The sequence below is a fragment of the Pongo pygmaeus genome, chromosome 2 (genome assembly GCF_028885625.2).
Source record: "Pongo pygmaeus isolate AG05252 chromosome 2, NHGRI_mPonPyg2-v2.0_pri, whole genome shotgun sequence".
Lineage (NCBI taxonomy): Eukaryota > Metazoa > Chordata > Mammalia > Primates > Hominidae > Pongo > Pongo pygmaeus.
Genome location: NC_085930.1, coordinates 76,406,865 through 76,478,953, shown reverse-complemented (window position 1 = coordinate 76,478,953; position 72,089 = coordinate 76,406,865).

Genomic DNA, 72,089 nt, shown 5'->3' with positions numbered 1-72,089 from the left:
ATTAGGGTGGGAGTGAACTGCTTTTCCAGGTGCCGTCTGTCACCCCTTTCTTTGACTAGGAAAGGGAACTCCCTGACCCCTTGCACTTCCCAGGTGAGGCAATGCCTCGCCCTTCTTCGGCTCATGCACGCTGCGCTGTACCTACTGTCCTGCACCCACTGTCTGGCACACCCTAGTGAGAGGAACCTGGTACCTCAGATGGAAATGCAGAAATCACCCATCTTCTGTGTCGCTCATGCTGGGAGCTGTAGACCAGAGCTGTTCCTATTCAGCCATCTTGGCTCCACCCTCCATCACCCAACTTTTTAAAGAAGGGAAAGGAATTTTACTTTCAGCTTTTATTTTGATAGTGGTGGTTTCTACCCATAAGTCACTCTCATTCACTTATAAGTGTTACAAAAAAAAAGGAATATAATAAAAATATAATCTTAACCAAAACTGAAATTGTGTTTACAAAATAAAAGCTGAATTGGGATGTGGGCATCTGGATTGTAGCTCTGGCTTGGTAGTGTAAAAATCTCTGTCCCTCCATGAGTGCAATTTTTTCAATTTTTTTTTCTTTTTAACTTTTTTTTAAGATCAGGGGCACATGTGGAGTCTCCTTATATAGGTAAGCTCATGTCACAAGGGTTTATTGTACAATGATTTTGTCACCCAGGTATTAAGCCTACTATCCATTACTTAGTTTTCTTGATCCTTTCCCTCCTCCTGTGCTCTACCCTCCAGTATGCCCCAGGGTCTATTGTTCCACTCCACGTGTCCATGTGTTCTCATCATTTAGCTCCCACTTATAAGTGAGAACATGCAGTTATTTGGTTTTCTGTTCCTCTGTTAGTTTGCTCAGGTTAATGGCCTCTAGCTCCATTCATGTTCCTGCAAAGGACATGATTTCATTCCCTTTATGGCTGTGTAGTATTTCATGGTGTATATATGCCACCTTTTCTTTATTCAGTCCACCATTGATGGGCATATAGGTTGATTTCATGTCTTTGCTATTATGAATAGTGCTGCTGCGAACATATGCATGCATGTGTCTTTATGACAGAATGATTTATATTCCTTGGGTATATACCCAATAAAGGGATTGCTGGGTCGAATGGTATTTACGTTTTGGGGCCTTTGAGGAATTGCCACACTGTTTTCCAGATGGTTGAACTAATTTACACTCCCACCAACAGTATATAAGCATTTATTTTTCTCCACAGCCTCACCAGCACCTGTTAGTTTTTGACTTTTTTATAATTGCCATTCTGATTGGTGTGAGATGGTATCTCATTGTGGTTTGGATTTGCATTTCTCTAATGATCAGTGATGCAGAGCTTTGTTTTCATGTGTTTTGGCTACAGGTGTGTCTTCTTTTGAAAAGTGTCTGTTCATGTCCTTTGCCCACTTTTTAATAGGGTTATTTGTTTTTTTCTTGTAAATCTGTTTAGGTTCCTTATGATGCTAGATATCAGACCTTTATCAGATGCATAGTTTGGAAATATTTTCTCCCATTCTGTAGGTTGTCTGTTTATTCTGTCAGTAGTTTATTTTACTGTGCAGAAGCTCTTTAGTTTAACTAGATCCCATTTGTCAATTTTTGCTTTTGTTATGATTGTATTTGCTGCCTTCATCATGAAATCTTTGCCCATACCTATCTCCAGAATGTTTTTATTACCTATGTTTTCTTGCAGGGATTTATAGTTTTGGGTTCTACATTTAAGTGTTTAATCCATTTTGAGTTGATTTTTGTATATGATGCAATTTTCTTACTGTAAAATTAGAAGATTTAAAGAACATAAATTCTATAGTCATTTCTAACTATGGAATCCACGTGCTCTTAACTTAGATCAAACTCCAATTGAATTTAGAAAATTTAGTCAACCAGGAACTAATTGATTAAACTTGCTGAATGATAAATGTAGAGAATTTTACTCACTCATACGTTTGTGTGTATCAATCACCAAGATCATACAATTAAGCAAAAGCAATGGTAGCTCTATTTTTTAATATACATTCATTTTTAAAGAAAAATACAGTACCAAATACAATATCAATTAGCATATGCATTTTATACCTTGATGAGAGACCCCAGGTATAAAATAACACTTCTAAAATGGTATCTTAAAAAACTATTTTATATATAGATATATTTTAGGAAGCTCCTGTGTTTTGTTTCTTGGTTGGCTATAAGACTGCAGAGTTGAACATTCTAAAAATAATCAATGACTGAGAATTCATTTGCTTTACCACATTTATAGACAATTTATGGATGGTTTTTCACTTCTCTTAACACTCAAGCCTCAATTCATTTTCAAATACATGAAGTGTCATTTCAAGTATACAGTAGGCTCTTAATGAAATTTTCTGTGTCTTATCTTTTAAATGTTTCAGAGATTTTTATTTTAAACTTGGTAAAAAAAAATCAGAGTAAGCTTCATATGTTTTTTATATTCTATAAGCTGCAATTAAACCACGATTTTTAAAAAAGAATTTAAATTTCAAACCATATTGCTTTATTACAGCAACAGAAACTTGTGTCCCAAATCAAATGCCCTATAAAAATATTGTATTTTCACTTTTTGCAATTTTAACAAAAGCTGTTCATTTGAGTTAAAATGTCATTTTATTAGTAGTTTTTCATTATGTATACTTGTCATTCTTTTTCCTTTTTTCTTTTTTTTTGGAAAATTTAAGATTTGCAGAAGAGAAATTAAAGGAAACTATACTCTTTTGTTGTTGCAGTTGAATACTAGATTAATAGAACAGTGAATCCTCAAAGTTGACGACTGCATACTTAAACATCTGACTGTAGGGTCGGTAAATTCAGTTTTATTTTACAATAAAGTTTATTTAGATTGACTGTTTATGCAGAATAGCATCCTACTTTCTCTAAAAGTTTTCTTCTTCAACTGAGGAAGTTACTAAATTAAGATGCTCACTTGTGAGGAAGATCTGCTGGTTCAGTTGCCAGAGCAATGGGCAGACTGCTGAAACAGAGAAACCTCATTGTTTTAAAGAGGTTAGCAAACCTAATGGAAACTTGGTTACTGCCATACTCTCACAGACTTGAGATTTTCTCTTGCTTCCTTCTGATATCCACCTTTGCTTCCGGCCTGATACTTTTAAAGAATTTGGGAAAGAGAATCACTGACGAGCAGGGGTTCCATTGCCACTACTATTTCAATAGTGGAGGTGGTGTGCTATAGAAACTTGGAGGATGGGTTATATTATTAGCCCACATTCTTTATCCCTTTGTTATAGGATCTTTGAGGGGTTGCCTTTCCAGCCAGAAAGCTCTGTGGCCAGTGGTGCCTTTGCCCGAATTTTGCTTGAGCCTACTGGGCTCATTCTGCCTACTCAGGCTGGCAGGCTGTGCTCAGCTCATGCTACCAGCCTGGATCCCATGCCTCCAACGGAGACTGAGTCAGGCATGGAGTGGCGAGAGATGTGTGAGCAAGCATCAGGTCTGGCCACACTGTGCAGTCAGACACACCAGCTGCTGCCACAGGGTGGGCAGCTCTAGGTGCTGGCATGGGCTGCAGCTGGACCAGGCACATAGCAAGCAGTTTCTCCAGCTGGCACCAGGGAATGTGGTGGTGCCTGGAAGCTTGGAGATGCCAGAAACCACACGGCTCCAAAGAGGTAGTCACAGTCCTGGCTTGGGGAGGTCCCAGGTCTGGGCTCCCCGAAGGGCTGCAGCTCTTCTCTCCTTCTCTTCCCCTTCAACATGGAGAGCAAGAGGCATGTTTCAGCCCTGTTTGTGTTACAGCAATTTTCGCCTTGCCATTCAGCAGGTCCTGAATTTTTGTCCTGCAACCAGGAAGAATGAGTTCTGCAGACAAGCAAAAGGTAAGCAAGATGAAGAGGAGCTTTATTGAGCTACAGAACAACTCAGTCTCTCGCAGGTGTCAGCTCCTTTCCACAGCCAGGGTGTCCCCTGAAATGTTCAGCTCCCAGCAGAGAGCGTAGCTCCTCTCTGCAGCCAGTCCTCCCGACGTCTGTAGCTCTTAGCAGAGAGGAGCCCCTGGAGTGTGTAGCTCCATTCTGCAGCTGGTTGTCCCAACATCTGCTCAGCTCTAGTTGAGCCGGGGCTTTTACTGTGCAGAAGCTCTTTAGTTTAACTAGATCCCATTTGTCAATTTTTGTTTTGGTTACGATTGCTTTTGCTGTCTTCCTCCCCTTCCCAGGAGGAAGTGTGTGCCGACTGGTCTATGAGCAGCCTTGAGCGGGCCCAGAAAAGGCACCACAAGTTCCCATTCCAGTCAGGGGGATTGGCAGCCTGTACCCCAGCCTTCAGGCCCTCCACGGCCTGAAGGTGGAGCCTCGCTGAGGACCCACCTCCTTTCACCAAGGAATCTGTCTGCTTCCTGCTGCCTTTCTTGGCACCCAGGCTGTAGGTGCCAAAGGGCAGCCAAGGGGCTCAGCTTTATGGGACAAGCTAGAGCAATGTAGTGAGGAATACAGATGTAATAGTTGAGAGTTTAGCAATTTTAAATAGGATGATATTGACAGACCTCAATGACAAGGGGGTGTCAGGGTGAAAAATTAGAAGTGAGGAGACTTCTGGTTTCAGTTCTGACATGCAAAGTACTTGGAAGTCATTACTCTCATCCTTACAAGAAAAAGGCTGAATGAACTGAAAATCAGTGACTTTTCTTGGACCCATCAGATAAGTAAGGTTAAAGGGAAACCTGCCACCCTGAAATATGGAGAGAGATGTGAATCCAGAGAGTTACAGAAGAGACCTACTCACCTGGAGTAGCTGTTGCTAGAGACATAAATTAACATCAACCAAATAAATAGTCATTTTGTCAGATTGCTGGAGACTGAGTGTGAACTAACACGCTTATGGTGTTGTGTCTAAGAACAAACCAACAAAGCAAGGTCACCTAGATTTTCTCCCATGTTATCTTCTAGGAGTTTTATAGTTTTGCATTTTGCACTTAAGTCTCTGTCTAGAATCTTTTTATTTTCATATGGACGTCCAAATCTTACAATACCTAGTTTTGGAAACTATTCTCTTTTCTCCATTGAATAATTGCCTTTGTTTCTTTGCCAAAGATTAGTTGACTATATTTGTTTAGGTCTATATCTGGGCCACTCTATTCTGTTCTCTTGATCTATTTTTTCTATTCCTCCACTAACATTATGCTGTCTTGATTGCTGTAGATATATGGTAAGCCTGGAAGTCAGATAGTGTCGGTCTTCTTTTTTGTTCTTCTTCAGTATTGTGTTGACAATTCCAGGAGGCTTTTCAGTTGTTGATTCTTTTAGATTTTATACTTACACAACCATGTCATCTGTGGACAAAGACAGATGATTTATTTCTTTCCCATATATATTTATATACCTTAATTTTCTTATTTTACCAGTTGTGACATTTGGTACAATGCTGATAGGAGTGGTAAGAGAGAATATGCTTGCCTTGTTCTTATTCTTAGTAGAAAAGCATACTGTTTCCCACCATGAAGTATAATGTTTGCTGTGGGTTTTACAGAGATACTTCCTTTCAAAATAAGGAAGTTCCCCATTATCCTAGCTTGCTGAGAATTTTTATTATGAGTGAGTGTTAGATTTTATTAAATGCTATTTCAGCATCTGTTGGTATGGCTATATGATTTTCCTTTTAGTCTGTTGATGTGATGGGTTACATTGATTTTTAAATGTTGAAACAACTTTTCCTATCTGGGATAAATCTTTATTGATTGGGGTGTTTTTCTTAATATATGATTAGATTCATTTTGCTAATACTTGTGGAGGATTTTTGCATCTATTTTCGTGAGAGATATTGGTCTGTAGTTTTCCATTCTTGTAATGTCTAATTGGCTTTAATATGGAGTAATACTGACACCATAAAATGAGTTAGTAAGTTTTGCCTATGTTTCTATTTTTTTGGAAAATATTGTAGACAATCAATATGATTTCTTCCTTAGGTATTATAATTCACTAGTGAAGCCATCTGGGCTTGGTGCCTCACTATTATTATTTAGAAGGTTATTAAATATTAATTCAATATCTCAAGGCCTATTAACATTATCTGTTTCTCCTTGTGTGAGTTTTGTAGTTTGTGTCTTTCGAGAAATTCGTCCATTTTATCCAAGTTATCAAATTTGTGTGTAGAAAGTTGTTCATAATACTCCTTTATTATTTTTTTAATGTCCATGGAATTAGCAGTTTTGCCCCTATTTCATTTTGGCTATGAGTACTTTTGTCTTCTCTCTTTTCTTGTTTTGTTAGGCTTGCTAGAGGTTTATCAGTTTTATTGATCTTTTCAAAAACACAGTTTGTAGCTTATTGATTTTCTCTATTGTTTTCCTGTTTTAAACTTCAATGATGTTTGCTATAGTTTTTATCTCTTTTTTTTTTTTTTCTGGTTGCTTCAAGTTTATACTCACCTTCTTTCTCCAATTTCCTAAGGTGAAGTTTAGATTATAGATGTATATATTTTTTTTTCTAACACATGGATTCAGTGCTATATTCTTCTAAATACTTTTGCTGCATTACACAAAATAGGGAATTATAACTTGCATTATTTTTATTTAGTTCAAAATATCTTTGATTTCTCTTGAGACTTCTTTTTTGCCCCACATATTCTTTACAAGTATGTTGTATAATCTCCAAACAATTCACTATTTTCTATCTTTCGTTAATAATTTCTAGTTTAATTGCTATTGATTTCTAGCATATTTTATATGCTTTTTATTCTTTCAAATTTGTTCAGGGTGTGTTTTATGGATCAGAATGTGGTCCACCTTGGTGAATGCTCCTTGTGGGCTTGAAAAAATATGTATTTTGTTGTTGGATGGAGTATTCTATAATTGTCAGTTAGATTAAGTTGATCAAAAGTATTCTTGAGGTCAGCTCTATTCTAACTTTTGCTCTGTGAAAGACATCGTTAAAAATGAATGAAAAGGCAAGCCACAGACTGTGTGAAAATATTTGCAAAACATGTATTTTATAAAGAATTTGCATCTAAAATATACAAAGAACTTTTCATATATAACAATTTTAAAAATCCAATTAAAACATAGGCAAAGATCTGAACAGACACTTTACCAAAGAAAATACACAGATGGAAAATGAACATATGAAAATATGTTTAACATGATTGCCATTAGGAAAATGGCATATGAAAGTAATAATGAGGTACTAGTCCACACCTATTAAAATAGCTAAAAAAAAAAATTCATGACAATACCAGTTTCTGGTGAAAATGTTGAGCAAGAGGACCTTTTGTTCATTGCTGGTGGGAATGTAAAATAGCGTGACTGCTTTGGAAGACAGTTTGGTAGCTTTTACAATTAACATAGTCTGAACACATGATTGAACAATTATTCTCCTGGATATTTCCCAAATTGACTTGAAAAATATGTCCATAAAAAATCCTGCAGATATAATTATAGTAGCTTTATGTCATAACACCAAAAGCTGCAAGCAACCCAAATGCCATTCAGTATATGAACGGATAAACAAACTGTGGTACTTCCATACAATGAAACATTACTTAGTGATTGAAAAGAAATGACCTGTCAAGCCATGAGAAGACTAAGAAATCTTAAATACATTTTTGTAATGAAAGAAGAAAGTTTGTAAAAGTTACATACTGTATAATTCCAATTATGTAACATCCTGAAAAAGGCAAGACTATAGAGATAATTAAAAGATCAATACATGCCTGAAAGTTGGAGAGTGAGAGAGGAGTAAATATATGAATCACAGGCAATGTTTTAGGGTGGTGAAACTATTTTGTATGATAATATAATTGTGAATATATGCATTTGTCATACTCATTGAAATTTACAGTACAAAGAGTGAACATATCTTTATGTGTGCAATTTTTAAGAAAATCATTTAAAAGGGTGAGAAAATCCCAGGACAGCATGCAAAATATAATAAAATAAAACTGGATTACTAACATATGAAACAACATCTTATATCAATGATATTGATATAGTTGGATTTATATCTGCCATTTTATGTTTTGTTTTCTATACATTTCCTAATTTTTTCTCCCTCTATTCCTACTATAATCCTTTCTTTTGCATTAAGTGAATGCTTTCTAAACTAACATTTTAACTCCTTGAATAATTTTTTACTAATTTTTGAGAGATTTTTAAAAATGATGGCTTTTTGATTTACCATACACAACTTATCACCATCAGCTCCACTTTTATGCTAGCATGTTTCCAGGGGCATATAGAAATACCACTCATAGCTCTAGCTCTATTCCCTTTCTCCATTTTTTTGTGTTATTGTTATACGTTTTACATCTATTAATGCTATGAATCCAACAACAAACACATTATTATAATTATTATTTTATTTTCTTTTTATCTTTTTAAAAGTTTTAGATTCGGGGGTACCTGTGCAGGTTTGTTATATGGGTATATTGTGTGATGCTGAGGTTTGGGATACAGAAGGCCCTGTCACCCAGGTGGTGAGCATAGTACCCAATAGGTAGTTTTTCAGCCCATGCTTCCACACCCCCTAGTAGTCCCCAGTGTCTATTGTTCCCATCTCTATGTCCACGTGTATTCAATACTTAGCTCTCACTTATTAGGGAGAACATGCAGTATTTGATTTTCTGTTCTGGTGTTAATTTGCTTAGGATAATAATAATTATTATGTTAAAATCTGTAGTCATTTTTTAGGCCAGTATAGTTTTGCTTCCATCCACCTACTTTGTACTATTATTAAATATTTGCAAATATATTATACTGCTGTATGTTATGCCCAATAATGCATTGTATACATACTGCTTGACGCAATTACTTTTTAAATCATTTAGAAAAGAAAGCATAAATATGCATTTGTACCATCTTTTATAATTACATAATTACATTTAATGGTACTCTTTGTTTCTTCCTGTGGATTTGAATTACCATCTGGGGTCACTTACTTTCAGCCTGAAGACCTTTCTTTAGTATTTCTTGTAAGGCTAGTCAAGCATAGGCTTCATATGATGTGATGAAAATGGCACTTTACCTCAGTGGGTCTTCCTCTCAAAAGGTCGCAACACAAATCAAATCATTAGAAAATGTCAGATAAATCCCAATAGAGGTATATTATACAAAATATAAAAATTTTTAAATTGTCAAGGTCATTAAAAACATGTAGTGTCCTGAGAATTGTCACAGCCAAGAGGAGCAGGAGTGGACATGGTGACTAAATGTAATGTGATATTCTGGATGAAACCCTGAAAAAGAAAAGGGTACTTAAGTAAAAACTAAAGAAATATGGATAAAGTATGGGCTTTAGTTAATTATACTATATCATTACTGGTTCATTCATTATGACAAACATACCATACTCATGTTAAGATGTTAATAATAGGAGAAAATGAATGTCGGGTATATGGGAACACTCTGTACTATTGTCACAATTTGACTATAAATTTTAAACTATTCTTAAATATAAGTTTTATTTTTAAAAGACAAATAAGATAGGGATTCTTCAGTAGGGTAGCTCTCTCTGGATAAGACATTCCTAAGTGATAGATCAGCTGGTGCTAAGGTGGAAATGTGTCTGGGGTGTCTGGGGCACAATGAAGAGACCAGTGTGATTGGAGTGGCATGAACATGAGGGAAAATTGTATTGGAAGTTAGAGAGGTAACAGAGGACAGGAAGAAACATCTTTTCATGTTTAGGGGCCACTTCAAGGACTTAGATTTCATTGTAACTGAAATAAAGAATCATATGTGGGTTTTGAAAGGGTTACTGGCAGTTTCATTTGAAATAAACTGCAAAGAGGGAAAGAATGCAATGGTGGAAGCAGAGATACTGATTGGAAGTCTTACAGTAATCTGGAAGGAGTTGGTTCTTAGCAGTGAGAACAATGAGAAATGCTTTCTGGATGTATTTTGAATATAGAGGCAGTAGGATATTCTGACTAGCTGTGGGGTGTGAGAGAAAGAGACATATCAAGAATGACTATAAAATTTTGGGGGTATCTGCAAGGTTAGAATTGCCATTAGCTGTGATCCAACTGGAGAAGGTTTGGGAGAAAGGTGGGAGGCTCAGATTTGAGCTTGTTTGGCTTGAGATGTGTATTTAATGTCTAAGTAATAGGTATCAGGAAGAAGAGGGGCAAAGAAACCTAGAATTCAGCAGTGAGATCCAGGTTATAGTTATAAATTTCTAAGTAGTTAACATGTAGATAGTGTCTAATGCCATTAGATTGGATGAGGTGACAAAGGGAATAAATAAGGAAGCCCAAGAAGTAATCTCTTAGAACATACACTATTAGGAGTTCAGGAAAAAGAGAAAGAGATTCAGAAAGAGCTGTCAATGAGGTAGGAAAAGGAGGAGGAGGGGAGGAGGAGGAGGAGCTGGAGAGAGGTAAGAAGAAAGAGAAGAAAGAAAGAGAAAAAAATATTTCCAGGAAGAGAGATGTCTGCTGCAGCAAATGCTACCACTGGATAAATAAGAGGACTAAGGGTTGACTTTGAGTTCAGTAATATGAAAGTCACAGCTTGGGGAGGGGGTGGTAGAGTACACACCTCACTGATCACAGAGAATATAAACCATTTCAAATAGCTTTACTGAATATAGGAGCAAATAAAATGTCAGGAACTAGAACAAGGGAAGTGTAGTAAAGATAGTTTCACATAGATGAAAAGGATTGTTATCTCCTACACAAGTAAAGGACTGGTCTTGGGTAGGAGTGTGGACAATGCAACTATAATAAGAAATGTGAAAGCAAACCAGGTTGGTACTGGTGCTGCTGAGGTCGGTGGATGTGATGGTGAGAGTCTATGGAAGATCTCTGTCAATGGTTTTCATTTTCTACCACTGTATTATTAACGCATTATTATTTCCTCCCTAATTTATTTGAGCATCAAAACAGTGTTGTAAAATTACATATATATATATACAGAGAGAGAGAGAGAGAGAGAGAAACTGATTCTTGTTCTCTTGCCCAGGCTGGAGTGCAGTGGCACAATCTCGGTTCACTGCAATCTGTGCCTCCCAGGCTCAAACAATTCTCATGCCTCAGCCTCCCATGTAACTGGGATTACAGGCATGCACCACCATGCCCACCTAATATTGTGTGTGTGTGTGCGTGTGTGTGTGTGTGTATTTTTTTTGAAGAGACAGGGTTTCACTACATTGGCCGGTCTAGTCTCGAACTCCTGACCTCAAGCAACTCGCCTGCCTTGGCCTCCCAAAGTGTTGGGGTTACAGGCATAAGCCACAGCATCCAGCCTCAAATAAGATTATAATTGTAAATTACCATGTGAAAAAGATGATTAACCTTTATACCACATTCCATTTTTGATACCTTCAGACAATGAATAAATATCATGATGTCACAGACAATAACATCTGCTCTCTATTGAACACTTCCTAAGAGCAGTGTTCTCTTTAAATTAGCAATTCTTAGACTTTTTTCTTTCAGCAAAACATTATAATGAGATGACAGATTCAAAATACTCTTTCTTCAATGGAAAAAGAGATCATTACAATTAATGGCAAAACTAACCCTCTCTGAATGAAATATCTTAATAAAATGTTATCAGGGCTCCCTGGAATGTAAATAAATGATTGTCTGCTTCTCGAACATACAACTAAAAACAGGCACAAAATCCATTGCTAGCAAGATAGTTATTGATCATCAGTAGTGCCTGTTTGTGAATCATCATTTGATCCCTAAAAAATGCTCAGCATAAGGTAATCAATAAATGATTTGATGAGCACATGAATGGATGGAACTAAATCTCATGGCACCCTAAATAGTGACCTATAGTCAAGATCCTCTAATGTAGTTAATTGAAAGAGAGTAAGGAGAAAATATCTATTTATAAGAAAAGTTATTGTAAAGGCTTGCCTGTAGAATGCACCTTTTTCATCAAAGCAAAGGAGATAGAAATTTCCTACACAATGTAACCCCTCCCCTAACCACAATAAAAAGAGAATAAGAAAGAGGGAAGTGGGAGGGAAAATTAATTGAAGAAATCATGCAGTTTTTTGCAACTATTTTGTCAATTTTCAGCATTCCCTTTGCCTTTGACTTGACTTGCATTTGTCTACATGGACCCGAGACAGTGACTTACTACTGCGTAATTGATAATGCTAGGTCTCCATCTGTAGGGGTTTCTAGATTAAGGAGCAATATAGATTAAATTCTCATATGTGGTATCTGTACACTCAGCTACAAACATATACATCGATGAGTACTTGCTTAAATAGTCACTGATTTTCTTTACATTCCCATAACATGTCAATTAATGTCTATAATAAAGACTAAAATAGTTCTAAATCCTGGGAAAATCTTATGGGGGAAAAATACATTTGCATTGTCTCCCTTGATACAGGAATGTTTACCCGGAAGTTTCTTGCTGATCTGTACCATTTGGCAGATCAGAACTATTTCTGGAGGAGTATGTGACATAATATTTTAATTTAGGCAACTCTGAGTGCAACCAACAAAAAAAAAATCAGACATTTGGAGAAGGTTAATAAAGCTGTCCCTGGGCTCCTTTGTGCACCCCAGGAGTCCTCACGATCTGTGCTGTGACCATGTGCTCCTGTGACATGTGGCACAGCTCACTTCTGTGGTTATTACAGTGACAATAGCAACTGGGTGAATGTTACTGTATGCGCAGCTGCTTCCACTAATTCTAAAACCCCAAACCACAGAGAGATGTCTCCCAGGGATTGTAGAATGAAGAGCAACCATTCTGGTGGGTGTAATTGAAAACAGAATGTCCTTTTGCACTCTGTAAAATCAAAAGCTGTAATACCAGATCCACCTAAAAATGACCTGGAAAATTGAATGTATAGATTCAGATGCACATGGCAGGAAAGCAGGAAAAGGACTTGACTGAAGAGACTGAAATAGATGAGGGAGGTAGCCTTGGGCCCAGGATGTGTGGTCCTCTCTTGTTGGAAGCAAAGAATAATATAGAGAAAAGGGTGTTCCTCCTTAGCAAAGGGAAGAGACATAGATGTTCCACGAATGAGCCACTTTTCTCTAAACTTCAATCTTGATGGCTTGGCCTGAGGATAACCTAGGTGCAATGTAATGCACTGCACATCCAGGAACATTGACTTCAGAGAGCAGCAGTTATTATTACTAATGGGAGGCATTACTTTTTTTGGTTTTTCTTGTTTGTTTGTTTGTTTTTAGCAGCAATGACATTTCACTTCTCCCCTAATCTAGGTGAAAAAATATATATAGAATATGGTTCGTTTGTTTAAAGAAAAACAAAGAATGGCTCCTTGGGAAAATGCTTTCTGTTGTTGCATCCCAGTTTGGGGAAGAGTTTCAGGGGTAAGGTATTCTGCACATGCTTTTTTCATCGTGCCTCCCAGTCTGTTTTCTTTCTGAATCATCAAATTCCTTCTTTCATTTTAAATTAGTTGGTCTGAGGAAAACATATTCTTCATGCTAAAAGCCTATGAGAATTTCCATTTTATTTCACTATGTTGAGCGAGGGTATATTCTTGAGCAAAGGTATTATTTTCTATTTTTAAATGAGGTTTAAGCATGTTGATTGAACTAATGGCTAACCAAGCTCTACTATGTTCCAAGTACCATGCTGAATACTGGAACATGCATTATAATTAAATATAAATATATGCTCACAGCCCCTAAAATCTATAGCATCATCACATTTAAATGAGAAGGCAGCATATGCAGAATAGGGTAGCATTAAAATAATGGTTTCTTTTGAAAATAAGGTAAGATGCCTCTAAAAGATCAAATTGTGGAGAAAAATGACTTTTTTTTACATCAAGAATTACTTCAAATTTTTATTCAAGCTCTCTTAACTTTCCCTAAGCTGATAGAGCAGTAGACAATAATCGGTAAAAGCTGTTTCCTGAAGCTGGTGCCTGTTATGAACAACAATCTACCTTGTAACTGTTCAGTCTTCTTGCTCTGTGGACCAGCTACCCAGTGGGGCTGCCTGGTTGGCCCATTAACTCTGCTCAGTGCATGCTTTATCATTACTAAACGGCCTCAATTCCCAATTACAGGGTAATGGCATCATTAGTTTTTCCATCGTTATTTAGTCATAATGATAAGAAACAGAAAATATTGTAGAAAATTGGGGAGAATTTGGGCACTTTACAGCCCTGGTTTTTACGAACATATCCATATGCACCTGCACACTTCAGTTCATTAACTGAGACAGAAACTCTTTTTCCGATGCTCATAGTTACAAATAAAAATCAATTGCAATTGAAGGAGAAAGCAATGGGGAATGATCATGTTACCTTTTCTGTTTGTTAGGACTCTAAACAGAAGCTGTATCTAGGAAAGTTCAGATTTAAAATACATTTTTTTCTTTCCTACAGGGTTTCTAACATCTAAGAAGCAGATCCTTAAGAAGAAAAAAATGTCACTTTTCAACACATTTATATCTCAGAAAAGCTCATATTCACCTTCCATTTACTGGAATATTATCTTCTTATGTTAAATTTAAAAACAAAAATATTTGGACATCTGGTCCTGATTAGATTAACATAAAAAACCAATCTAGGAAGAAAATTGTTAAAGTTTATTTCTCCATGCTTTGTAAGAGATGTCATTTCTAATAAAACTATGGTATTTATGATTCAATAACTAACTGATTTCACTTTGCATTTATGCCACCATCATAACTCAACTTTTTAGAAAGTGTTTTATGTTTTATGTTCTATGGTGAACACTTCCCATCGGTGTGACATATTTTAATAATCATAGTTATAAACTAATACTTTTGTAACAGTTTGCAATTTTCAAAGCACTTTGAGATAAGACCTCATACTATCCTCAAAAACACTCCATCTGTAGTGTAGACATAATAGATATTGTCTCCATCTTCAGATGAGGAAATGAAGCCATTGACTTCTTGATTCAGTCTTTGAACTTAGTCTTTTTAGTATTACTCTATCAGAGCTTTATCTATCCATCTCCATATATTTGCCATCAAATTTTTGTTTTAATTTTTGGAAAGTTTCTTTAGATTATTATTTTCTATTTTCTAAATTCAAGTTCTTCCTGTCTCTTGCTGTAGGGGGCCTCCTTAGATGTGGTCAACTTTTTTTTCCCAAGGGCTTATTTGTGTACCTGGCAGGTATACAGATAACTTTCCCAGTACCAAGAAGCATCTTCATAGATGTCAATCAACAACCTGTCTACCAGCCTCAGAATGGACCACACTCAATTCAACCTTATTTTGAGTTCCCATCTCCTATTGGTAGCCAGGGAGAACAAACTCACATTTACCAATTACTATACGAAAGTGCAGTTTTAAAATTATCGTGTCTAATTGTATCATATTTTTGTCTTCTTTCTTGATTTCAGACTACTGGTCTAACTGCTTATGACAATCATTTTCTGACTTCTAAATTAATAATAAATTGTTCTCATAAATTAATTCTAGTAATTAATATATAAAATATCCAAGCTTTAAAGGAGCTTTAAAGAGACTGATAGGTTTTTTTTTTTTTTGGTAGGGTGAGTCACCCTTTGTGTGTTGGTTTTGAGCTCATATTCTGCTGTTAAAACATTTTATTTTCTGCTATTTTTACATTTTCGATTATATTCTTGACATTTGAGATTACTAATTATTTTCTGAACACATGAAGAATTACTGTAAATGAAGCATTACTGTGTGGCTTTTGGTGAGTTTGATCTACATGCTATCATCATTTCTATTTTTACTCTTCTGGTGAGATTTTTGATTCAAAAGAAAAAGAACTACTTCAACACAATCACTGACCCTTATGTCTTATTCAAAGTTCAACAAGATTCTCTTTAAAAAGGGAAAATTTGCAATTTGCTCTCTCACTTTGCCCCTTATTCTATAAATCTTCACAAAGATTTTTTTTTATTATACTTTAAGTTTTAGGGTACATGTGCACAATGTGCAGGTTAGTTACATATGTATACATGTGCCATGCTGGTGTGCTGCACCCATTAACTCACCATTTAGCATTAGGTATATCTCCTAATGCTATCCCTCCCCCCCTCCCCCCACCCCGCAAATGTTTTTAACAGCATGACCAGCTTTGTTCCCAGGTATGCTCAGAAACAACTAGTTTTGTCTGTAAGATGTAGAAACCTTTCTATATTTATGAGTTATAATGAAATAGTTCACCTCATTGAGGAATTGTGATGAATTATTTCTGATTTTAAACATGAGCATTGATAGCATTAAATTTAGAAGGTAGTATCTTCAGAATTGACTTTTACATCACAAAGTGCCCATTTGGTTCACATATGAGACTTATTTAAAGACAAGTCTCCACATTGTTACTTAACATTCTTTGAAAATATGTAAATCACAGGTCTATAACTGGGGCTATCTGAGTAGTATAACAAGTTCTCTTCAGAATAATATTGGGTTCCATGCTCCATTTATTTATGTTTCATTTAGAGGAACATTACAGAACAAGGAATAACAATAGTATAAATAGTAAAACAGTTAGGTGTAATGATTAAGTTTGCAAAAACGTGAGTTAAAATTCTAGCTCTGCTACTTACCAGCTATGTGCCCTGTAAAATCTCCAACTCTCGTTCTATCTACCCAACAGGCCATTGGGGTAAAATGAAGGCAAGTTGTGTAAAACACTTAGTACCTGATGTATATTTATTGAATGTCCTCAATATATGGTAAATTATATTATTATGGTTTTTGCTGCTGTGGTTAAATATTTAGTTATGCATTTTGATGCTGAAGGCATGGTATATATGAATATGCTTGTCTTATGGAGATAAAACTTTAAAACTCTTAAAGTCTTCGGAAAATGCACATAAAGAGAAATTCCATTTAGGATAAATAAGAATATTCTATTTACATCAGCTTAGCCTCTTCAATCTAAAATTCTCAAGAATACTCAGGATTTCTAGTCCTTCAGAATTATTCCTCCTCCAACCTTGCTTCTCATTTATTCTTACTAAACATTTTCACTGTGTTCAAGTACTCAGCAATCCACAGTGCTCATCCTTCCTTCTTAGGATGTCTGATAATTAGAAAATGCCTTCTCTGTTTGAATTATGCTCTTTCTTGCTTCACTTAATTGAGTCTAGTTCTATGTCATGAAAGCTATACAAAATGAATTTAAACTCAGTCTATCTGATAATACTTTTAATATGTTTTTGAAAACAGCTATTATATATCTCCTCCCCTTCGTGTCCTCTCCTCTTTATATGACATACTTCCTAATTTAAGATGGTTTCTCATCAATTCAGTATCTCAGTACCTCTTTACCAAGGCTGTTCATGTTTTCACATAAGCAGACACAATACCTGAGTAGCTCATGATAAAGAACCCCATCTGGCAGCCATCACTGCATCACTGCTTCCTTTCTTGTACGTCTGTCATCACTACACACTGCCAACCACACTGTGCCATTGGCCAATAAAAAAGAGTTACAATTTCTTATCTATTTAAGTTACACCCTACTCAAACCTTATCCCCACCATGAATTCAATGGTCTTATTGCTGATCTCACACATAAAGCATTATAGTTACCTATTTCATTTTTTCATTATTACATTTGGTCAATTGAAATCTCTTTCAGATTTTGATCTTTTCATGTAAAGTATTTGATATAGCGCAACAGATTACTGTCTATAAGTGACATTACAGCCTAAACCTCCATTCTAGTTGATGCTTATTATCATCAGTACTCCTTTTGATTAATAGTTAAAGTGTCTGCAAATTTACTTGATAAAAGAGGAATAGGATTTAATAATGAATCAGAGTTTTTTCTCCCTATCCCTTCACCTCAGCTTCTATCATCTTCCAACCTCCATTTAAGAGAGTTTTATCTTTGCAGATAGTCTCTGATCTGCAATGTAAAATCAGTAAAAAAAAAAAAAAGGCATTGTAAATGTGGAAAGAAAGGGAAAGAGTAGAATTGGTCTGAGACTAAAGTGGTATAGAAAAGAAAGAGTAGGGACTGATGGAAATATAGATTGGAAATCATTTTTAATTTTGTTGGTTGAGCTGCTCTTATGTAAATCTTAGAGAAACTGGTATTTGTGGATGGCAAGTTGTACAATTATCCTGCATGCATTTTTCCATCTTATCTTTAGAAAATAATTTTTAAATATTTTCAAATGCACATCTTCCAAAATTTTGTAAATATTTTTATTTCATAAAATGTAAATTTTATGTAAAAGCTGCACCTCTAATAAACATGTAATATGTAAAAAAATTTTTCAAATGGTTTTCTAGGTCAAAAAAACCCATATCTGCTGTAATTAGTTGTTGTTTTGTAGGATTTTTTTTTTTTTCAATTTACAGATCCATGGACTTGTTTGTACCAAGAAATAAGAACATCATACCATCTGACGAATTGTGGATCATTTAGTCTGTGCTTTCACTTTCGAACAAAAGTCCATCTAGACTTGCATGTAAACTAAGTTTACTGTATTTTATGCCTTTGTCTTTTCTTATTTCAAAATGCAAAAAGATTTCAATAAATTTGCAAATAAATTTCAGAGACATTTGTAAAAAAACTGAATTGAGAATAGAGACTACTTTAATATAAAAGTACTTCATAAATGGATAAATCTGAATAAACATTTAATGATATATTCAACAGTTAATTCTTAGCTGTAAGAGAGCTTAAGTAGACACAAAATTGCAAAACTTAGACTTATTTGCTTTTATAGAATGCTCAAATATAAATGTTAATATCATTAACAGATTTCACCTGTGTGGTCTCACCCACTACAGACCATCACACACATGATACAGAACCTTTGCAGATGGTTGAGTGAACTGGGAAACTGAAAAAATAACTTGGGATTTAGATCACATAAATGATTTCTTAAATATTGATCAACACTTCCATCTTCATTTGTCTATGTCGATACAACACAATTATCATTGCTTTTCTTTCTTTCATCATGAAATATATTAATGGAAATATGCAAGCATTATACTTTTATGTAGACAATATGTATGTATTGTATAACATTTCCAACTGAGCTGACTTTCTAATTCTTATCTGAATACACTAAGAGGAACTTAGTTCCCTAAAAGGTGTCACATCTGCTATCATGTCTCAAGCTACCTTTGTCACCTCTGGGTTTCTGTTATTATGGCCCTGGGCAAGTTACTTCACACCTCTGTGTCTTCACTGCTCAGATGAGATGACTGGTCTAAATGATCACTTCTCGCTTTAATCTTTTATTATTGGATGATATCACAGTAAGTATCTAGTTCTTAGCAGCTGGGACTTAACCAAGACAGGTCAAGTATTTTTAAAAATGACAAAAACAAAACAAAATACTATGGTTTCACTGCCACTTTTTCAAAGTGACATCCTGTTCTTGGGAATGAGAATTGATTATGTCAATCTAAATATGAAGAAAAACAAATCAATGGAATTCTCTGACATGAATTGACCCACTGGGTGTATTAGCATCATAATTTTGTTATGGGCATTTTGGAAGAATGTCAGCATAACTCCTGAAGAAGAGTGGCCTAGGGCAGGATATGACAAAGAAAAGAAACTACAGGTACTTTAATTGTGAAAGGATCAGCAGGTGCCAAGGAAGAAAACCAAATTATTCCTAACATAAGCAAGATATAGTAGAAATAAATGAGACATGGGAAAATAAGAGCTACTTTGAGTAAATTGCTCAAAGACCTTAGAGCCATCATAACCAGCTTAACATAATACAGAAGAAATAGTTTTGCAATAAATCTCCTCTATTAATTTTATTGCAAGCCAAATGTAAATCTTCAGTTAAGTTCCTTAGGATGAAAATCATCTTTAGGAAATGTTTCTATTCATCATCTTCACACTAGTATAAAGGAATACTTTTGGTGAATAGAAATTAAGAAAAGAAAATGGGGCAAATTGTTTGCCATTTCAAATGATCATGAACATGTTAGATTTGTTTATAAGAACAGCAAGAGCTGATATTTGGCAAAATTGCAAATGAGCAGTGCCTTTTTTACCCCTGATATTTGCCCCTCTATTTCTTTCCACCCCCACTGTACAAGTATTTTTATGACACCTACACTCTATATGCATTTATTTGCACAATCTAAGCTCCACGGGCCTTGTGTGACCTTCCCTTGCCTTCCAGACTTTACAATTTGGCTCACATGGTTTCATGTTGCATTTTCATGCCCATAAAAGTAAGGCTTATTCAACAGATATTTTTAGGCATGTAGTATTAGCTGGGCAAAGATTCAGTGCCTAGATATAGTGAAGAATGAAACTGCCCAGGTCCTCAAGGGCCTTATAAGAATAATAAGTGCTTGTAGATTATAGAACTACAGACAATATTCAAATAACCATAATTGTATATTAGATGGCAATAATGCTGCAGGAAGACATAAGCCAAAGAGAATAAAGGGGCAGAAGAAATAGTCTCTAATGTAAAGTGGCATTTTAGAGGGGACTCAAATGAAGAGAGAAAGCAATCCAGGAAGTATGTGGAGAAAGAGCAAAAAAGCCACGGGGATCACAATTTCAAACGTATTTGAATGTCATGGAAAAGCAGGAGGCCAGAAAGGATAAATCAAAGTGGGCAAAGTATAGGAATTAAGAAGGTTAGAGAGGTAGCCAAGGCCAGATCTTATAGGAGGATGTTGTAGTCCATGGTGAGAAGTTAGGATTTTTTGAGTGAAGCCACCACAGGGTTTTGGAAAGAATATTGACAAGATCTTGTAACATAACGATCTATATGAATGGACTGCATAAGAATCAGGGTGAAGCAAGTAAACCAATTAGGAGGCTACTGCAATGGTCCAGGCAGGAAATAGTGTGGCTTGGATTAAGGTGTTAACAGTGGAGGTGGTTAGAGGGAGTCAGATTTTGTACACATTTTAATGGAAGACCAATATTTTATTTTATTTTAGAAGTGGAGGTGAAGACTAAGGGTGTGAGAGAGATTGGGAAATCAAAGATATCTTCAAATATTTGTCCTGAGAAAGTGGAAACCAGAGTTTACTGTTTATTGAAAGCGGAAGTAGTGATCGAGCTTTCAATCACTCGATTGAAAGAGGAAGGGGGTGGATAGAGAAAACCATGCCTCCAGCTAGCTCTCAGGTTTTTTCTCACTCTCTTGACTTAACTTCATTTCAACGAAATAGGCTTTCTTGCTGTCACTTGAAAGTAACATGCATTTTACCTCTTTAGAGCCTTTATATTTGTTCAATTTGGGGAACATTATTCTCAGAATGCCTATAAGACATCCATGTGTAGATGTTGAATGGGCATTTGAATATATGAGACAGGGGTTCCAGGAGAGGTCTGGACTGCAGGTACACATTTAGGAGAAAACAGATCATGATAACGAGACCATAGAAACACAACCAGCTACATAAGAGAGGAATAAAGGAAGAGCAGTGACCAGGAAACTAACAAAGAGTTTCAAAAGGAAAGGGCTGATAGTGTCAAATTCTTCTAATGGGTTCGGATAAAGACTGAGAATTTACCATGAGTTTGGCAGCCATTTCTTTCACCTGATATAATTTGCCTGTAACAACTCTGCCATTTTCTGAGATTCAGCCAAAATGTCACTGTCTCTTTGACATATTTTCAATATCTATAATTTTTTTTTTACTCCCCTGCCTCCAAAAAAGAGATAATTGTTCTAAATCACTGGCTTGTTTTTTATGTTCTCCCTTTAAAAAATAATCATATTGCTCCTACATCATAGCAAATACCTAGTATATTTTAGGTGTTTATTGTATAAAATTTTAGACAAAAGGAAAAGTGAAGGAGGAACATAGGGAAGGAGGAAGGAAGGAATGAAGGCAGAAAGGAAGGAAGGAAGGAAAGTTTCTAGCCTGAAATGTTTTTCTAAGTTCCATTCCTTTTTTTTCTAGGATATTTCTAGGTGACTAATACATAAAATTAATTTTGAGTAAGTCATTAATGCTCAGTAATGGTTCACTGTGTTCTATTTTTCTTCCCAAGTTTATGTGGCTTTTAGCAGGAGAATTTCTGAAAATAAGGATTTTTTTGAACATAAAGAACTAAATCTATGATCGTGTAGCATTTATTTATTTATTATTTATTTATTTAATCACAGAAACATGTTCTCACTATGTTGGCCAGGCTGGTCTTGGACTTCTAGGCTCAAGTGATCCTCCTACCCTGGCCTCCCAAAGTGCTGGAATTACAGGTATGAGCCACTGCACCTGGTCTATGCAGCATTTTAATAGACTAGAAAGACTTTTGCCTTCACATCTTATAACCTTTATGAAGATATTCACTGACCTTTTTATGCATTTATTATTGGTCCTTCTTGCAAACTATGATGCTGTATAATTTCTAAGCCATACCCTGATAGTTGTTTACCTCAACTAAATTATAGCTGAAAAATATTACAGAACAAGAATGAGAAGATGATTATTACAACACTAGACTTGAGGATTAAACAAAACAAAGTTTAGTACTTTATCAAGTCTTTATAAAGACTTAGATAAATACAAGTTTCCTGACTTTTGAAACCCATTTCAAAGAGGCCCATCCTGACATAAATTAAATCTAGGAAATACTTTAAAAAATAAATTTAGATGTTATTTGTCATCACTTGAGGAGCTTCATTTCTTTTCTGAATGAGTAGAAATTGAACTCAAAATGATGCTTTTTATACCACCAAGTTATTGTCGGAAAACCTCATACCACCACACAACTTCTAACTTGGAAAAAATAATTCAAATATTTTCATACATGCAATGAAAGTAATTATTAGCATGGCCGTAGAAAGGGTTAGCTTTGCCAAAACTAAGTGGTAAATTGATCCACATTTAATTTGGTTTCCTATATTATATGCTTCTGTTCAGATTTTCTAAAGTCTAGATAAAACACAGTGATGCCTGCTGTCCATTAAATGTTAACCAGTGGAATTTGTGCTACGGCGTTTATTATTCTAGGAATAGAAACAATCCAAGAAGGATAAAGGCAGAAACATGAGAAAGGGTGTGATGTCTTGAAGAGTCAACTTAGAGCATATCAAGATGTACTGTGGTGTCATAGAGTCACGGGAAAGAAACTGATGTCAGACTGGAATAGTAGGCTAAGATCACCATGAAAAAGATCCTGTGCACTCTCCTAAAGAGAGTGATGATGATCCCAGGAACCAATGTGACAGGCAAGTCTCTTTTCCTTTACCAGCTCTGCTTCATAGTGGTTGCCTGCTGAACTCTGTTGAGAATTTCCAACATACTATCTGTTCAGCAGTAAAAATTACTGTTATCAATCAGAAAATCTGTTGGTCAATGGCTTGATATCTGCAGTATTTGCCAAGTTCACCATATATAACAGGAGCCATCAATCTTTTTTTTTAACCAAATAATGAAATATCAAGGATTTGCTCTTTGGAAGGACACTGCTGGGAATGACTAGATGGAATGGAGGCGACAGAGATTAGAAATAGAAAAGACTGGACAATACAGCACTTCGGTTTGAGAAATACAAAGGTCAAAAAAGAGGTCAGTGATGGGGGAATGAAATTTATAAATTAAATACATTATAATAGATCTCCATTCAAGGAATATTTGACAAGGTCACATTGTATTAATCTAATAGATTTTCCCGGAGAAAAGATTGAATATTTTCCCAAAATCCATTGATTCCCTTACACCTCTAGAATAGCAGTTCTTAATTTTTCCCAACGTCCATGTTTTCAGGAAGAATAGTAATCCTAAACAAACATAGGTGAGACAATGGACTACATGGACCACCTGTCCCCCAAGTTTCCACTTTCTAGTGGGAATTAAAAGTGAGTTATAACAAAGAATATAGAGGGTTGAAATCACAATTCAGGTAATCACAGCACATCAATTAAAAGCAAATGACAAACAAAGATTGATCCATGAATAATGATTGTTGAAAATTAAGACCAAATCAGGATAGCAATGATAATAGAGTATGTTACCGAAATTTTCAAATGCTTATGTAAGGGTCAGTTTGCAATAATGCTAAGCAATGTGTGGCAATAGGAATTCTAAAAGAAGATGGAAAGACCTCAGTAAATGCTAGTGACTCCTTAATTTTAAATAGTCAAGATATTTTGATAATTCTGATAATTAAGAGGGGTTACTAGGAAGTATTCCTTAGCTATAGGTAATTATATAATAATACAACAACAATCACCATCTCCACCATCACGGCTACTAAGTGGCATTTATTAAGAAATTATTATGTTTCAGGCATAGCCTTCACTCTTAATCAATGCTCTATTGTGCATCCTGTGTCTTCCTGAATGAAGGTATTGTTTTTCTATCGGTTTATGAATTAGTTTAGGATCTACTAGGAGGAGCCTGATAGCTGCCGTTCCTACTTTGGAAAACACTGCTTGAAAATCCCATTCACACTCCAGACATGGCTGTCTCATAAATGGAATTCAGTGGGTTTGAATTCCTGCCAAAAGTCCTACTTTTGCCACTGAAAGAGTCCTAATTTAATTTTACCTGACAAATAATAACCACTGCTTTATTTTTATCTGAAATGCATATGAATTCTTGATAATATATATATTAAGCTTTCCAAGAGAAGAGGATTAATGTTGAGGTTATTTTCTCATGTATGGGGCTAGACTGAAAAAAAATCCTTTTAATCACCATTTTACTGTCATTTCTTCAACTTCCTGCAGCAATCTAGTAGAATCTATCCAGAAGAATAAATGAAGCCATTTTTATATCACATGATGATTACTTTCATAATTTCCAGTAGGAAATGGAGAAGCTATTTATTGGTCTCTGGAATTTAAACGGAACCTACTGTTATATTTATCATCCTTTACAGGAAATGCAAAGCTCTTTAAGACAGACAATGAACAGATAGCTTCATAAAAGACACTGCAAATTTAATAAGCTACACTATCTTTTGGTAATTCCCATTTACTATTCATGAAAATGGGATTTGGGTGACTTCTCTTTTTACATCTTGTAACAGGAATTTCAAGAGAATGAGGAACAAACAGCATGAGATCCATGTCTCATGACATTATATTTTTAAATTAATTTTCAGCCTCTTATAGCACTGTATTCATATGAATCACAGCTCCTTTAGGTGTTTTGCAGAATGACACCTTTGTAGTTGAGTCAGATAATACCCATGTATATTTGTTTGTACAATGATAAAAAGTCATACCTTGAGTCTATATGTCCATACATACCTTTACATAACATATATCTCTTTATGTGTGTGTGGGGATATATATATATGTATGTATATATATAAAATAGTATATATACTAAGAAGCTAAAAATAAATGAGGATATATATATGTATATATATCCCTTCCCAAAAGGAGTAAAAAACATTCCACCTACAAATAAACCTATGTTTTGTGACTCAGTCTCATGGATAATGATCAGTCTTTGGGTATTTACATAATTCTTTGGTTTTGGTCCCTTTGAAGCTAGGATATTTCAATGAATTTCCAGAGAGCAATTTCAATACAATATATTAGTAACAATTGATACCAATGCATATTTCTTTTCTAAATATTTTAGCACACAGAAATTTATTTTCTGTTTAAATGTTTCTTTTTGCGTAGATACTGATGGTTTTATCAGCAACATCCTGGAACCTCTCTGACTTACATTCTTTTATTCTTTCATTCAAATCATGTATTCCTTATTATTTATGCATAAAACCCTGACTGATAGTTCTGATAAGACATTTTCTTTAAATTTGTCTTCTTACTAGCTTTTTCTCATATTAAGCACTCAAAATTATTTTAACCATATTTTTTCTTAACTGTTATATTCTTTATGAAATAATGTTACTGAAAAGTGAATCAGTTGTCACTTCAAATTTTCCTAAAATTGATAAACTAAATTATTAACACTAAAAATAATGGTCATAGTATAAAGTTTTTAAATTTTATAATCTGATCTGTCAATCATTTTCATTATGGCTTCTGGGTTATAAATTATTCTAGTACCTGTCCTTTCAATGCTAAAATAATATCATAAGTTTTACTCATTAATACAGTGTGAGTAGGAGTTTGAGATAAGAAGCTGAAAATAGATGAGATTTATATTCATCAACATGGCCAAAATGATACTTATATGTATATATATTTAACAATTTTAAAGTATATACCAGAATTATTAAAGAACATTTTGATGAAATGGAAGGGAAATCACTCACATTCCTCTGAGAAAATTTTACAAATAAAGTTCAGTGTGATAGATAGATAAGACTGTGATTTCTATTCATTTGAATGGGTGACACACAGCTGAATCTGAACTACATGTTCCGAAAATTTACCCCTTCCTGGTTTAACAAAAGAGAGAGTGTGTAACTACCATAATAACCAGCTATTTAAACTAATTATTTCCATTTTGTTCATGTGGCACTTTTATTGACTGGACTGCTTTAGGAAAACAGGTCTTCTGCAAGTGGATTGTAAAACCATGGCAGTTTTTGTTGCTAGTGAAGGTGGCATTCAGCAGGTGGTAAAAAAAAAAAATTGAGGATTTTGCTTGGATAAATACTTATTTTGCTTGTTTTAGCATGTTTGTGATTTTTATTTCCATTCAGAGTGTATATACATATAGTGAATTGAGTATTTGTTAATATCTACCTTCCTCATGAAATAAACATGAAACTTAAGCATTGGGCCCAAGAGAGTACTTTTTAATAGCAAGAACCAGTAAGTTGAATCTCATAGAATAATGAAATTTGAGACATGCCTAGAAAGTTAGAGATCATTTATTCAGTAACTAGATATGCTTAAGAAAATTCTCAAAGCCACACACCTTAACAATAATGTTCATTTTGATCACTATTATTATTAATAATAATGTTCATTTTGATCACTATTATTACTACTAATAATGTTCCTTTTGATCATTATTATTAATATTGTTATTATTATTGTTAACAATATTATTAATGTTCACTTTGATCATTATTTTTAATATTCAAAATGAATCTTAAAATACCAACCCCAAGCTTTGGTGAGATAGCAATTTATGGCAAAAGGGTAGATTTTCTGCATCTGTAATTTTTCAGGCATCCTGCAATTATTGACAATGACTCCATTCAAACTAGATGAGTTGGGTTAGATGAGATTACATTTGGAAATATTCACTTTCAATACAAACTTCCTGGTTGAATCAGTAGTTAGCAGGAGGGCTTTGCTATAAAGCCATCCTGACACAAGCTTTTAAGCAGTGAGTAATAACACTCTTTAATAACATGAATTTCTCGTTATCACCAACACTGATGGTGCACAAATCATGCTGTTTAGGTACAATGAGTTATTTTATGGCCAGCAATCAAAGCGCCACCACTTTTTGCCCAAAGAGAAATGTTTCACCCCTCTGACAAAAATGCTGCAAGGATTAATGATAAATCAGTGATAAATAAGATTGATGTGAAGTATTTCCCGTAGTATAAAAGAAATATGCCTTATGGAGAGGAATCATTATTAGAGAGGCTGACTCTGCAATAATGTATGTCACTCCCCCAAAAGATAGTACTTCACAAGACATAAAGGAGTCACTCAGGTATTTTCATATTGAATAGTCCCTTTTCCCTTCTTTGATGATGAAGAACGGATGAAGGAAGCCTTAACTGATATCAAAGAGAATAGCAAATCAACAGAGCGCGGGGGCTCACGCCTGTAATCCCAGCTCTTTGGGAGGCCAAGGCGGGCGGATCACGAGGTCAGGAGATCCTGGCTAACACGGTGAAACCCCGTCACTACTAAAAATACAAAAATATTTAGCCGGGCGTGGTGGCAGGTGCCTGTAGTCTCAGCTACGCCGGAGGCTGAGGCAGGAGAACGGCGTGAACCCGGGAGGCGGAGCTTGCAGTGAGCCGAGATCGTGCCACTGCACTCCAGCCTGGGCAACAGAGCGAGACTACGTTTCAAGGAAAAAAAAAAAAGAAAATAGCAAATCAATGAAATAGAGAAAAGTGATCTTTGTACCAGAGCAATAGTGGATATATTTTCTCTTTTCCCATTGATAACCAGATTCGACCTGACACACACTATTAGAGCCTGAAGCATCCTTTCTATGAGATAATGAATCCCAGGGTTGGTAGAAACCATAACAAGAGGAATCCCCAACTGTTTGTGCTGCTTCCTTCTGGCTGAGAGGAGGTGTGAATTGTCTTCCCTCCTTGGGGATGTAAAATTCTTGGAAAGGTTGTCACCACTCTGGAGGTGAAGAAAGCTCAGAGTGTGGGGAGAGTTTGGGTTCAAGTTGCTTTTCTCTCTTTCTTTCTTTGTTTCATTCATTCTCTTTTTCTTTTATCTTTCTTTCTTTCAGAGCTTATTGTGTTAAGAAAATCTCATCTCATTTATTTTTTATTGTAATCTAAAGTAATGTTGCATTAAAGAAAAAAAAAGGTGGAAATATTTTAATAGTCCCACAGGAAGGGTTTACATTCCTGAGGAAACGTTGTAATTTGCAGAGATTATTTAGTTTCTGATTAATTTGTACAGGGATTAAACAAGTTTCATGAGTGTCACTGCAACAATTACATGAACATCTAGAAAACAAAGCAAGATTCTTGCTATCTCAGAGGGGAACAAGGATTGAATATTGAATTTGTACAAAGAAATCCCCTCTTCTTAACTAGGATTGTCACATGATTTTCAAATTAAAGAATGGAAGAAAATGGCATTAAAATGGAAATGGAAGCTCCTTGGTTCTGAAGACTAATTTTGAAAGAGTGTAACTGGTGTTTTCCAGACCTTCAGAATGACCTTAAACATACCCAAGAGACTTGAGTTTGGTAGAGGAAAGCTTGGTGATGTTGAGCTCTCTTAAACACAGGGATGGGGTATGAAAGATAAATGGAAGATCTCCTTCTTCAAAGGGTTTCCAAAACAGTTCAAGTGGTGATGACAGTGTTTTTGCAAAAAGCAGACACTAATTAGAAAACCTTCTAGGTCCTTCTTTGATGTGTAGCTATAATTATTCTAAAGATCTGGAAACTGGCAGAGTTAAAGGGGAAAGTCTAAATAACTTTTACTCTATTCAGACATAGAAGACATAAGTTATTTTGCTGTAAATAAGAAAATACAAACATAAAAGTAGTTATTATTTAGTAGCAATTGTTTTAATACAATGATGCTATTGTAACCCAGGTTTCCTGGGTTTTGGGGTACACACTGTGAAAAAGTGTCCACTTATAACTGTTGCAACTTGAGCTTTTGTTGTTTCAAAAAAATTCCAAGAAGCTCAGCCCTGATAGAACTTTACCTCTAGCCAATAGCATTAATTATTTTCCTAGGCAAAAACAGTCCCTTCCTTGAACCAAAAGTGAGAATATTTTCCTCCAGTTCACACTTACTTAACCTAAGAGTCTGTAATTTTTCTTTTTCTTCTCCTTCAGTTTTAACTTCAGCTCCAAGTCTCATCTCAAATTCTTTAGGCTATTACATTCAGTGAGAGGTTGATTATTTTTATTTTATTTTCTCCTAAATTTCAAATAGCGTCTTACTACTACAATTCCTAGCTAAAATTCTGCAATGTCTCTGGAAAGCTCCATGCCTTACTATCTAGATTTATAGTTAGTTTTTTATTGGTTTCCAGTTTTTCGTGAACTTTGTGGGACTCACCACCTTTATCTCTTGCTCCTCTTTTTTCCCAAGTGGCTTAATAATGACTAAGGACCTTAACAGAACCAAATTTATCAATATTAGTGAAGGCACACACACAATAATGACAAAACAGAGACAAAATGGGCCTATGACTCAAGAGTGTAAAAATGCATATTTCTGATAAATTTGGCAATTTGAAAACATTTGGCAATTTTTTTAACAAAGTTTAACAATTGGAGCAATAATTCCACTTTTAGGACTTAGCCTATGAATGCATAGTTATGCAAAATTAAAAAGCAATGATACTATCCATTGAGAATCAGTTAAAATGATGAGACACTGGAAATAACCTAACTGTCCATAACTGGGACATTTGTTTCCTAACATTCATTGTATCTAAAATGAAAGATCATCAAGCTATGTCTTCAGAAAACTTTAGCCAAATGCTCTTTGATAGGTCTTAAACCTCTGGAAATAAAAAATTGTGACAACAGTTGTTCTCAAATGTTACCAAAAAATGTAGACATCATAAATCACAAAAACAAATTAAAGATTAATCATAGTAAATGGTAGTAAGAAAAATATCCAAAACACAGGGGGAAAAGCAAAAAGATAATAATAAGTCCTTTCCATTGCGTACTAGGCCATTTTCTTGTAAGCCCATACCGAAGATTCATCTATAGCTTCAGAGGAATGGAACACAATAGCATAGGGCTCAGAAAATTTACGTTCTGTAAAACTTATTAGATGTTATGATTTTACCAAAGAGTTATGGTTGGTTCACTGTGTATGTTTGTTTGTTTTACTGTCTTGTAGACATTAACCTGATATGTATTTCAGTAGTTTTGTTTGTTTCTCCCACAGACTATGGAAAGCGTATTTCTCAGATACTTTTTCCTTTCAACCTGCTTTTTCACCCTGCTGGCTCCCTCATCAATAAGTTAAATAAAACAAACTTGAGGTGAGATAATAGAGCTCTGATTGGCAACTATGATTCCCAACCATCACTGCAAATAGTATCTTCCTAGGAGAGGATGCCAATGATTCAAAATAACTCCGATTTTGAAACAAACATGCAAGTATAAGCAAAACTTATGTGCTTACCTCCTATAATGTTGAAAGTTCAGATATGGTAATGCATTTTTAAAATCTCAGAAGCCATACATAATAATCTAAATGTTATATTATATTTTCAGTGGAGGATAAAGTTGGAAAATCCCTCTGAGTCTCTACATGGAGAGTCAAGATGCATTGTTACAAAGAAAAATATTATTTCAAATAGCCTTTCTATCATGATCTAAATGTTAGAAAATATATATAAGAACAAGTCTAGAGAAGATACACTAACTTTCACGTAGACACATATGCATCCCTAACCCCGGAAAATATATACCCAACCACTACAGTGGTTATCTATAGGATCAAGGATTAAACGAAATTTCTCACTTTTTTTTATCAGACTTCTCTATAAGATATAAATTTTGTAAAGGAATGGAGGAAAAATATTTCAAATAAGAGCAGGTAGAAGGATAAGAAAAAAATCCTGAAAAGCAGTATATATTAGACAGGAGAAACTTCTCCACCTGTCTCCCTCTGCCCATTAATCTCCAGTCTATGTTTTATTAGACAGTGGAGAAAAAGGTTTCTTTTTAGGTGTAATAGTACAGCATATTCTTAGAATTATTTAATTTCTACCAATATTTTGTAACTTTTGTACCTTTAAAACTAAGTAGTGTACAAATAAGATTTTTTAATCAACTCATTTAAATTTCATGTAAAATTTAATTCAAACATAATTCATCTCTCATGTAAGTATTATTTCTGAATTATTGGAATAGATAACAAAATAGAAAATATCACAGTATTTAGTTTTATCATGGAAATAAAAATTAATTTTTCTACTTGGTTTATAAAATATAGATTGATAAATATATGAGAAAAGCTAGTAGCCACCTGACCAAAGAAAAGACTGTTATTAAAACTAACTCCTGACTCATAGCTAAAGTTGGTTTTACTCATAACCTCATTCTGCCTATATAATCACATGTTAATATAGTTTATTGTTGCTAATTTAGGGAAGTAAAGACAGTGCATTTGCCTGAAAATCTTGAGTTAAATGGTAAATTAGAATCATTACACCGATCGTTATGGAACAGGAATGGACTTTGGCATTTTAAGTGGAGTTGTGTCTGTTTTACAAAGAGGATCTCTTATCTGAAGTGTCACATTGATTTTCAAGAGAAATTCAGATGCATGGTCAAACATTTAGCTGTTCTACAAAGTGACAAAATGATTCTCAGCAACTAAGTAGAAAATAGTCATTTATTGTCAGATTTTATGGAAATTTTATTTGAGGCTAGAAAAACACCTGATGTATGCAGTAAATCCAAAAGCAAATATTTCTATTTGTTTCTCTAATAAGCCTCATTACCACAGTTTATAAATACTACAACCATGGAGCAATTATCTGTAAATTACTGTGAGCAGAAGCAATGGTTTTTGAAAAGGATTTCTAGAATATCCAATTCCTAAAATACCTCAGTACTGGTGGGCAGCATGTAAGAATTTGGGAGTAAAGAAGAAAAAATTATTTTTATCCCTGGGAAAGCCCTGGAGTTGTCTCCTTAATGAGATCACAGGGGGATCCAATAGCTGCCCTTGAATCTTGCCTCTCTTTCCACATGTTTGTTCTCTATACCATCCCTCTGAAGCAGAACTCACTATTGATTGCCCCCTGGCAAGCAGACATGTGACCAATATACACCTATATTATGAGCCTAGACCATTTAAAATCCTGAAAACGTTTTTTTTTCTCTTCATGGAGCACATAATTTTTTGGCTTGACTTTGAAGACTGATTTGAGATTTGAACACTGTAACACTATTTTTCACTCCATAATACCCTCTTTTCTAGAGTTGACTTCAAGGATATTGTTATAGGTTAAATTGTGTTCCCCCCCAAAAAAGATATTTTAAAATCCTAATCCCTAGCACCTCATGTTTGGAAATAGGGTCATGGCAGATGTAATTAGTTATATTAAGAAGATGTCATTCAGGAGTAGGTGGACCCCTAATTCAACATGACTGATGTCCTTATAGGACACATACATGGGGAGATGAAGGTAGAGATTGGAGTTATGCAGCTGCTGGTCAAGGAACACCAAAGGTTGCCAGCAAACCATCAGAAGCTAGGAAGAGGCAAGAAAGGATTGTTTTATAGGTTTGAGAGGGAGCACGGCCCTGCTGCCACCTTGAGCTCAGACTTCTTGCCTCCAATACTATGAGCAATACATGTCTATTGTTTTCAGCCACCCAATTTGTGAAACTTTGACATAGCAGTCTGGGAGATTAATACAGAATTGTAATATAAATAAGTCAGTACTAGATTTAGCTCTGGTTATTACATCACAAAGTTTAATGTTCTGAAGTTTCTTTGGTGAATAGGATCTAGATAATCTACAAATTCAAACTAACTTCATTACTCTAATTATACTCTTTATTACAAAAATCTAACTTATCCTTTAGCTCTATTATCCATTCCTTCATTTTAGTTGACTGAGCACCTGCTCTGTGCCAAGTTCCTGGGTGTACCATCTTGGACAGGAAGTCTGCCCTGTCTTTACAGAGCTTAGATCCTAGAGAGAGAGATTTAGTCAGTGCCAATTCTTCTCCCTACATTTACTATTCTCAAGCACACCAACACAAGCTCTATGATGATATGCTTGAGATATTTTTCAGGCAGTCACAAAGTGCTGGAACCCACTTGGACCCTGAACCACCGGGGATCAACTCTTAATCAGTGAGAGAGAATTTGGTGTATAAATATCCCAGCTCTCTTGCCCCACTCTGAAGCATGTTACACTGTTGCCTAGGCTTCCCTTTTCAGATTGAGCTTCAGTTGCCCCTAACAATAGCCTGCCCAATGATGTATCTGAATTCATTTCCTTCCTTCACTTCTCCACTTTCTTCCTGGTGTTTCCTGGGGTAATATCCAAAATAAGCTACTTAAATTTACATGCTTGACACAGGATCAGCTTCAGGGAATCCCTGACCTCAGGTAACTGGCAATAATTTTAAAAGGCACAAAAGTGAATTAATTGCATACTTTCCAACTGTAATGGGTGCTATAAGGTAACCAGAGGCTTCAGTAGATGATGACTACAATGGGAGTGTGTTCCTTTCTTCAGTCAGGGTGATCAGGGAAGCTTCTCTGAACTAGTGACCATTAAGACCTGCGGGAAGGAAAGAAGTAGCCATTTGAAGAGCAGGAGCAAAGGCATTACAGGAAGCTCTATCAGCAAGTGCAAAGGCTCTTAAATTACCAATGAGCTCATCATCTTCAAAGAACTGAAAGAAGTAGAGAGTAGAGCATACATTAGAAGGAGGAATACAGGCTAAGACAGGAAGACTTTTGTTTTGTTTTCCATATGCAGTGGAAGTCATAGAATAGTTTACGGTAATGAAGGAACATAGTTGAATTTACATTTTGAAATCACTCTTACCACTGGGTGGCAAACCCATTGCACAGAGATCAAAGTAGAGGTAGGGAGAGAGAAATCAGTTACAATAAGAGGTGCTAGTGACAAACATGAAGAGGGTGGCAATCAAGATGGAAAGGTGAGAGAAGTGTAACTCACACATTCTCTCAAATGTGGGTAATACTGTACATAATATTTTGAAATTAAGTGATATTTTCTTAATCATATATCTCAGACCTGTTTTTATATCAGCCTGCAACATTCTTTTTAACAGTTTTGGATGTTTTCTGAAATTGAGTGAAGATTTGAGATATAATTTTTAAGAAGCGACAAGATTTTCTGATGGATTTAAGTGGGTGGAGAATAAATTTAAGGAAACAAGGATTATTGACAAATTTCTAGCTTCTGTGGTAACTGTGGTGTCCTCCAATCTAGTAGCATTAATATGAGAATAGGAAAGACAAATGGAGAAAATAACATAATAGAATGCAGGCAAGTCACCAAATGGGAGTTTAGAGCTCTATAGTTTTATGCACATCATCTGCAAATTGTAGTGCCTTATACATAGTACATAACTTTTTTTTAATTTTTAATTTTTTTAGTGAATGAAGATAGGAGTGCTAAGGAGCTTAGACATGTTAATATGTAAAACAGATACATATATAGTTAGCATTTATTAAAAACTTACAATATGTCAGAGGGTTTACAGGTATTATCTTTTTTATTTACCACAAAACTGCATGAATACCACTAAAAATTCTGAGGAAATTAAAGAATGCCAAACACTCTACCTAAGGAATTGTAATGTAAAATAACTACTAATTGAGGAAGGAATAAAGTATCATCAATGAGAGCACAAATAAGAGAACTATGAATTCTGACTGAGAAATGACAGGAAGTTGTATATATGAAAACTTAAAGATGACATGAGGTTTTCAACAGAGAAGAAAAGGGTATTTTAGGGAAAGGAAATTATTTCTGCAATGGATGAGAACAAGAGCCATCATCAGATTTCTATTTCAAATACTTTTTCTGGCTTAGCATTTATTCCCATTACATAGTTTTTTGAGTAAACTCACTTTAATGTTTGCCCCTTACTAAACTGCATACTTCATAAATGCCTGGATTTCACCTGAGTTGTACAACACGAGAAATAGGTAAAAGTCAGTAATCACTCATTAAATGTACATGTAGGTGAATGAGTGGAAAATAAGTGAATACGTGAATAAAAGAACAAATAAAGTAATCAAGGAGTCAGGCGTGGCGAATATACTGTAGTGACCATAAACTTCAGGTGGGAGGAGTCGGGCACAGTACAGCGCGGAAGGTCAGAATACAAGCCTGGAAGGAGACTGGCTTGTGTGAATAGCTGCTCTGTCTCTTAATTTCTGAGCAAGCTTGGAAAAGTTACTTAAAAGTTAATTAAACCTTGTGAACTTTAATTCCTTAAAAAACTGATAGTGATATAGGAGTTAAGAATAAATTACTTAGCCAGATAGTGAAGGTACGGTGGTCCTCAGTGAGGTTTTCCTTTTAATGAAAAGCAACCCCCAAATCATTTTCTTTTCTAATAGAGAGCAGCCTGTAAACTTGAGCTGCAGTCATAGATGATCAAGCTGGAAGCTCGCATGAGTGAATACCAGCAGTTGGGCCAATACGAAAAGGCTACCTGGGACTAGGCATGTTCACAATGGCAGCCCCATCTTCTCTTCTCTTTGTCAAACCAGGTGTAGGGTAAGAAGAAGACAATATGGCACTGGCCAGGCAAAGACCCTATTTCCATAATAAGATTAGAGTGGGGCAACCAGCCTTCCCCACAGTGCTATGTAAAGGTCACACCTGATGGAACCAATCTGTGGGCCCTATGTAAATCAGACACTGCCTCCTCAAGCCTGCCTATAAAATCTAGTGCAGTCTACCCAGGCCAGATTCTCCTTTCAGAAGCTCCTCTCTCTAAAAAGGGAGAGAGCTCTTCTTTCTCCTTCTTCTGTCTGTTGAATGAACCTCTGCTCCTAAACTCACTCCTCATGTGTGTCCGTGTCATTAATTTTCATGGTGCGATGAGAAACCCCAGGTATTTACCCCAGACAATGATGCGCTTCAATAGTAATAATAGTACTCTACTCACTGGATTATGTTGAGGATTACAGGAGACAGGACATTTAAAACATTGAGTATAGCATAGGTATTAAATAAATTTAAGTTAACTAACAGGGGGAAGGGTTGTCTAAATTCGGGTGACTAAATAAATAGATTAGTGAGGGCAATGACAAAGACAAGGAGATGATAAGGAGAAACTGGAGGCTTCTATTAAATATAGTCTATAAGATTTGAGATATGACTAGAGTATAAGGTATAGAGTATAAGGATGTCATGAGAACTGTGTATTCCAGCTTGCAGCCCTGAGTGGATGTGTACCATCTACTGAGATTGGGAATCTAGGCAGACAAGCATGTTTTGGGAAAAGAAAGTAATTCCATTTGGAATATGTTAAACTGGAGATCACCATGTAATTTATATGCCAAACCTACAGAGCACTTACTCTAGGTCAGGAACTACCTACCGAGCATTCACTCTGGGTCAGGTACTGCCTGCCGAGCGTCCACTCTGGGTCAGGTACTGCCTGCCGAGCGTCCACTCTGGGTCAGGTACTGCCTGCCGAGCGTCCACTCTGGGTCAGGTACTGCCTGCCGAGCGTCCACTCTGGGTCAGGTACTGCCTGCCGAGCGTCCACTCTGGGTCAGGTACTGCCTGCCGAGCGTCCACTCTGGGTCAGGTACTGCCTGCCGAGCGTCCACTCTGGGTCAGGTACTGCCTGCCGAGCGTCCACTCTGGGTCAGGTACTGCCTGCCGAGCGTCCACTCTGGGTCAGGTACTGCCTGCCGAGCGTCCACTCTGGGTCAGGTACTGCCTGTCGAGCGTTCACTCTGGGTCAGGCACTCTGCTTTACACTTAGAGGGGCAGAGAACAGTTTATATAAAGGGAGGATGTAAGTGATGCAACGACCATGCTTCAAGGGGTTTCACTCTAAAAGGAGAAATAAATACACACAGATTAATATCAAAGTGGCAGATTTAGAACTTACTTTGAACTTTAGCATTTTGACTTCTGTACCCTATGTCTATGGTTGTAAACAGTGATCCTCATAGGTTTTTTGCAAGATAACCAAATGTGTATTTTCTAAGTTAAATCCTTCTGTTTGCTTCTCTCTGCTGCTAAATTCTGAATACTTGACCTGGCCTATCAGGCCCTAATTACCTCTCCTGGCTCATCCAGTATCATTCACCACCCCATTCGAACATCAATCCTCACAATGTTCTTCTTGTGGTTTGTTACACCAGTGGTCCTCATATATTTTTTTACTCTGCATGCCTTGCAATAAAAATTTTTGAGCATGCAATCCTAATATACTATATATTTATTTATAGCACACTTTATATGCAAATGCTGCTGAACTAATATTGTATGTGTCTTATAAGACTACAGAAAATAATCATATTAAAGGTTGAAATAAATAAATGTAAGTAGAAGTTCTAACACTCAGTGAATATATCGTTTTTGAGACCACTATTTTAACTATGCTGAACTCCTCCCTCAAGGCTGCACACGCTGTTCTCCTCTGCCTAGAAGCTCTTGGTTTGTGAGTAAGATTAATTCCTGCTCATCTTTGAGTTTAAATGTGACTTCTTCAGTCTGCCCCATCCATCCTGGTCTAGATTAAATGCCCAATTATGTATTTTTCTAGCACTTGGTAGTTTCCCTCCCCACAACATTTATTGTAATTGTAACTTAATCTGTATGTGATTTTTGGTTAACATCTGTTTCCCCACTACACTTCAAGAGATCCGTTTGCTTAGGGTACCTTACACACTACTGCATCCCCTACCTCTTTGGTTATTCAGTCCCACCCACTCTTTAACGAGTTTGATGACTAAAACTAATGTCATGCACTTTACAACACCATTACCCTTTATCCAGTATCACCTTGTGTTCTCCCATGAGAAGATCACCAAAGCTTCTGCAATGCAAGGAAATTATGTATAAGGCATTCTTTCAGCTTTTTCTCCTATCGAGACTTTGAGTCAGAAACTAGTGAAATAATAATTCTGTGCAAATAATTCTAATAATTACTTTTATGGAAGCATTAAATCTAGGGTGGTATACCACAACAGATAACAGTAAGGGCTCTGGAGCTCTGATCGTATGGGTCAAAATCTGGGTAGCAGAACTTACGAGCTGTATGACTTTGTGTAAGTCACTTAACCTCTCCCTGTTCAGCTGCCTCATTTCTAGAGCTGGTATTATTGAGTTACTTTTGGAGTACATTATTATGTCTAAAATACTCAGAGATGTGTCTAAAAACAGAAATCACTCAATAAAAGTTCACCATTATTAATACACACTAAATAGCCTATTCCATAAATATCTGGAGTTTTGATTTAATTATATATCAACAGCAGCTTCACTTTGTGTGTATAATCCCCATCTAAATTTTCTGATCATGGATATGTAAAGCACTTTAAAAGGTATTCTAAAAAATTAATGTAAAGAAGTTACACGGAATTTACATTTCAAAAATTGGGTAAAGCACATTTGAACTCATTGTGAATACAAGCCATTCCCTGGGCTGTGACATGGGGACATTTTATTAAAAGAAGCAGAGAACTTTATTTATTGCTCATTTCTCTTCATGGTTCACAGCTTGTAATGATTTGAACCAACAAAGTATCTATTATCGGTGTGTACGCATAAGCATATAGTAAGTATGAAAGATATATATTCTAGTATTAAAGTCTCCCTTTTCTTTCTTGCTCATAATTGATGCACTCTTTCTGAAGAGGGGTTTGCAGTGGTCTGAACAAAGATCACGATATAAAAATAAATTATAGTATGTATCCCTTGGTGTCTTACTCACAAATTATTTCTCTCCAGTGATGCTCTTTCATATTCAGTGGTAGATTTAAAATTTCCTTCCTCGATATTATTCATTCAGGACATTGTAGTTAAAGAGCTTGCCTTTTATAGCTGACAGGCTAGTAGAGTCCAAGCTTCAGATAAGGGAGGAGGGGGTGAAAACAGGGACCCTGTCTTCTTCCTTTCCCTATTTACTGTCACTCATTACATGTTTTTGACACGACTTCTATAAACATTATCAATGAGTGATCTGCAGAGTGGAAAAAGAGGAAAAAAAGATCTTGGAAGAAAAGTTGAAGAGGATACAATACGATTGCAATTCCTATCCCTTTAAGAGGGACTCTGTGCTCCAACTCTGCCTGTTTCATGTTTAATTTGGAAGCAATTGTTCTCAACAGAGGTCACACTTTTCATCATTTGAGAACTTTAAAAAATGATCATGGCTGAGATACTGATATATTTATTCTTCTTAAAACTTTTTCAAGTTCCCCTGGTAATTCTAACTTATAGCCAAAATTGAGAACAACTACTCTAAATCATCAGATCCATTCAGTGAATTCAATCAATTCAGTCCAATGAAATGCAGTCAGTTACAGAAATGCAGATGACCTATAGAACAGAGGTACTCCTGGGGTTGCAGAAATGCGGGATAGGTATAGAACAAGTATGGGCCTGAGAAGAGTGCCCTGAAGCCAATGCACAAGCTATCCCTAGTGTTGTGAGGCTAGGAACAAGAGGTGTGCTGGGATAAGAAAATGAACAGGTTTCTGGAGAGTGCATTCTAGTACCTAATTTGAGCAAACATTTCAAAAGTCACAAAAGGTGGGCAGCAGGAGACATAAAAATGAAAATCAAAATATAATAATAAGCTCAATACTGGGATCACAGACAAAAACCAGGAAATCCAATGGAACTGAAAAAAATGATAAGACAATAAGCTTAACTAATCTAGGCAGAAAGCTTTCTGAGCCAGGTAAGGACATTTTGAAACAGAGACTGTGCTTCTGAATCACTTAGGCTAAGGGTTTGAGCAATACAGAATCTGTAGGCAGAAAATGGCTAGAGGAAGACTTTCCTAAATCTGATTTCTTAAATTGTTTTGCAGTCAAAATGTCAGAGGTATTTGAACTAGAGTGACTCTCTCTTGAATAGGGGTTGGATAAAATAAGGCTGAGATCTACTGAGTTGTATTCCCAGGAGGATGGGCATTCTAAGTCATAGGATGAAATAGGAGGTCAGCACAAGATACAGGACATAAAGACCTTGCTGATAAAATAGGTTGCAGTAAAGAAGCCAGTCAAGGCTGGGCATGGTGGCTCATGCCTATAATCCCAGCACTCTGGGAGGCCCAGGTCAGCAGATCATTTGAGGCCAGGCGTTCGAGACCAGCCTGGCCAACGTGGTGAAACCCCATTTCTACTAAAAATACAAACATATATATATAAATAATTATCCCAGTGTGGTGGCATGCACCTGTAGTCCCAGCTACTTGGGATGCTGAGGAGGAAAATTGCTTGAACCCAGGAAGCAGACAGAGGGAGACCACATCTCAAAAAAAAAAAACAAATAAATAAAAGCTGGCCAAATCCCACTAAAACCAAGATGGCAATGACAGTAACCTCTGGTCATCCTCACTGCTTATTATATACTAATTATAATACATTAGCATGCTAAAAAACATTCCTACCAACCCCATAACAGTTTACAAATGCCATGGCAATGCCCGGAAGTTGCTGTATATGCTCTAAGATGGGGAGGAAACCTCAGTTCCAGGAATTGCCCATCACTTTCTTAGAAAACTCATGCATACTTAATTTATTCATTTACCCCTTATTTAGCATATAATCAAGAAATAACCATAAGTATACTCAGTTGGCAGTCCATGCCACTGCTCTGCCTATGGAGTAGCCATCCTTTTGTTTCTTTACTTTCTTAATAAACTTGCTTTCACTTTACAATATGAATTCATCCCAAATTCTTTCTTGCACAAGGTCCAAGAATCCTCTCTTGAAGTCTGGATCAGACCCCTTTCCGGTAATAAAAACATCCATATAATTGATTATGTCTTAGCCTAAATACACTAGCTAACAAAATGTTTGGCATTAAGTGAATAGACCCTTCAGTGAACTTAATTCTTCCTTGATTAACTTGAGAACCTGATTGGCAACTCTTCTTATAATGTCCAGAATTAAGCAGATTCATGAGAAATGGACAATAATATCACTTAAGAATTGGCAAGTAAAAAATAGAATATTTGTTCTTTGATGTTATCAACAACAAGCAGGACATAAAGAATTTATAATATGCTTTGTGACTGTTTATTATAAGTGAATAGCTGCTTTGAACTATAGAAAGTTACTAATAGTATAAAAATCATCATAACTCTACAGTGTCACATAAAAGAGGCAATGTAAAGAAAATAAAGGCATTTTAAAAGAAAGAGATCACAAATTTTAAGAACTTTATTATTAAACAAAGATAATGATAGAAGGAAGACTGAATCAATAATCTAAAATACTAGTAAATAATGTTACCCCCTTGTTAGAGGTAACAATAAAGCTCCCTTTCAAATCTCATGAGTTTTCATTTAATTTTACTAAGGGATACAATAGATGGCAATAGCAGATACTGCAGCTGTTTATCCAAACTCTTCTTTCCCATACCCTTGCTAGTAGTTGCACCCTGATACGGTTTGGCCGTGTCCTCACTCAAATCTCATCCTGAATTGTAGCTCCCATAATCCCCACGTGTTGTGGAAGAGACCTGATGGGAGGTAATTGAATCATGGGGTAGGTTTTTCCCATGCTGTTCTTGTGATAGTGAATAAATCTCACAAGATCTGATGGTTTTATAAAAGGCAGTTCCCCTGCACATGTTCTCTTGCCTGCCATTATTTAAGATGTGCCTTTGCCCCTCCTTCACCTTCTGCCAAGAGGCTGCCCCAGCCATGTGGAACTGTGAGTCCATTAAACCTCTTTTTCTTTATAAATTACCCAGTCTCGGGCATTTCTTCATAGCAGTATGAAAACAGGCTAATACACAACCTCACCTCCCAGCCTCACCACTATGTTTCAGAAGTTGACCCACCCTTAGAACAAAGTCAGGATTGGTCTAGGCCAATCATGCTGCTGACAACTCTATGTGGCACTTTGAACGGATGCTACCATATCACTACCAGCTTCAGGATAAAGGCAACAGATGGAGGACTGGAGAGTAAGACAACTGCAATGAGTATGAGTTGGAGCCCAGCTTAATGATAATGTAGGCTAACAAATGCTTTACTTACAAAATGTGACATAAAGAATAGAATTTTGCAATGAAAATCATATGCAATTATCTGTGTCAAGGTTATTAAAGATTCATCATTTAAAGCTGGCACTTTAAGGACTGTTGTGGATGGCTGAAAAATATTAGTTTAAATTATCACTTGTCTTTGGAGACCCATGATTCACCCACTGAGGCTGAAGCATTAGGATAAAATAGTAAGAAAAGTCACACCATTGGGGTGTGGTGGCTCCTTACAGGAGTGTTGCGTAAAGATCTAAAAGCAAGAGATGGGCTCAGACTGAAGATGACCCACCTGAAAGCAGAAAATCAAAATCATATAGCTTTTGAAAGTGAAAACTTTCTTCCTCTACACCTCCCCACACACACACAAAAATGAAAATTGTCTGAGAATATAATCTTTAGAGTCCTATAGAGGTTTTTTTTTAAGGCAGTCTTGTCTAGTTCAAGGTAAATTCAGTGCAGAAACAGGATAATACCAAAGGCTTGTTCTTTAAAATTGTTTATAGAATGATCAAAATTTGGCAAGTCTTATTCAAGACAAAAAGAAACAAGTTGCAAAAAAATTATAATGAATGAAAAAGTGAGCATATTTAAATATAGGAGCAATTTAAAACTGTGACAACGAAATACACTCTATGACAAAGACAACATGACGTATTATTTATGACGCAGTCTATAAATTTAGATGACATGAATGATTGAGGCTATTTGTTGTTTTAAAAGGCTTAAAAACACATAGGTAAGATAAATTGATCAATTGTGAATTTAAAATATTAAGAAACATAGTAGCATCTACCTCTGAAAATTGCATCATATCTAAATTGACAATATGTTAAACAGTTGTTAAACAAAATTCCAACATTATATAAACTTTTTAGACCATACATGAATACATAATGCTCCAAGTTCATTTTACAGAAATGGAAAAAAAAAAAAAAGCTACTTGTAGACAAAACAGAGGAAAGACAGCAGAATAAACAAATGTATAGGCCAATCTCACTAATGAATGCAAACATATGTATTCTAATTAAAATATTAGCAAATAAATTCCTACAGAGCCAGAAAATAATAATATATCATCACTAAGTGTGTTCTGTTCAAGAAATGCAGGGTTTGTTCAGCATTAGAAAATCTACCAAGTGAATTTACTACATTAAATACCTACATGGGAGAAAAAAAATAAGATTATATTCAAAAGCTGTTTTATAAAATGTATCACCAAATCCTGATTTTAAAAATTAACAAGTAAAACTTTTACCATACTAGAAATAGAATGGAACTTCCTTAATAGCTATCAGAAAACTATAGAGCAAGCATCTCATTGAGTAAACATTGGAAATACTCTCTTTAAAATCAGTAACAAGAAAAAAGTACTTACTATCACATTGTTAATAAGCATTGTATACAGTCCCTAATCAATTCACCAAGAAATAAACAATTGTATAAATATTGGAAACAAGTAATAAGAAATAAATTGTATACTTTATTTATTGGAAAGGATAAAAAAATCCCATTACTTTTAGAAAACAGCAAAGATGAAATTTTCTATGCTTTATTGCATGCTAGCAATGATAGAACATATAATAGATGATAAGATCTGCTTCACAGTAGCCACAAAACTATAAAATGCATAAAGATAACCCTAATAAAAATAAGTATAAAGCCTATAGAAAAAAAACTATAAAATTTTACAGAAGGACATAAAAGAAGATTTGAATAAAATGTGAACTAAGCCATATTCAGAATAGGATGGCTCAATATTGTAAAGTTAAGAATAATCCCCCAAATTAATCTGTAAATCTACCACAATGCAGTAAAAAACTCTATTAACATTATTCATTAAACTCAAAATGCTGCTTATAAATTTATTTAGAAAGGGAAATATGCCAAGGGAAGTTTGTATAAGACAAATGGGGAAGGAAGAGAGAGTTTTGTCTACTATATTTTAAAACTTATAAAGAAAATGTAATATTGGTATAAAAATAGAAAAAGAGATCCTGGTTCAACAACAAACCCGTGGGAATTTAGTGCATGGAAGAGCAGAATTTTGAACTGTTGAGGAAAGGATGCACTAGCAATAAACAGTGCTGGGTAAATTGTCTACCAATAGGAAGAAAGAAAATTAAATTCTTATCTCCCATAATTTACAAAAATAAATTCAATTATATATAAATTTCAAAATGTAAGAAACAAAGTTATGAATATATTAGAAGAAAATATAGAAATACAAGAACACATTATTGTGATTTAATGTTAAAATAGGAAAGGTCTTCTCAAAGAAGACATAAATACATGTGTATAAATATACAATATCACACAAATGTCATAAGAAATGAATCAATAAGTTTAGCTATGTGATATTTAAATCATTCTACCATAAAAGACATTAAACCATGTTAAAGGCAACAGTAGTAGAGGAAATAATATTTGTAAAAATATATACATATTTTTGTATAAGTATCTTTGGGTGGTTATGTGTGTGGGGGGGGGTACATATACAAATGTATGTTTATACGTAATGTATGTGTTTACTGTTTAAATACAGATAATGTATATTCATCTTGTGTGTGTATATATATTTATGCACACATAAATCAATAAAAACTACATAAAAATCCAAAAGAATAATGGGTACAAGATTTGAACAGACAAATCAAAGTTAGAAAAACAAAAGATAATTAACTTTTGTTAATTATCTTTAACAAAGATAATTAACCGGCTGAGCGTGGTGGCTCATGCCTGTAATCCCAGCACTTTGGGAGGCAGAGGCGGGCAGATCACGAGGTCAGGAGATAGAGACCATCCTGGCTAATACCGTGAAACCCTGTCTCTACTAAAAATACAAAAAATTAGCCAGACGTGGTGACACGCCCCTGTAGTCCCAGCTACTCGGGAGGCTGAGGCAGGAGAATCCCTTGAACCCAGGAGGTGGAGGATGCAGTGAGCCGAGATCACACCACTGCACTTCAGCCTGGGCAACAAAGTAAGATTATGTCAAAAAATAAAAGAAAAGGAAATGAAGGGAGGGGAGGGGAAGGGAGGGGAAGGGAGGGGAGGGGAGGGGAAGGAAGGGGAAGGGAGGGGGAGGGGGAGGGGGAGGGGAGGGAGGGGGAGGGAGGGGAAGGGAAGGGAAGGGGAGGGAAGGGGAGGGGAGGGGAGGGGAAAGGAAGGGAAGGGAAGGGAATAAAATACTTCACTACAAGCAGAAAAATGTAAATTAAAATAACAGATGACACATCCATTATATTTCCTACTAAATGGGCAAAAATTAAAAGTTTAATATCACATTTTGCCATAGATATCAGGAAAGTTCTATCTAAGGGATCTCCTTTGGCAATATATTAAAACTTTAAATATACGTAATTTTTTACTGCAATTTCATTTCTTATAGAGTATTACAGAGACCCCACATTTACCCAGGTGAACATGGAAGCATGGATGTGTTCATGACAACACTGTTTGCAAGAGAGACACAATGAATAGAAAATAATACTGCAGTTTAACAGAAAGTTTTCAAAACATATTACATTAACAAATAAGTTTGTTGAACAATATATACAGAATTTCTGATTTTTATAAGAATGTATGTATATATATATTTATTTAAATATGCAGCCATGTAATGTACCCCTTTTCTCTGTCACTCTTGTCAATTTAGCCTGAAATATATTCCTCATCACATGTTCCTTTGAGATTTTTATCCTTCTATTTGCTTACTATCCAATGACACTCTCTTCTGACCAGAATATAGGTTCCATGACAGCAGGATTTATATTAATTTCATCACTGATATCCCCTCAGTACCTGGAATAGCAGTTGACTCATAAGAGGCCCAGCAAGCGTTTTTCAAATAAATGCAAAAAATTATATGGCATTAATGAACTAATTGATTACACAGCTGGTGAGCAATTAGAATTGGTGTAACTATTATTAAATATTGTTACCCCTATTTTGTAGATGAAAAAATGAGGTACAGAGAGGTTAATTGACTCTCCTATGGAATTACAGTCAGCTAGAGGTGGAATCAAGACGTTATCCAATTCTATGATAGAATTGTAACAGTATTCCTCAAAAGAAGAGTGTTTCTGTGGCAAATTAGCTTGAAGAATGTGTGGAAATTTTATGTCTGGGTGGAGGTTTGAGGGGATTAGGAACTTTTAAAACTAGGGAGGAACTCGTCAGTTCACACTGAACTCTACCATCGTTTTTGTATAATCAGCTGTGAGTTTTACTTTCTCTAGCTTAGAGATACACAAAAGTTCCCAAAGATGGTAATGATTTCTAGCTATGAGTCATTTCTCTCACCTTCTGCAGGAACTAAAGAAACTCTTGTCATAACTGCTTGTCATAATTTCTTGCCATTCATAAAAAGCCAATAATGCATTTTTATTTTACTTAATATATTTTACTTTACAGTTTATAAAGCACAAGCAGTGTGCAAAATGCAGGGAATGCTTAGGTACAAGGTCTAGCACCGCCCTCAAAGTAGTTCACAATCAAGTGGAGAAGAAAGACCTGTGCACAAATAATGCAGAAGAATAAACAAAGTCAAGGTGAATTTCAGTCAAGTGGAGTGTGTCTGTGTGTATGTGTGTGCGTGTGTGTGTGTGTGTGTGTGTGACAAGAACAGCAAATGGATGAAGAGTATAAGATTAGTATGGATTCATCACCATCTCACTTTCAAATAAGAACAGCAACGATTTGCATGGTGAAGAAGGAGGCATTTTAGCTCAAGTCTGAAGTCCTTGACTAAAGTTATAGCAGATGACTCTGGGTGTGGGTTAATCTGGGTGTGGGTTAATCTGGGTGTGGGTTAGGCTTTGGGTGTGGGTTAGGGTGTGCCACTTTATATCTTCTGATTTAGAATGTTCTCTGCCTATATGAATACATTATAAAAGCTACATGAAGGAGTCACATACATATCACATTCTACTATGAAAATAGTCTCATAAATCCATAATTTTAGGTAATTTTCCGAATATTTTACAGTGATATTTCTTAGTGACTGAAGCATAAGGAGTGCAATGCATGCTTGAGGTAGGAGTACATGAGCCTTAAGTGGGAAAACATTTGGAGATGAATGTAATCTGTATTGGTTTTGATGTTTTAAATCTGTTTGCCACTACACATCTGTAATGTTATGTAATAAATATAATAAAATTTCTATGTGAACCATGTCTTTCCAGGATATGATAAAGATTTAAAATGGAAGAACTTATCCTTTAGAGGAGTTAGAAAACCACAAGATTTTGCAATGTACTTTTAAATGATAGGAAAGTATTTTATAGTCATGAAAATCATAGAGTGATGACAGTGTTGCTTGGAGACTGGGTTTGAAATTTTGACCGAATAGCTTATTCATCTCTGTCCCAGCTATGTGCTTGATTTGTGTTTTGCACATTGAAATAATATGCACTAAACTGACCACCATAACTGGTGATTTGGAAATTCTGTGTATATATATATATATGTGTGTGTGTGTGTGTGTGTGTATATATATATATGTGTGTGTGTATATATATATATGCATATATATGCTATATATATATATAGCATAGACATACATACACCCCCCCCCACACACACACACATCTTCTAACAAGTACACATTATTACTACAGGTGATCTCATCTAAAAGAAAAAGCCATGGAATGAACGTAAGACTTTAGACAGATATTCCTGATATATGTGCAAAAACATGGCACTTAAAATTATGTTAGTGGATTAATCACCAGCTTTGTAAAGTTTAATATCAAATGATAGGGAAAACAGCACCAGGTTTGGCAGGCAGATGGAGAATGAACCGTTACGTCTCATCCGTCTCCAGTTCCTATGATTATATGATTAAATATTAGTGTCCAGAGACAAGCAAGGGAAATGCCAGCTCTTGAAATACCACGTGTAGGCCAGAAAAGACTGAATAAATACTTCATTGAGACAAATCCAGAAGATTAATAAAGTGGCCAAAAACTGGGGTAGGAGAGGGCTCTTTCCCAGGTAACTAATTAGAAATGTCTCCGGAACTTGAGTTGAATGAATTGGAAGAAAAAGTTTACTCAGGAAAACTAATTTTCAAATAAAATTCAATAGCAAGAGGTAGTTTTTTTGAACAAATATTATTTTCTGCCACTTATATTTTATTTATTACTATGCTGAGACAAAGTAGATCAAAGAATAATGGATAGATAAGCAAAAAGTCTCCTTCTAAGGACTTTACAAGAGTATTACAAAATTATAGACTCCATCCCACCCAATAGTGAAAAATTATTTATAGCAGTCTTCTCAAGGGAAGAGATAGATAGAGGACAAGAATAATATGGAAGCTTTGTCAAACTATATGTATCTTCTGTCCAAAATGTTAATACACATCTCAGTGGCAAGGAGTGTTTTCCCTTCTCTTCTTCATTTTGAGAACCTGTATTGTAAATACGCTAGCATGCTGGATACCTGAGCAAATGCAAACTCTCACTCAGCATTTCCCCTATCTCAGGGACTATGTATGGCAATTTATATATGATGTTAATGCCTGCATTAGCACTAGAAAGTAGGTAATATAATTAACCAAATTTTACAGTCACAGTAACTGATGCTTACACAGCTTAAAGAATCTGACCAAGATAACAGGTTTAGAAAGTTGTGGAGAAACTAGGACTAGAACCATTGTCATTCTGACTTCAAAGTCTATGCTTTTATCCATTATCTATTAAACTATACTAAGTGTTGACAGAGGAAAAACAAAGATAGAAATTGAACTGAAAAATTTAAACAGTGTTAATTTATAGCACCCCCACACACCCACTCACTGTATTGTAAAATTTTTAAACTTTATATTTTCCTGATTTCACAATATCCCCACAAACAAGCTGTGAGGTGACCTAGTGACTTTCAAACACAGCAATGAAATCCCCTCGTGTTTTTTGCTCCTCCATCCTAACCCCTAATGAAGGCACTTGGCTTCCAGTCATCACTCTCTGCACCCCCACCTGCTTGGTTTATCCCTCTGCTTGGGAGCTGCTCCCATATGGCCCTGCATGGCTTGCCTTGCCTCCTGTCCCTACGACCTGTGAGTATAATAAATTCTTTAATTGAATATGCCTCTCTGAGTGCAATTTCCTCAGGTGTGCTGGAATGATCTTTTTAAAAATTTACTTGTTTATTTATTTAGAAACAGGGCATTGCTCTGTTGCCCAGGCTGGAGTGCAGTGGCATGATCATGGCTCACTGCAAACTTGACCTCCCAGGTTCAAGCAATCCTTCCACTTCAGCCTCCCAAAGTGCTAGGATTACAGGTATGAGTCATCATACCTGGCCTGGAATAATTTTCAAAGAGCGCAGAAGGGGGACCTATATATATGTAATTTCATATGTTTTATATATTTATAGTATATGCATAGTTAAATTACATTTATATATTTTATATATTATATGTAAATATAAATAAATAGAATTTTTATTCAAGTTCATAAGAAACATGGCCTCTTTCTAAATATTGTTATTTATTTACATACGCCTCCGTAGCAATACTCCCAGAATAATTGTGTAGATGAATGCTAATGTTTTTATCGGATTTAAATTCCAATGCCTCTATTTGGAGTTAGACCTAGATAAAAGGAAGTCAGTTACATTTTTAAGGCACAAAATTTTAATTATCTTAAACTTTGTAGAAATAAATTTTTAGAAATGTATAAAATCATAGAAAATGTTGACAATTTTCTTATTACTATTACTAGGAACTGATGATGCTTTACATCGTAAGATACTTGCTTTAATATTCCATTGTAAGAAGTGGAGAAGTTCCTTCATTTTTGTTTCCATACTTTTTATGTATTTGTTGCCTAAGAGATAAAAACATTAATATTATGACACTTTTCCTCATCTTCCCTTACTCTAACTCCAAATTTTTTATTAGTGTTAAAATTATGATGTTGATTTCACATTATACATATTTATAGCCTTTATATTGCGTTCTATAAAAATCCTTCTCAGAGTCATTTGTTGTTATTTCTATATTTAAATAAATCCAAATGTGAATTGCAAGCGAGTTTATCATGGTGTCTTTATTGTTGAGTTTTTGTCTTGATTTACCACCTAACTGATTGGATTTGTTGTCCACCAGGTTGACTTTTTCCAAAAAAGACTCTTACAACGTTTCCTGAATATTTTGTATTGGAGAATTTCTGTTTACTGTTTTTTTTTAAGACGGAGTCTCACTCTGTCATCCAGGCTGGAGTGCAAAGGCATGAGATCGGCTCACTGCAACCCCGCTTCCTGGGTTCAAGCGATTCTCCTGCCTCAGCCTCCCAGGTAGCTGGGATTACACATGTGTGCACCATGCCAAGCTGATTTTTTTTTTTTTTGTATTTTTAGTAAAGACAGGAGTTTCACCATGTTGGCCAGGCTGGCCTTGAACTACTGACCTCAAGTGATCAGCCTGCCTCAGCCTCCCAAAGTGCTGGGATTACACGGGAGAGCCACTGTGCCTAGCTTCTATTGTCTTTATATTTGACTGACATCTTAATCAGATATAATATTCATAGTTAAAATGCTCTTTTGTGAGAATTTGGTATATTTTTTCTTTTTTCTAGTGTGGAATGAGGTTGTAGAGGAGTGAGAGGCCACCATAAGTTTTCTTTTTAAGGTGATCTTTTTTTTTTCTGCTTAAATAGGTAACAAAACAACATTTTTAAACATTATTATTATATTTTAGGTTCTGGGATATATGTGCAGAACATGCAGGTTTGTTACATAGGTATACATACACGTGCCATGGTGGTTTGCTGCACCCATCAACCTGCCATCTACATTACGTATTTATCCTAATGCTATCCCTCCCCTAACCCCCCAACCCCTGACAGGCCCCAGTGTGTGATGTTCTCTTCCTTGTGCCCATGTGTTCTCATTTTTCAACTCCCACTTATGAGTGAGAACACATGGTGTTTGGTTTTTTGATCCTGTGTTAGTTTGCTGAGAATGACAGTTTCCAGTTCATCCATGTCCCTGCAAAGGACATGAACTCATCCTTTTTTATGGCTGTATAGTATTCCATGCTGTATATGTGCCACATTTTCTTTATCCAGTCTATCATTGATGGGCCTTTGGATTGGTTCCAAGTCTTTGCTATTTTGAACAGTGCAGCAATAAACATACATTTGCATGTGTCTTTATAGTAGCATGATTTATAATCCATTGGGTATATATACAGTAATGGGATTTCTGGGTCAAATGGTATTTCTGGTTCTAGATCCTTGAGGAATAGCCACACTGTCTTCCACAATGGTTGAACTAATTTACACTCCTACCAACAGTGTAAAAGTATTCCTATTTCTCCACCTCCTCTCCAGCCATCTGTTGTTTCCTGACTTTTTAATGATTGCCATTCTAACTGGTGTGAGATAGTATCTCACTGTGGTTTTGATTTGCATTTCTCTAATGACCAGTGATGATGAGCTTGTTTTCATAAGTTTGTTGCCTGCATAAATGCCTTCTTTTGAGAAGTGTCTGTTCATATCCTTCGCTCACTTGTTGATGGGGTTGTTTTTTCTTGTAAATTTGTTTAAGTTCTTTGTAGATGCTGGATATAAGCCATTGTCAGATGGATAAATTGCAAAAAATGTTCTCCCATTCTGTAGGTTGCCTGTTCACTCCAATGATAGTTTCTTTCACTGTGCAGAAGCTCTTTAGTTTGATTAGATCCCATTTGTCGATTTTGGCTTTTGTTGCCATTGCTTTAGGTGTTTTAGTCATGAAGTCTTTGCACATGCTTATGTCCTGAATGGTATTGCCTAGGTTTTCTTCTAGGGTTTTTATGGTTTTAGGTCTTACATTTAAGTCTTTAATCCATCTTGAGTTAATTTTTTTACGAGGTGTAAGGAAGGGGTCCAGTTTCAGTTTTCTGCATATGGCTAGCCAGTTTTCCCAACACCACTTATTAAATAAAGAATCCTTTCCCCATTGCTTGTTTTTGTCAGGTTTATCAAAGATCAGATGGTTGTAGATGTGTGGCATTATTTCTAAGGCCTCTGTTCTGTTCCATTGGTCAATATCTGTTATGGTACCAGTACCATACTGCTTTGGTTACTGTAGCCCTGTAGTATAGTTTGAAGTCAGGAAGCATGATCCTTCCAGCTTTGTTCTTTTCGCTTAGGATTGTCTTGGCTATATGGGCTCTTTTTCGTTTCCATATGAAATTTAAGTCGTTTTTTCTAGTTCTGAGAAGAAAGTCAATGGTAGCTTGATGGGGATAGCATTGATTCTATAAATTACTTTGGGCAGTATGGCCATTTTCACAATATTGATTCTTCTATCCATGAACATGGATTTTTTTCCATTTGTTTGTGTCCACTCATTTCTTTGAGCTGAGATTTGTTGTTCTCCTGGAAGAGGCCCTTCACATCCCTTGTAAGTTGGATTCCTAGGTATGTTATTCTCTTTGTAGCTATTGTGAATGAGAATTCACTCATGAGTTGGCTCTCTGTCTATTATTGGTGTAGAGGAATGGTTGTGATTTTTGCACATTGATTTAGTATCCTGAGACTTTGTATCCTGTGACATTTTTATTTCTGCCTTAATTTTGCTATTTACCCAGTAGTCATTCGAAGGTTTTCAATTTCCATGTAGTCGTGCAGTTTTGAGTGAGTTTCTTAATCCTGAGTTCTAATTTGATTGCACTGTGGTCTGAAAGACTGTTTGTTATGATTTCCATTCTTTTGCATTTGCTGAGGAGTGTTTTACTTCCAATTATGTGATCAGTTTTAGAATATGTGTGATGAGGTGCTGAGAAGAATGTACATTCTGTTGATTTGGGGTGGAGAGTTCTGTAGATGTCTATTAGATCTGCTTGGCCCAGAGCTGAGTTCAAGTCCTGAATATCCTTGTTAATTTTCTGTCTCATTGATCTGTCTAATATTGACAGTGGGGTGTTAAAGTCTCCCACTATTATTGTGTGGGAGTCTAAGTCTCTTTGTAGGTCTCTAAGAACTTGCTTTCTGAACCTGGGTGCTCCTGTATTGGGTGCATATATATTTAGGATAGTTAGTTCTTCTTGTTGCGTTGATCCCTTTACCATTATGTAATGCCCTCCTTTGTCTCTTTTGATCTTTGTTGACTTAAGGTCTGTTTTTATCAGAGACTAGGAATGCAAACCCTACTTTTTTTTGTTTTACATTTGCTTGGCAAATATTTCTCTATCCTTTTATTTTGAGCATACGTGTGTCTTTGCATGTGAGATGGATCTCCTGAATACAGCACTCCGATGGGTCTTGAATATTTACCCAATTTGCCAGTCTGTGTCTTTTAATTGGGGCATTTAGCCCATTTACATTTAAGGTTAATATTGTCATGTGTGAATTTGATCCTGTCATTATGATGTTAGCTGGCTATTTTGCCCATTAGTTGATGCAGTTTTTTCATAGTGTCAATGGTCTTTACAATTTGGTATGTTTTTGCAGTGGCTGGTACTGGTTTTTCCTTTCATATTTAGTGTGTCCTTCAGGAGCTCTTGTAAGGCAGGCCTGGTGGTGACAAAATCCCTCAGCATTTGTTTGTCTGTAAAGGATTTTATTTCACTTGTGATGTGTAATTTGGCTGGATATGAAATTCTGGATTGAAAATTATTTTCTTTAAGAATGTTGAAGATTGGCCCCCACTGTCTTCTGGCTTCTAGGGTTTCTGCAGAGAGATCTGCAGTTAGTCTGATTGGCTTCCCTTTGTGGGTAACCCAACCTTTCTCTCTGTCTGCCCTTAACATTTTCTCCTTCATTTCAACCTTGGTGAATCTGACAAATATGTGTCTTAGAGTTGCTCTTGTTGAGGAATATCTTACTGGTGTTCTCTGTATTTCCTTAATTTGAATGTTGGCCTGTCTTGTTAGGCTGGAGATGTTCTCCTGGATAATATACTGAAGTGTGTTTTCCAACGTGGTTCCATTCTCCCCATCACTTTCAGGTACACCAATCAATCGTAGGTTTGGTCTTTTCATATAGTCCCATATTTCTTGACGGCTTTGTTCTTTATTTTTCATTCTTTATTCTCTAATCTTGTCTTCATGCTTTATTTCATTAAGTTGATCTTTAATCTCTGATATCCTTTCTTCCACTTGATCAATTTGGCTATTGATACTTGTGTATGCTTCACGAAGCTCTCGTGCTGTGTTTTTCAGCTCCATCAGGTCATTTATGTTCTTCTCTAAACTGGTTATTCTAGTTAGCAATTCCTCTAACCTTTTTTCTAGGTTCTTAGCTTCCTTGCATTGGGTGAGGACATGCTCCTTTAGCTTGGAGGAGTTTGTTATTATCCACCTTCTGAAGCCTACTTCTGTCAATTCATCAAACTCATTCTCCATTCAGTTTTGTTCCCTTGCTGGTGAGGAGTTGTGATCCTTTGGAGGAGAAGAAGCATTCTGGTTTTGGGAATTTTCAGGCTTTTTCCGCTGGTTTTTCCTCATCTTTGTGGATTTCTCTACCTCTGGTCTTTGATGCTGGTGACCTTCAGATGGAGTTTTGTGTGGTCATCCTTTTTGTTGATGTTGATGCTATTGCTTTCTGTATGTTAGTTTTCCTTATAACAGTCATGCGCCTCTTCTCCAGGTCGGCTGGAGTTTGCTGGAGGTCCACTCCCAACCCTATTTGCCTAGGTATCACCAGCAGAGGCTGAAGAACAGCAAAGATTGCTGCCTGCCCCTTCCTCTGGAACCTTCGTCCCAGAGGGACACCTGCTAGATGCCAACTGGCACTCTCCTGTATGAGATGTCTGTCAACCCAGAATGCCTCTTCTCCTCCAAATATCACAACTCCTCGCCAGCAAGGGAACAAACTGGACGGAGCATGAGTTTGACAAATTGACAAAAGTAGGCTTCAGAAGGTGGGTAATAACAAACTCCTCCAAGCTAAAGTAGCATGTTCTAACCCAATGCAAAGAAGCTAAGAACATCAAAAAAAGGTTAGAGGAATTGCTATCTAGAATAAGCAGTTTAGAGAAGAACATAAATGACCTGATGGAACTGAAAAACACAGCACGAGAACTTCGTGAAGCATACACAAGTATCAATAGCCAAATCGATCAAGCAGAAGATATCAGAGATTGAAGATCAATGTAATGAAATAAAGTGTGAAGACAAGATTATAGAAAAAAGAGTGAAAAGGAACGAACAAAACCTTCAATAAATATAGGACTATGTGAAAAGACCAAATCTATGATTAACTGGTGTACCTGAAAGTGACAGGGAGATTGGAACCAAGTTGGAAAACACACATCAGAATATTATCCAGAAGACTTCTCCAACCCAGCAAGACAGGCCAACATTCAAATTAAGGAAATACAGAGAACACCATATTCTTCAAAAAAAAAAAAAAAAAAAAATGTCCACCCAGAACTTCATATCCAGCCAAACTAAGCTTCAAAAGACAAAAGAAGGGCATTACATAATGGTAAAGGGATCAATGCAACATGAAGAACTAACTATCCTAAATATATATGCACCCAATGCAGGAGCACCCAGATTCAAAAAGCAAGTTCTTACAGACCTACAAAGAGACTTAGATTCCCACATAATAATATTGGGAAACTTTAACACTCCACTGTCAATATTAGACAGATCAACGAGACAGAAAATTAACAAGGGTATTCAGGACTTGAACTCAGCTCTGGGCCAAGCAGATCTAATAGACATCTACAGAACTCTCCACCCCAAATCAACATTATATACATTCTTCTCAGCACCACATCGCACTTATTCTAAAGCTGACCACGTAATTAGAAGTAGAACACTCCTCAGCAAATGCAAAAAATGGAAATCATAACAGTCTCTCAGACTACAGTGCAATCAAATTAGAACTCAGGATTAAGAAACTCACTCAAAACCACACAACTGCATGGAAACTGAACAACCTGCTCCTTAATGACTACTGGGTAGAAGGCAGAAATAAAGATGTTCTTTGAAACTAATGAGAAGAAAGACACAATGTAACACAATCTCTGGGACACAGCTAAAGCAGTGTTTAGAGGGAAATTTATGGTACTAAATGCCCACAGGAGACAGCAGGAAAGATCTAAAATCGAGACCCAAACACCACAATTAACTACTGAAGCAAGAGAAAACAAATTCAAAAGCTAGCAGAGGCAAGAAATAACTAAGATCAGAGCAGAACTGAAGGAGGCAGAGACATGAAAAACACTTCAAAAAATCAATTTATCCAGGAGCTGGTTTTTTGAAAAGATTAACAAAATAGACCACTAGCTAGACTAATAAAGAAGAAAAGAGAGAAGAATGAAATAGACCCAATAAAAAATGATATAGGGGATATCAGCACTGACCCTACAGAAATACAAACTACCATCAGAGAATACTATAAACCTCTGCACAAATGAACTAGAAAATCTAGAAGAAATAGATAAATTCCTGGACACATACATCCTCCAAAGACTAAACCAGGAAGAAGTTGAATCCCTGAATGAACCAATAACATGTTCTGAAATTGAGGCAGTAATTAGTAGCCTACCAACCAAAATAAATAAATAAATAAAAGCCCAGGACCTGACAGATTCACAGCCAAATTCTACCAGAGGTGCAAAGAGGAGCTGGTACCATTCTTTCTGAAACTATTCCAAACAATAGAAAAAGAAGGACTCCTCCCTAACTCATTTTATGAGGCCAGCACCATCCTGATACCAAAACCTGGCAGAGACACAACAAACAAAGAAAATTTCCGGCCAGTATCCCTGATGAACATTGATGTGAAAATCCTCAATAAAATACTGGTAAACAGAATCCAGCAGCACATCAAAAAGCTTATCCACCATGATCAAGTCAACTTCATCCCTGGGATGCAAAGCTGGTTCAACATACGCAAATCAATAAACATAATCCATCACATAAACAGAACCAAGGACAAAACCTCATGATTATCTCAGTAGACGCAGAAAAGGCCTTCAACAAAATTCAACAGCCCTTCATGCTAAAAACTCTCAATAAACTAGGTATTGATGAAATGTATCTCAAAATAATAAGAGCTATTTATGACAAACCTACAGCCAATATCATACTGAATGGGCAAAAGCTGGAAGCATTCCCTTTGAAAACTGGGACAAGACAAGAATGCCCTCTCTCACCACTCCTATTCAACACAGTATTGGAAGTTCTGGCCAGGGCAATCAGGCAAGAGAAAGAAATAAAAGGTATTCAAATAGGAAGGGAGGAAGTCAAATTGTCTCTGTTTGCAGATGACATGATTGTATATTTAGAAAACCTTATCATCTCAGCCCAAAATCTCCTTAATCTGATAAGCAACTTCAGCAAAGTCTCAGAGTACAAAAATCAATGTGCAAAAATCACAAGCATTCCTATACACCAATAATAGACAAACAGAAAGCCAAATCATGATTGAACTCCCATTCACAATTGCTACAAAGAGAATAAAATATCTAGGAATATAACTCACAAGGGATGTGAATGACCTCTTCACAGAGAACTACAAATCACTGCTCAAGGAAATAAGAGAGGACACAAACAAAAGGAAACACATTCCATGCTCATAGATAGGAAGAATCAGTATCGTGAAAATGGCCATACTGCCCAAAGTAATTTATAGTTTCAACGCTATCCCATCAAGCTACTACTGACTTTCTTCACAGAATTAGAAAAAACTACTTTAAATTTAATATTGAACCAAAAAAAAAGCCCGTATAGCCAAGACAATCCTAAGCCAAAAGAACAAAACAACATATTTTTAAACTGGCTGTTGATAATTTTGCTTCTGTAGTGGCCTATGGCTAATGTTTTTCTTATTTTTAATAGTGTTGTATTTTACTGTTATAAACAGCATGTTATGAAGATCTTTGTACATGCATACTATTATACATAATTGAATATAAATTTAAAGTTAATTTTAGAAGTCTTATTACCTGAATAGTGCATATGCATTACAAATGTTTACAAATATTACAAGTTGCCTTCTATAGGGGTATCATTTCCAACTCCCATTATCAATGTATAATTGTACGTGTTGCCCCACCCCAATAAATACAGTGTATTAATTTTTCAGCATTATAGATTTGCTGAGTAAAATGTAGTATCTTATTTAATTTTCATTTTTCTTATTACAAGTGAAGTTTAGCCCCTGTTTATATTTAAGGGTGTTTTACATTCTTTTTTCAGCTTGAGTTTCATACTCTTTACCCATTTTTATTGAATACTTTCTATTTGGTATGTAGTTATTACTTATATATTAAGAAAATTAATACTCCCAATGCTTGCAATTTCTCATAAAAATATTTTCCCAATTTATCAGTTGTCTACCAGCTTTCTGCATCGTATTTTGTGATGCAAATATTTAATTTTTATATCCAATTTTATCAAACATTTTTGTGGCTGCTGGGATTCTGTCATGGCTAAGAAAACTGTTTTCCATTCCGATATTATAACCTTTTCCCATTTTTCTTTTAGGTATTTTTATGGTTTCATGTGAGACCTTGGACAAGTTACCTAACATTTCTGTGCTCAAATGTCCTTATTGATAGTGGAGACAGTATCAACAATACATGCCTCATAGAATTCTGTGGTTTAAATTACTTCATAAATGGAAAATAAACAATTATTAGCCAGACGTGGTGGCTCAGGCCTGTAATCCCAACACTTTGGGAGGGTGGAACAAGAGGACTGCTTACAGCCAGAAGTTTGAGACCAGCCTGGTCAAAAAAAGTGAGTCCTTGTCTCTACATTAAAAAATAAATTAGCCAGGTGTGATGTTGTGCACCTGTAATTCCAGCTATTCAAGAGGCTGAGGCAGGAGAATAGAACTCTCTCTTCAAATCTTCAAAAAATAGTTAAAAATAAAATTTAAAAACTTGCACACTGTGAGAACTTAAAAAGGGATAGCTATTTTACTGTTATTGAATAATCCTGTTTTCATCACTCGTATGCACAACGTCATCTTTATCATATACTACATTTTTAAAACTATTTAGCTCCATTTCTACATCTTTCACATGACGAAATCAGTGGTGTTTCTCCAAGCTCCTATATTATCTTCTTATTATGGCCCTGATTATATTATTTTGTATCTATTGTTTGTCTAGATTGTTATCACTGAACTACAAATTATTTGAGGAGGAAGATTTTATTGCTTTCTTTGCATACTCACTGCCTATAAACTAACATAGTAAATTTACAGTAAATACTTTTTAAAAATTCAGGTTTATAAAGGCATATGAATAGAATTCACCCAAAATATTTCAATTCGATGTAGCCAAATTTATCAAATTATCTCTTTGATTTTTCCCTTCCGTGTCCTAAGAAATCTTTGTGTAAGCCAAGGTCACAGAGTTTTTTTCCTTTGTATTTTCTAGACATTTTGTTATTTTATCTAATGTTTAAGTCTATGAAACATTTCAATTTATACTTGGTATGCGGTAAGAGTAAAGGCTGAGGTTCATTTTATTTTGTGTATATTGTTCTTCAATTATTCTAGCAACACTTTTTAAAAGACAATCTTTTCCCTAATAAATTACCTTATAGTAAATAAGCTATGCATCACTAGACTTACATATTTCAGATCTTTGTACCTTTTTGTAAACCATTTGAAAGTACATTCAAATGGAATGATTTTTAAATGGAGATAAATATATATATATATATATATATAATTTTTTTTTTTTTTTTTTTTTTTGTGAGACGGATTCTTGCTCTGTCACCCAGGCTGGAGTGAAGTGGTGCGATCTCGGCTCACCCCAAGTTCCGCCTCCCGGCTTCATGCCATTCTCCTGCCTCAGCCTCCCGAGTAGCTGGGACTACAGGGGCCCACCACCACACCCAGCTAATTTTTTTTTTTTTTTTGTATTTTTAGTAGAGACTGGGTTTCACCATGTTAGCCAGGATGGTCTCAATCTCCTGACCTCATGATCTGTCCACCTCGGCCTCCCAAAGTGCTGGGATTACAGGCGTGAGCCAATACTTTTTAAATTAACTTCGATGTTTTCATTATTTTCTCATTGTCTTTTCAGTTATTTTAATTCAACTATTTTTTTATTTGATAATGATTCATAGGCTGGCAGTAAGATGTAATAAAAAGAGAAAACACATTGAAATCAGAAAGTCTTATGTTCAAATGCCCACTGTGCCATTTACTACCTGTTTGTGGGTTATTTATATAATAACCTGTAACCTCAGTTTCTTTAATTATAAAATGTAGACAATTTCTATTTCCTAAGGTTATATGGAAGATTACTTAAAATTACTAATGTGGGGATGGGGTTTACTTACTAAGCATACATGCTCAATTACATTATAGGATTCTAATAAAAGAAATCCTGCCATGGCTTGTATGCATTTTCTTCCACCAAGATTAGGCACTGATCCAGCCTACACTTTTCTTACTTATTTAAAGACACTAGCAATGAGAACTTGCAATTTCTCTATTCTTATATTGCTTTACTTTTGCCTTGTCCCTCACTGAAATGATGATTGATAAAATTTTGGTGTCTGTGTACTGTAACTTCTGTTGTTGAGCATAGAAACAAAGCAATAGAGATATCCTCAGACATAAGATAATTAGGGACCCTACATCTATTTGCAAAGTTTTTAGTATATAAGGATAGAACCATGCCAAAAAGACCAAGAGTAAAGTTACAAAAAATAAAAAGACAGATTACATCGTATTTCTCCAGATTCCATTGCCGGCATTCAGGACGTAAGGTTTCTATGTTGTTGGCGGCACAATTAGAAAGCAAATAGGTGGTCCTGGGACCTACTGTGAGTTAGCTACCCTGAAAGTTTAAGTGCTCTGGGGTCTAGGTGGCTGCACATTGATCAGTTGAATGAATTAAAAGAGCTATAAAACTCTTGGGCCCAGGCACATTTGCTCCTACTTGTCTGATCATAACACACAGAAAGAGGGTATGTTCTCATCATCATTTCAAAATGACTAAACACTATGAAAGCACTAGGAAAATCAGGATAGTGGAGACCACAGAAAATTTCTTGAACAAGGAGACTTAAAGCCAGTGATTGTGAAATCTGAGCTTAATGGGCCTATATCAGTTACATTTTCCCTGGCAAGTAGGGAAGGCAATCAGGATTACTTCACAGGGAAAATGATGATTCATGCATTCATAACCATGGGAATTGTCATAAATTTTGGTAGAGGCAAAATACTGGATTGCTGCTTGGTCTTCAGTGAAATTATATTATCCAAGCCCTCTAAACAGTTAAGCTACATCAGAAGAGGAAATGGCTTTTAATTAATAATCAGTATTTTCTACATAAAGCATGCTTGAGCTAAACTTTCATAATAGGTCTGGGGTAATCTGTCAAAAATATTTTAAAAGAGCCCATGTTGATTTTTAAGAGAATGGCAACATTCTTATGATTAAGTATAACCCATAGTAATACCTATAAGAGAAAAATGTATAGGGAGGAGACATTTGGAATTGTTATTTAAAATAATAAATTATTATGATAATTTTTTGAAGATAACTGTAATTTCATATACATTTGAAAGAAATAATACAAAGTGATCCCATGGACCATACCCCTATGATAACAGCACTCACCAAAGTAGAAATAGAAGAAAAACTCCTCAATCTGATAAAAGCCATCTCAAACACCAGCTGACATCATACTTACTAGCGAAAGACTGAATGTGTTCCCACCTTAGACTTGGAACAAAGCAAAGATGTGTGTTCTCACCATTCTTAAAGATAGGACTAGAAGTTCTAACCACTTATGAGGCAATAATAGAATAAAAAGCAATCAAATTGGAAAATAAGTAGTAAAACTGTTTCTATTCCCAGATAACACGATTTTTTTTATATAAGTAATCCTTAGGATACACACACACACAGACAGAAAAAGAGAGAGAGAGAGAACACCAATAAATGACTTCAACAAGATTGCAAGATATAAGATCAATATATAAAAATCAATGGTAATTCTATACTAGCAATGAACAATCTGAAAATAAAATTAAGAAAACAATTCCTTTTCTTATAGTATAAAAAAGAACAAAACACTTAGAAATTCAACAAAAGAAGTGCAAACTTATGCTCTTAAAACTATAAAACATAGCTGACAGAAATTAAAAATCTAAATCGTTAGAAAAACATTTCATGTTCATGAATCAGAAGACTAAACATTGTTAAGATAGCAGTATTTCCCACAGTAGATCTACAGATTCAATGCAATTCCCATCAGAATCCCAGCTGACTTCTCTATAGAGATTAACAAAGTGATTCTAAATTCACATGAATTGCAACGGGCCAGAACAGCCAAAACAATCTTGAAAAAGAACAAAACAAGAAGAGTCAGACTTCTTGGTTTCAAATCCTACTACAAAGAAATATTCATTAAGACAATGTGGTACTGGCATAGGATAGACATATAGATCAAAGGAATAGAACTGAGAGATTCAGAGTCCAAAAATAAACTTACATATACATGGTCAAGTGATTTTCACCAAGATTACTAAGACCCTCCATTCACTGGGAACAGGATAGTCTTCTCAGCAAATGGTGCTGGGACAACTATACAGCTAATGTAAGTGAATGAGGTTGGACCACTACCTCCTACCATATGTAAAATTAACTTGAAATGGAACAAAGACCTAAATGTAAGAGCTAAAACAATAAAACACTTTGAAGAAAAAATAGAAACAAATCTTACAGACCTTGGATCGATTAATTAGTTTATTACCTAAGACAATAAAAGCACAAGCAACAAAAGAAAAAAATAAATTATACTCCATCAAACTTTAAAATATTTGTGCTGAAAAAAATAGCATTAATAAAATGAAAAGAAAACCCAGAGAATGAGAGAAAATCTTTGCAAATCATATCTCTGATAAAGGACTTATATCCAGAATATATAAAGAGTTCTTCCAACTCAACAATAAAAGACAAGCCAACTGTAAAGCAGGGAAATAGTTTGAATAGCCATTTCTTCAAAGATGTGGACAGTAAGCAAATGAAAAGATTTGCAACATCATGAGTCATCAGGGAAATGTAAGCCAAAACAACGAGATAATCCTTGAAAAATAAAAAGGGTTGGCAAGAATTCGAATATGTTGGAACCCTAATGCATTGTTGGTGAAAATTTAAATGAGAGAAAACAATTTGAAAAGCAATTTGGCATTCATCAAAAGTTAAACATAGAGTTACCATATGACCTAGCAACTCTACTTCTAGATATATAAGAGAATTGAAAATGCTATGTCCACACAAAAACTTCCATGTGAATGCTCATGCAACATTTTTCTAAGTGGTTAAAAAAGTGAAAACAACCCAAATGTTCATCCACTGATAAGTAGATAAAAAAGTATGATCATATATTCCATAACAGCCATGAGAAGAAATCAAATACTGATACATTCTATTGATACAACATAGATGAATGTAAAAAATATGCTAAGTGATAACATTCAGACACAAAAGGTCACATATTTTACAATTCCATTTATATGAACTATCCAGAATATGCAAATCTATAAAGATAGAAAGTAGATGAATGGTTGCCAGGGATTGGGAAGTGTGAAGAATATATAGTGATTACTAATGAGTATGGTTTGGTTTTGTTTTGTTTATTTAAGGTCAAAAAAGTTCTCAAATAGATTGTGGTGATGGTTGCACAACCCTGTGAATATATAAAGAAAACTAAATTGTTCACGTTAAAAAGGTGTATTCTATGGCATGTGAATTATATCTCAATAAAGCTGTTATTAAAGAAATGAAGTAGTAATAAGTGGTAACAGAATTAATTAGTATGTTTTGAATTAAGCATATTTGTATGGGAAGATATATTTTCAATAAACATGTGGCTTTATTTTATCCGGTGGTTTTCAATATCTTCTTTATACTCTACATTATTTACATATACAACAAACTTCTGTAATATTTCTCATATTCTATTAATTGTGAAACACTGATTTAGTCTGCTTTATACCACAAATCAAGCTAGAAAATTATATTGAAAATATTATACAGAAGTAGATTTCACTACAAATGGCTAGATAATTGAAGCATATTTTGTCTATAAATATAAGAATAATTTTATTTTTCTACTTGATCCTGCATCTGTATTTAATGCATTTTTTATAAAATCCTGAAAATTGAAGAACTGAATATGACGACAAGACACGATTTTGTTGAAGGGAAAAATCTCTCTCAGATTAAATAGTACGTTTTAAAATATGAATGCAGCTGGATGCAGTGGCTCACCCCTGTAATCCCAGCACCTTGGGAGGCTGAAGTGGGCAGATCACCTGAGGTCAGGAGTTCAAAACCAGTCTGGCCAGCATGGTGAAACCTCATCTCTACCAAAAATTCAAAAATTAGCAGAACATGGTGGCAGGTGCCTGTAATCCCAAGAACTTGGGAGGCTGAGGCAGAAGAATCGCTTGAACCCATGAGGCAGAGGTTGCAGTGAGCCAAGATCATGCCACTGTACTCCAGCTTGGGTGACAAGGGCAAGACTGTGTCTCAAAAAAAAAAAATAAAGTAAAATAGAATAATAAAATATAAATTCATTCTACACATATAGAAATTCCTCTATGAACATTTAGGTTCTAAAAATATGTGGGTATGTGTTGTCCCTGTGCCCGTTTACGCATATAAAAGCTATAGACATAGGCATATTCATGAACAGTTAAATTTCTTAAATGTATGAATTTTGATGGCATTGAATTTGTTTTGTTTTCTCTTTTAATTGTAATTATAAAGCTTGGCTTATCAGCAGCTTCAACAATCTCACAGCTTTTGCACTTATTAAGAAAGATAAAATTGGTAGTCATAAATTATTATAAATTTGGTACAAATGCAGCAATCATGCTACAGACTGATAAAAGCAGGAAGACCAACATTACAATGATATGCACAACTACTGACACCATCTCTGGTGTCAGGAAGAGTTGACTTGCTTTAGCTATGGAGGGACAATTACATATAGAATTTTATTTTCCTGTAGGGCTTCAAAGTACACAAAATTCTGTAGACCTTTTCATACCATAGTTATATATTGTGCCAATAATGTGCTAGTCGGTAAAAAGTGAAAAATCAAACTTTCTAATTGAGTCATATACTGAATTTGTCTTTGTCAATTGATGTTTATGCTATAAAGTAGAGATTTATTTAGAATGGAATATTCCAATCTGCTAAAACAATTTATTTCTGTTGTGTGTATATCTGTGGCAAAAATCAAAGCTTAGTGTGTCTGCATGCAGCCAAAAGCTGCCATTGTGACAGCTTGTCTTTTATTTTGTAACATTCAACCACTTATTGCACACCAGCTGATTTTGTTATCCTGACCTGCCTGAGGAGTAGATATTACTCCTTAGTCCAAATGCATTCTACACCATGGAGCCTCAATTGGCACTATAAACTTAATTAAATACTGTCATTGAAACCAGCTGTAAACTAATAAAAGCATTTTTATTTTTCTAGCTGGAGCCCAGAAAATCTGACAAATTTTGGATCAGAGTAATAGACATATTTTGGGCATGCCTGCCCACAAAATGTCACTGCTGAAGGACTGGACTTAGAGAGCCTGTTCAAATCTATGACCCACCTCCCTAACTACCTTCAGCCAACTGGGCTGTGGTTTTCACCTGATCTAAGTTAAGCTGGTCAGATTCATCTGGGATGTTGAAGGACAATGGGTAGCTGAGCTAATAGCACTGAAGATTGAGGGGCTTAGGCTGTGTTTTTATGGTAAGCCATAATGGACCACGTCCAAATAGATGAGGGAGAGTAAGAAGCAATTTGCATAGAGATAAAAAATAAAACAGAAAGAAGAAAAGGTTGTGTGGCATGAAAAAAGATATGCACAGTTTTGAGAATTGGGAAATAAAAACAGGCAGTCTTTTGTTTTTTCCCAATGATGTTTTCTGTACTTGTTGCCCTCCATAAATTTCTAGATTTCTCTATATCCTTTATTTAAAATATCACTAGGTGGGTTTTTTTTAGTCCTCGCAACTCAAAGCTGTGTATCCAGAATAGTCAGGAAAATAGTGCATTAGAGTTAGTATATTTAAATTAAAAGTTTCAAAAGTTCTCCTGTTAAAAGTTTAGACACATTTCTTTTCTTTTTAAATGAAAAACTGCAATAGAATCTTTTTATCTCAGTAGGGAAACATCTTCTCTCTCCTTAGAATTCAAGCAATAACAATTCTGTGGGGTAATGATTATTCTAGATGCATTGTACCATGTAAATTAATCTATTGCTTTGGTAGCACTGCTCCAAAAAACAGTGCTGATGCTGAGTGCACAGAATGAACAAATTAATTAGCCAGACTGCAAAATCAAATAAATCTCACAGTGGCGACCTTTGTGTAGTAGAATAAAGAAAAGCATTAAGTTCATGTAGCAACTTTGGTAGAAGTAAAACCAAGCTTAAATAGGGCCAAGTGTTCTTATAATTTAAGCTGGATCGTATAGTCCAGGCCCACAAGAAAGTCCTGGCAGAGACAGTTGATCTGAAGGGTCTGGTCAATAGCAAACTGTTGGTCTTTGACTAAAATGCAGTCTTCTTCATTAATGTTCCAAGAAGAAAAACAACACAGAGAAAATAAACACACTGATTTCTTCTCCTGTACAAATTTTCTCCCCAAACTAGGTTAAGCCACAGAACATGAGGCAGTTCATCTTGTTGCTCTGAGCTTTCACTGCTGCAGTTTGTCTTAGGCCTGCAGCTGATACTCATCATCTTTCACCTCTACTTCTCATTCTAGATTTTTCTCACATTCCGCAGGTTCTGTTACTGTGCAAGGTGTCTTTGCTAATGGAGTGACACAGAACTTCATCAGCAAGGGGTCTGAGACCACAGTCAGCACAGAGTTCTCAGGCTGTGGCTGCTTTCCTGGTCCATTTACCATTAAAATTGGCCAGCAGAGTACCAAGAGAAGTACCTAAGTGTCAAACTTCTTCTTCCCTGCAAACCCGCCCCCCCCTCACGTGTCATAACAGCTCTATTTGCTTTTGATGGCCAGGGTCAACCGCCCCTACCATTGTAATGATTCCTTTGTTGCCCTGAGAGTTCCTTGGTATGAGGAGCCTAAATGAAAAGATGGCAGACAAAGCTCAAAGCTTGTATTTAAATAGGATTCTAACCCTATCTCTTGTAGAAGAAACAAGACCTATAGAGGCACAGAACCTAAGCTCGTGGAGAAGAAAGCACTTCTGTCTCCCCTCTGGGCCCTTAATGTCATGTATTCTACTTAATGGGCACAGGGTGATAGAATCTGTGGACCCCATGGTTATGTGTCCACTGCCAGAGCTACTTTGCTGTAAAATGAGTCCATGGCTGTGTTTGCATTGCTATGAAGGAATTAGTCCATTTGCATTGAGCAAATGGTAAGCCCTCCTAAGGTGCTTTTCCATGTGAGGACTTGTGTGAAGAGGCCAGCAGACATTCTCCCTCTTTCCTTTTTTTTCTTTTAGCTCAGGGTCTGTCGCTCTGTTGCCCAGGCTGGAGTGCAGTGACATGATCACAGCTCACTACGGTCTTGAACTTCTGGCCTGAGGAAATCCTCTCTGAGCCCATTTACATTACTATAAAGGAATACCTGAGACTGAGTACTTTATAAAGAAAAGAGGTTTATTTGGCTCACAGTTCTGCAGACTGTACAAAAAGTGTGGCACCAGCATCTCTTCTGGTGAGGGCTGCAGGAAGCTTCCACTCATGGTGGAAGGTGAAAGGAGAGAAGGTACATCACACAGCAGAGAGCGGAAGCAAGAAAGAGAGGAGAGAGGTCCCCAGCTCTTTTTAACAACCAGATCTGGCATGAACTCAGAGTGAGAACTTACTCATTACAGTTAAGAGGGCACCAAGCCATTCATGGGGGATGTGTCCATAAGGCCCAAACACCTCCCACCAGGCCCCACCTTCTAAATTGGGGATCACATTTCAACACGAGATTTGAAGTGGTCAATGTCCGTACTATATCAATTGGTCTGAGAAAATATTATGCACAATTTCATGTTGATGGATAGAATACTCTGTAAGTGCTCAGATGGTGGTTCTGCTTCTATTCCTGCAGGTGCCAAATGCAAATCTGTACCCTCGAAATCTGACAATCACCATCAAAACTAATCCCTGCCACTTCTAAAATAAAGGGGTTTAATGTATTTAACCTGTCACTAAATGATTTGTTAGTCTCCTCTGGAGACGGTGTCATATCAGAGGTGTTCGCAGTTGGTTTCTGTGTTGGCAGATTGAATATTCAGCTTCTACACTAGCTAAAATAGCATTATTGTGAGGAAGCTCATGATGTTAGATCCATAAAGAGCCTCTAACTCTGCTAGCATGACCATTCCCTTCAGGAACTCATTGTGCCGTGCCAGCATGGAGGTGGTCTGTAACAAAGGCCAACAAAGTCAGCTGGCCAAGTCTTCAGTCTAATTGATTTTTTACTGCCTCTTACATGGTGGATTATCCCAGATGGGTGCCAAAATGGGGTACAAAGAGCTTTCTACTATGTGCTCACTCCATTCACAGGTCTTTTCCTCAAATCTCCTTGTCCTCAGTTTTTTAACCTTTCTTTTTCCAAGTTCTAGACTAAATAGATAAGCTATGTGGCACTGTCCATGAATCCATGGATATTCTTACTTTAGGCGATTTCTCTTTCTACATAAAAGGAATGACTAGAATAAGATGGATGACCAGCCCAATGCTCAGTCTACTGGGGGTATGTCTCTTACTGCTGTCTTTCAAGGCCTTGACCAAGAGGGGACCATAGTACAGCACCAATCCCTTTTTGGCTACACTCAAAATACTTAGCTAACTTATTCATACAAAATTATTCCTCCTTCAACAGTCTGTCACAAGGCACTCCCAAGAAGATATGAGGGTGTGCTAAGGGAGAGGGATCAGTACAATAGTGGCAAATGGCATAGCATTCTTGGTAATCAACTCATCTAATTTACTTGTGTTCTCTGGCATTGCTAGTGCTCTATCCTGGTTGTTACCTTTGGATGCCATCATGTTTTAGGCTTTATATCCTACTCTCTGAAGAACATTTATCTCACCCCAAACCTATTTTATACTTCTTGCTCATTAGTCAAATTGATAGGGTACCATTGATATAGTGGGGTGATGTGCTATTCAGTCAATGGATATTTCTACTCTGAGAATGGATTTAGGATTGGAAACCTTTATTAAGGCAGTTAACATGAGCCTCTGATTATACATCTTTAATTTCTTTTGGCTGCATAGACAACATAACACCCTAGTGACACCACATTTTGTTAACCATCTCTATAGCTCCTCATGGGTCAGGTCTCCTGGTAGTCACTCCAACCCTTTCTAACCTAGCCACTCATGAAGATAATTTGCACTCATCTTACTTCCACCAGATAACTACTAGTTTGGATTTCTATAAGCCCCTTAGTGACTACATAATTCCGTTCAGTAACAGTGTCTCCTACAGTCAGCCATGCCTAGAGAGGACATCTACCAAAGCTTCTCATTGACGCTGCTGCCCTATCAGCAATGCATTCCTTATCACATTGGTAAACAGAATACGTAATAGGCTTGTATGCATTTGGGTTTAGATTTTTTGTTGTTGCTCAGCACGTTTTTGAGATTCACCTATGTTGTCGTATGCAACATATACAAGTATTTCTTTTTCTTTTTATTGATGAATAGTATTCTATTCTATGTAAGTACCATAATTTGTATCCATTCACTTGTTTACGAATTGGTGGGTTATTTCCAGTTGTAAGGTATTAAAACTAAGCATCTATGAATCCTATATATATGTGTGTGTATATATACATCTTTTGTGTGTACATGTTTGCATTTCTCTTAAGGAAACCCCAAGGAGTGTTACTGCCGGTTCATATGACAAGTGGTACATATTTAACTTTTTATAAAAATAAAACTGGCAAACAGTTTTTCAAATAAATTTTACTATTATACATTCTCAGCAGCAACGTATGGGTACTCCAGGAACTGCATATTCTCACCAGCACTTGGTACTGTAAGCGTTTTGTGGTCCTATTTCATTTTAGTTTTCATATAATTTCCTGGATGATTCATGATATTGAGCAGAGTTTCATGTACTCATTGGCTATATTTTATTTTGTGAAGTATTTGTTCAAATTTTTGCCCATTGTGGTGGGGACAGTAATTTTTCTATTGAGCTGTAATGGTTGTTTATGTATTGTGAATATAAAATATTTGAGATACACACACATACACACAGTACACAAAGATGTATATATGATTTGCTTTGTATTTTCTACATGGTGTCTTTTAAAGAACAGATGTTGTTAATTTTGAGGATGTGAAACACATCGATTTATCTTTTCTAGTTTGTGTCCTCTGAGAAAACTCTGCCTAATCCAAAGTCACAAAGATTGTCTCTTATAATTTCTTTTAGAAGCTGTAGCTTTAGATTTTACACTCAGGATCATAATCCATTTTAAATTCATTTTTGTTCATTGCCTGAGGTAAGTGTTGAAGTTCATTTTTCCATATCAACACCCAGCTGTCTCATAACCATTTGTTAAAAAATCTATTCTTCGCTGCACCCCACCCTACAAATGCCCCTGACACTGAAATACCATGGTTACTTTTTAGGAACTCAATTGAACATATCTGTGTGGTCTAGTTTGGGACAGACTATTCTGTTCCTTCCATGTATGTGTCGGTCTACCTTAGATCCTGATTACCATAGCATAACAGAAAATCTTGAAATCAAGTAGCATAAGGCCTCTAACTTTGTTCTTTTTCAAAAAAATTTAGGTCACTGTAGATCCTTTGCATTCCTTGACAAATTTTGTAATAGTTTCTCAATTTCTCCCCCAAATATAAAGTCTGTTAGAATATTGATTGAAGTTGCATTGAAGGTATAGACCCGTTTTGGAGAATATCTTAATAATATTGAATCTTCCAATATATAGTTATGGTTTATCTCGCTCTTTTAAAAAAGATTTCCTTTCATTTCTCACAACATTTTGTACTTTTAAGTGTATATATCTTATAGATTATATTAAAATTGTCTCTAATAAGTGCTTTGTAATTTTTGAGCTATCAAAAATGGCATTAGCTAAGAGTGGTGGCTCACATCTGTAATCCCAGCACTTTGGGAGTCCGAGGTGGGTAGATCACCTGAGCACAGCCTGGGCAATACAGTGAGACCTCATCTCTCCACAGAAAATAAACAAACAATAGGCATGGTGGCATGCTCCTGTAGTCCCAGCTACTCACGAGGATTGGCTGAGCCCAGGAGGCAGAGGTTTCAGTGAGCTGAGATTGCACCACTGCACTCCAGCCTGTATGACAAAGTGAGACTCGGTCACAAAAACAAAACAAAACAAAACAAAACACAAGAAAAGACAATATATATTTTAAAAAATAAATTTAAAAAAATGGCATTGCTATTTAAATTTAGTTTCCTAAATATATAAATTATATATAAAAATACAATTGTTTCTATATCTTGATCATGTATCCTGAAATGTTTCTAAATTCACTTATTAGTTTTAATGGCTTTTCATATTATGGATTCCTTTTTTGCATACCAGTCATGCTGTCTATTAATAAAGTTCTACGTCTTCTTTCCAACTTGCTTGCCTGTGGATCCCATCCCCAACCCCTCGCACCCACTAAGTCATCCAGTAAAATGTTGTATATTAAAGCAGTGGGAATAGGCATCCTTGTCTTTTCCCCAAACTTAAAGGGAAAATAATTTAGTCTTTCATCATTAAACTGTGGTGATATGTTAGCCTTTATTGCATTATGGAAGTTTTCTTTTATCTCTAGTTCACTGAAAGTTTCTATCATAAATGGATATTGAATTTTATCAAAATTCTTTACTTTGCTTGTTCCTATTGATATGATTATACCATTTGTCTTTACTCTGTAAATATAGTGAATTACACTGATTGATTTTCAAATGTTAAACTCAATTTGCAGTCCTGGGGCAAACCCCACTTGGCCATTTTATAATGTTTTCTTTA